The 60,948-nt window shown below is 44.4% G+C and overlaps 1 protein-coding gene across 1 annotated transcript; it reads left to right on the forward strand.

Annotated features, from left to right (window-relative positions):
* The first annotated feature begins 31,677 nt into the window (after positions 1-31,677).
* Positions 31,678-36,729, forward strand: LOC149348168 (uncharacterized). The gene is made up of 2 exons (XM_089541696.1): positions 31,678-31,771; positions 36,614-36,729. Exons 1-2 carry the CDS (start codon positions 31,678-31,680, stop codon positions 36,727-36,729), a joined length of 210 nt encoding a protein of 69 aa, XP_089397822.1.
* The last annotated feature ends 24,219 nt before the right edge of the window (positions 36,730-60,948 follow it).

Here is a 60,948-nt window from a genome sequence, read left to right on the forward strand (position 1 = left end):
TATTAGGCAGGACAGGCTCAGCCAGGCGCGAACGGGACAGCGCGCGACCAGCATTCAGTTGGGCAGCCACGAAATCCAGTCTGCGCGTGTTTGGCAGGTGTGCTGGGGATGTCGTCGTCGTCTGCGGCCGGAGCACAATGGCTCGCTATAGCCCCCCCCCCCCCCCCCCCCCCCCCCCTCTAGCTATGGAGCCATGAGCGAAGTGTGAATGGCGAAAAGCGGATACTTTTGGCGCGACTCGTACGCGGCGACGACTGGCACGGTAGGGAGTGGATGCAGCTGCACAGTTGGCGGTGATGTCGGAGTCAAGATGGGCTGGTTTAAGACGGTCAATGGAGATCGAGTCCTCCAGGCCGTTGATGAGCAGAAGAAAGTGCTTAGGAGCAGCCGGAGCACCTGAAACGGACAATCGTATGGTTGCCTTAAGGGTGGGCTTTCGGTGTCGTGGGGAACAAAGACGTGAGTGCACCGCTGAAGGTCGGGTGGGGACGTGGACACGAAGAGAATACTGCGCAGATGTAGTGGGACGACAGTGCTCATAGCGCTACGTAGATGGTAGGCGTAATCTTAAACGTCAGCAGGCGTTGATGGAGATAGAGAGTAGTGCGAAACGCTAGCTCTGCTGCACAGGTAGAAGTCACTGCGATGTACTGTGCGGAGACCAAGCAGGACGAAGGGTAGGCGCTCAATCCATGGTGAAGGAAAAGCGGACGCCATGAGTGAAGCTTTCAACTGCCAGTGAAAATGCTCAGTGACACCGTTGGAAACCGGGTGATAAGAGGTCGTCTGGATGCTATTGACGCCGAGGATCCGAGATAGGTTGTCAAATAACTTGGTGTCAAATTGACGACCACGATCAGTCGTAATGGTGGAAGGGACACCGTAGCGGCTTATCCAGAGTGGGATGAGTGCTCTTGCGATCGACTGCGGCGCTATGTCCAGAAGGCACATCGCTTCAGGCCATCTCGTGAACCTGTCAATGCAGGTTAACATGTAGCGGTGGTTCCAGCAGGGATGAAGGGGACCGACAATATCGACGTGCAGGTGGCTGCAGCGGACGCCCGGGGACGGGAAGGTGACAAATGGAGTAGCAGTGTGTCGATGCACGTTGCTTTGCTGGCAGCTGAGGCACGTGTGCGACCAGCGGCGAACGTACACGTTGATGCGAGGCCAGACAACGAGCCGTGACGAGGCGCTGTGTTGCGCGGGTGCCAGGATGGGCCAAAGAATGGAGGGCATCAAAAACGGTTCGTCGGTATGGTGGAGGCACGTAGGGGCAGGGGCGACATAGGGAGCCTGTAGTGCCACTAGGAGGCTGCGCCGGCTTGGCAGGCGTACTGGGGTTTCCGTCGTCTTCTGTGGCCCGACCACGATGGCACGCTTCATTTTCTTTGCATTCAAGTATTCTGGCCAGGAGGAGCGAAAGTTCAGCTTTGGCAATAAAGCTTAGTTCGAAGCGTGTGCATCCGGGACGCATCAAACGAAGGAATCACGCAATAAGAGCTAAAGACTTGCTCGTCAGGTTGAATTGAAGATGGCCATTGAAAGCTGCGACATGGGTGACCAGAGACAAGTACTGGCATATACTCGTCACAGTGGGCTTATCCGCACGGCCAGCGAAGGTTGATAAAACTCAGTCATTAAACTGTGATGGAGAGAAGCGGGAAAATAATATATGGAAAAAAGTATGCTCGAGGAATGTAGCCTTGGTACGCCTGAACGCGCATATATAAACAAAAAAGAGAACCAGTAGCGATAACAAATTCAGAGCCGCTCGCAAACGAACATACGATACGATTCAATAAATTGAAACCAAGGTTGAACTGTTTCGTTTTGTCAAGAAGTTCTTGAGATTCCGCTATCAAATGCGCTTGTAAAGGTTCCGAAAAACGCAGTCGCCATATGATGGTCGCCTAAGAATAGTCTCTAATGCAAGCTTCAACTATAAGAGTACGCTAAGAGTTGTGGCAGTGTAAAATACGTTCGACGAACGTAATAAGGCTGGGCAATACAATTTGGGCATTTTGCAGTATTTCTTTTAATGAATCGGTACTTGAGAGGTGTAGCTTTATTCTTGACAAGTTTTCTATGCAAAAACTACTTCCGGTCTTTCGAAAAAGTTGGAGTATCGATATCACGACAGATTTGTGAAAACTTTAACTTAGAATAACGAAAAAATCTAAAAGTAGAGTAACTGGAACTTCGCGTTAGCGGTGTAAAATGCACAGAAGAGTGAAAGTTAAGGCTTGATTTCAAACTGATGAGCGCATCTACAATTATAGGAGGCATGCTGGCATAATGACACTGGCAGGAGCAGTGGCGGCGACTGCGGATCGCTAAACACATTTGCAGGTGCCTTGCAGGTTATTCGCCCCCTTTATTTTCCGCCTGCAGTCCTTTATTTTTCAATGAAAAGTGTGTGCATCATGGTGCCGCACCAAAAAAAAAAAAAAAATCCGGATTACCGTTTCTTTGGGAAGGAAGCTGTTCATGAACACCGCTTTTATTGTTTTATTGTACCGTAAAGGACAGTCGACAATAGACCACATTCATGCTATCAATCAGATAATAGAGAAATGCGCAGAATATATTCAACCAATATATATAGCCTTCATTGATTACTAGAAAGCATTTGACTCAGTGGAAACCTCGGCTGTCATGCAGACGTTGCGGAATCAGGGTGTAGAAGAGTGTTATGTGAAAATATGGGAAGATATTTATAACGATTGGCAGGTTCTCTCTGGTTCTCTCAGGCAGGTTCTCTCAGCAGTTGGCAATATCCCTCAAGAGTAAAGTCTACAACACCTGTATTTTACTGGTACTCGCCTATGGAGCAGAAACGTCGAGGCTATCAAAGAGGGTTCAGCTTTAGTTAAGGACAACGCAGCGAGCTATGGAAATAAAAAGAATAGGAGTAACGTTAAGTGATCAGAAGCGGGCTGAGTGGGTGAGGGAACAAATGCGGGTTAATGACAACCTAGTTGAACTCAAGAGGAATAATTGTGCTTGGGCAGGGCATGTAATGCGAAGGAGAGATAATTGGTGATCCTCCAGGGTAACGAAGTGGATTCCAAGAGAAGGCAAACGTAGCAGGAGGCGGCAGAAAGTTAGGTGGGCGGATGAGATACAAAAGTTTGCGGGGATACGGTGGCCGCAATCTTATCTCCACTTGGTAGGCTTGAATTTTTTGTTATTTATGTTTCTACGTCAGAAACGTTCTTCATTGGTTTTTAAACTCAGCCTTAACTATTTGATGCATGCGGTGAAGGAACTGTAAACGGCAATGCTATGCACTGGAACAATGCACCATTGCGTTGAATACTCTATAACAGTACCTTACCATGCTGCAGAGGTGCCTTATATTTAAATGTATGTCCAAGGATTGTGGACTTTTGCCGCTTCTGTTTCCTTCCGGTTGCTTGATTGCGCCTTTCTTTAATCGTTCCCCTAGGAATCGTTTCCGTGTTCCAACCACATGTATTATTTCACAGCAGGGGCATTTGGCTCACAAAATTCACGGGAATGCAGGAAGAGTTACATAATCAATACAGAATGAAAAAGAGAACTAAAACGGAACTGGGAGAATCCCAAAGGCCGTGAATTTGAGAATCCGAAGGAATAAAGTATAGCATAATATTCTTTTGTGAAGGCTATAAAGATGCGGAAATAGCGTTGATAACTCTAGCAAAAGAAAATGAAGACCTCAAGAATACTGTGATGTTAAGAGTAGAGAGAGAGTTAAGAGCGTGATGTTAAGAGTACGAAACGCGACTTCTTGAAAGCAGCGTTACGCATGTTTTAACATCAAAATGATTGATGCTCCGCAAACCGACAAAAAAAAAAAACTTCTAGATTTTCTTTAGCCTTCTACTTCTAACCTTCTAGCTTTTCGTGGTATTAGCGCTCTTTAAAATGCTAGGTTTGACACATACCATCCAGTTCATACAGCCGACAGTTATGCGGCTAAACCGTACTGTAGTGCAGCTGGCGCAAAGAGCAAAACGCGACTCTTTTTTTGGAAAGCTGTAGAAGCGCATTCTTTCACCAGCTAGGTTAGAGCTCGTGCGAAAGGTCGCGTTCTTTATAAATGAGAATCTTTGCCCGGCAACAAAATGATGGGTTAGCGCGGTAGCTGCAAAAACTCTCTTGTCTATGAAAAGCAAAATAAACTGCATATAAAATAAAGAAAGAAGTGAATGCATTGCGATCTTTTATTCTTTTATTGGCCTAATCTTTACTTTCACACAGTAGTCATGATCTTCTGTGGTGGCCAGGGCAAAATGCTGCAATCTCTGCCGCATTGATAGTACCAGCTTTTTGTAGGAAAAGGAAGTTTCCTCTGTCTGCCTGAGCTGCCCTGCGGCCTCGAGGAACTCTGGGGCGACCTTTTCAGCTGCGGCCGGTGGTCCCATCTGTTCGTGCGGATACCGCTGCCGGTTCCTGCGGCGCTCGGCGGTTATTCGGCCGTTTCTTCAGCTTGGGATTGTCCGCCCATAGCCCTACAGTGGTTGGCCGCGGCGCCCGCCCGCGCCGAGAACACACTCGGTTTGTCCGGCCTGCGGCGCTGGGAGACAGTTTCATTGCCCTCCCGCGCTCGGTCGCGGTCCTCGCCGGCTCGCTTTTCTGGGGCGCTGGCCTTTTTTGGCCGCGTTTTTCGTGACGCTCGGTCTCTGGGCCTCGCGCTGAGGCTTAACCCTAGCAAGGCGTACAGTGGCCCCCCTCCCCCTTGGCCCCCGGTGTTCGCAATTCTCCACCGGCTTTTTTAGACAGAGGACACTCCGTGTGTCGATGGAACTGTACAATCAGTCCTTGGGTGCGGCCTGATATCGGTTACTAGGGCCGACAACGCACTTCCTCGCCGGAGAAGGATTTGGTCACCCTGGTGTAGTACTTGGCTGCAACCTTCTATGAACAAACCAATTAACCCTCGGCCCTCAGTCCCCAGCGGCTGCGGAGCAACTGACCAAGGTGGCGGTCAGACCTGTGACGCAGCGGAGGGTGTAAGAATCATTGGCTCCGGACAGGCCGCCATTGGAAACTGAACCTAGCAACGTTTAACGCAAGAACCTTATCCACTGAGGCTAGTTTAGCAGTGCTGTTGGAGGAATTAGCGGCTATTAAATGGGATGGCATAGGGCTTAGTTAGGTTAGGAGGATAGAAGAGGCATATAAAGTACTAAAGGGGGGCTACGTACTGTGCTATCGTGGATTAGCAAACAGACGAGAACTAGATGTGGGATTCCTCATCAATCAGGATATAGCTGCAAACAGAGGAGTTTTATAGTATTTACGAGAGGGCGGCAGCTGTCGTAATTAGGCTTAATAAGAGGTACAAGCTGAAAGTGGTGCAGGCCTACGCGCCTACATCAAGCCATGATGACCAGATCGTTGAAAGCTTCTAGGAAGACGTGGAATCGGCAACGACCAAAGTAAAATAACAGTACACTGTACTGATGGGTGACTTCAATAAGAAGGTAGGCAAGAAGCAAGCTGGAGACCACGCGGTAGTTGACTACAGCGTAGGTTCTAGGAATAGCAGGGGATAGTTATTAGTAGAGTTCGCAGATAGAAATAATTTACGGATCATGAACACCTTCTTCCGCAAACCAGCCAACAGGAAGTGGACGTGGAAGAGCCCCAATGGTTACACTAAAAATGAAATAGACTTCATACTGTGCGCATACCCTGCATCGTAGAGGATGTGGAGGTCCTTGGTAAGGTCCATTGTAGCGACCACAGAATGGTAAGGTCTCGTATTAGCTTAGATTTCATAAGGAAACGCAGGAAATAAGTGAAGCGGAAGTCTATTAACGAGTTAGCATTAAAAGGGAAAGTAGAGGAATTGAGGATTTTGCTGCAGAACAGATTTTCCGTTTTAACTGAAGATGACGACCGTAATGTTGAAACAATGAACGATCGTCTCACAGATATCATTACGGAGGGCGCCGTAGAAATAGCGGTAGGATGGTTCGACAGGACACCGGGAAGCTATCAGGAGACTAAAGATCTGATTAAGAAACGGCAAAGCATGGGGACATCTAACTGCATAGACCGAAGAAAACTAGTACAGCTGTCGAAGTTAATAAATAAGCGAAGGTAGCCGACAACAGGAAGTTTAACAGGGAGAAAATCGACAATGCTCTAAATAGCGGAGGTAGCCTAAAAGCAGTGAAAACTAGGCATAGGTAAAAGCCAGATGTATGCGATGAGAGACAAATAGGCCAATGTCATTAGCAACACGGATAAGATAGTTAAGGTAGCCGAAGAGTTTACACAAATCTGTACAGTAGCGATTGCGGTCAGAATGCTACTGAGAGAGGCAGTAGAGCTCAACAATGGGACATCCCGCCAGTAACGAAGGAGGAAGTAAAGAAAGCCTTAGGAGCAATGCAAAAGGGGGAAAGCAGCTGGTGAGGGTCAATTAACAGCAGATTTGTTTAAGGATGGAGGAGAGATTGTGCTCGAAAAACTAGCCACCCTGTATACGCAATGCCTTGTGACCTCGAGCGTATCTAGAGCTTGCAAAAACCCTTACACTATCTTAATTCGTAAGGGAACATCAAGGACTTGAAGAATTACAGACAGATCAGCTCATTGACTGCTGCCTACAGGGTATTTAATAAGGTAATCGCTAATAGGATCACGACAACCTTACACTTCAATCAACCAAACGACCAGGCAGGCTTTCTTAAAGGATACTCGACAATATACCATATTCGCGCTATTGATCAGGTGGTAGAGAAATGCGCCGGATATAACCAGCCCTTATATATAGTGTCCATTGATTACGAGAAAGCAATCGACTCAGTAGAAACCTCCGCAGTCATGCAGGCATTGCAGAATCAGGGTGTACAAGAGTGTTTTGTGAAAATATTGGAAGGTATTTACACGGCCGCTCGATCTCCCTCTCAAGGGAGGATCGAGCGGCCGAGGTATTTATGACGATTTCACAGCTACTATAGTCTTCCATAAAGTCAACAATAAAACTCCAATAAGGAAAGGTGTCAGGCAGGTAGACACGATCTCGCCAATGCTATTCACCGCCTGCTTACAGGAGGTATTTCGGGTCCTGAAATGGGAAGAGTTGGGGATAAGAGTTAATGGAAAATACCTGAGTAATTTGCGATTCGCTGATGACTTTGCCTTGCTAAACCACTGCAAAGCATGATCAATGAGTTAGACAGGCAGAGCAGAACGGTGGTGCTAGAAATTAACATGCAGAAAACCAAGGTAATGTTCAACAGCCTAGCAAGAGAACACCAGTTGGCACTTGGTATCGAGGTGCTGGAAGTAGTAAGGGAATATGTCTATTTAGGGCAGGTAGTTAGAGCTGATCCGGATCATGAGAGGAAAATAACTAGAAGAATAAGAACGGGGTGGAGAGCATATGGCAGGTTCTCTGAGATCATGAATGGCAGTTTGCCAATACCCCTCAAGAGAAAAGTATACAACAGCTGTATCTTACCGGTACTCACCTATGAGGCAGAAACGTGGAGGCTAACAGTGAGGGTTCAGATTAAGTTAAGGACAACGCAGCGAGCTATGCAAAGAAAAATGATAGGTGTAACGTTAAGAGATCGGAAGCGGACGCAGTGGATGAGCGAATAAATGCGGGTTAAAGACATCCTATTCGATATCAAGGGGAAGAAAAGGGCTTGGGCAGGGCATGTAATGCGAAGGCAAGATAACCGCTGGTCCTTAAGGGTAACAGAGTGGATTCCAAGAGAAGGAAAGCATAGCAAGGGGCGGCAGAAAGTTAGAGGGACGGATGAGATTAAGAAGTTTGCGGGGATACGGTGGCCGCATTTGGCGAAGGACAGGATTAATTGGAGTGATATAGGAAAGGTCTTTGCCCTGCAGTAGACGTAGTCAGGCTGATTAAGATTATGATGATAGTATCAAACCTTTTGCATGTGCAATCCGCATTCTGCTGCTTAAGGGAACCAACCGGCCGAAGAAGGATTTTGTGTTACTCTTTCTTATACGGCAGTAAGCTTGCCCACTGCGTGAAGATGTGACATCAACGACAATTCTGCACGAAAGTCGTATTATAGAGAAAAAACAAAAATAAACTCACTGTATCAGGCTTCCTACCTCTGGATAACCATTCTGCACGAATAAATGCGTGTTGCTTTGTGCATTACTTTTAATGCAGCAGCTTGAGTTCTGTAACTTTATTTTTATTTATTTTTCTGCACACACGAAGCTCTGTCTTTTATTCTTTTTTTTCTGCACACACTAATCTCTGCCCGCGAATGATCGTCTGTGCCAGCAGAGCAGTTTTCTTGTTTCTTTTTCTCGTTCGCCACTGTCTAGTTTATCGTGGTTCCGCTGTTTGGCGATGGTAGTAGCGAAGCTATCAATGTCATACAGGCCATAGGGGAAGCTCGTTCGCATTTTATTTTATTTTTTCGATTCACTCAGGCGCTTTCACAGGTACAGTTTGCCAACATAGTTTTTGGAGGCAGTTCTAGGTCGTCCTCTCTTGCCCAGCGGTGGGTGAGAGCCTGTGAAGACCGCTTCGCTTTTCATAACTATTTATTTTGAAATCGATTGCCCTCATGTAGGCACTGGCCTATGCCTTCTAAGTAGCGGTTTGACCAATCGAGAATCCTACTCCCTCCATTTTCGTTTTTCGTGTCCGCCAATATTCGGCGCACCAAATTGCTCTAGACAACATATTGCTGTAATCCCGTCATATTTCTCTGAATCGCCAGTAGTCTGAGTGGCGCTAATCCTGAGTGTTCGCGCAGAACTCGTCGACCGTGTGCGTGTTTCCTGGTTACGTGTTTATTTCTACTCTACCTTTCGCAACATGACGCCGTCGTCCATCGGCGATAAACACAGCCAAACAATTACGATAGCTTACTTGCTAAAAGCGTCAGAAAAGCACCCACCTGGCTATGTAGGAAAGAGCTAGGAGTAGTTTCGAGCTACAGCCTGATTTTACGGTATACATGTGGCAGAAAGGAGTAGGCTAAGAAAAAGATTGTGATTCTAAGTTGTCATCTGTAGAGAAAATCCTACGGAAACGTAGAGACTGACTGCAAGCGATGGAGGTTTTACAATGTCAAGATGACAAGATGACGACTTTGAATCAAACTGTGAACAACTCCGGGGAGACCTAGCACGACAGAAACACCCATTGTCAGTTATCGACGATTCAATCAAGAAAGCTTCAAGGCATGACCGGCGTGAACTCATAAATGGCAAGAAGCAGCCACGCCCGAACTCTCAAGTCCATCTTGTCCTTACACATTCGGCGTCAATCCCCAATGTTAATGTAGTTTTTAAGAAACACCACAACATCCTTCTACAGAGTGAAAGGATGAAAGAAGTCATCCCTGCTCCCCCACGCGTTGTGTATACGCGTACAAGGAACATCCGTGATATGATAAGATCATCTACAATCGAGAACCATAGCTTCAGAGGATCTGCGCCATGCAATAAACCCAGGTGTAAACTCTGTCCGATGATGGAAACTAGCGCCAAAAGCGCAGCGTCATCCTTCTCTTTCCTGATAAAAGGTAACTTCTCGTGCGACAGCGCTGATGTTGTCTACCTCCTGGAATAATGCACCTGTAAAGCTCAGTACGTGGGACAAGTAGTTACACCGTTCAGAATTAGCATCAACAGTCACAGATCACATGTGCGGACGCAGCCAAATCTCCCCCTTTCAAAACACATAAACAGCCTTGGGCATCCAATCGATAACTCTAAAGCTATTGTACTTCAATCGGGGTTCAAAACGCATGAGCGCGAGAGCTGTGAGTCATACCTGATTCACAAATTTAACACATTCTCAAGCGGCATCAACGAAACAGTAGGCCGGCTATCATGCTTACACCCATAGAGTACCAAATAATCATCCAAGACATGTTGATGGCAGAGACTGACAGAACGGGCGGCAAAAAGCATAGCAAGCATTTCTTTCTTTTTTTTTCATGCCACATGCATTGTCACGTATTTAGTGTTTTTTTCTCCTTTTCTATGTATTTTTTATTTTTAGTTTTTGTTTTTAAGTATTTTTGTGTATTGTCGTGCGTTGTATTGCATTGTCACGCAATTCTGTTCTGCGCGCGCTCACACGCAGTGAAGAATTACATTTGTTTAACACGGTACATTGTACTTGCCACTGACTGCAGTTCGTTTCTGGTGTTGTGTTTGTTGTTAGCCTTGTGTCTTTGTCTTTTTTTTGTGTGTGTATTGAGTGGTTGTGTAAGGATTCTTCTTTTTTTGTGTGTGTATTGTGTGGTTGTGCAAGGATTCATTTGAAACTTGTGTTTTTTCCTAATGACCTATCTGGTATCGTGTTGCGCTGCCACAACCCTTCTCTGAGTGGAATTTTCAAATTCTTGCGCAGTAGCGTTTTTTTCTTCTTTTTTCTCGGAGGTGTTTCTTTGACATTCCTGCGCACCCCCATGCCTAGTACTTTTTCCTGAAATGTTGCCTTCTCGCTGTGCGGCTGCCAGGCGCTTCGCGCTTGTTGCCGCAATGCGTCATGAGTGCCATTTTGCAAAGACTTGTGCAGTAAAGGGTTTTTTTTTTGTCAGAACCCTGCAGCAGCTGTGCACTGTAGAGCTTCGCGCTTGACATCGACTTTTCTGTCGATCCCTCCTTCCCAACACCTGCATCCACGTTAGCGGATCGCCTTTTCAAGTTGTAATCAACTTTTTTTTCTAAACCTCTCCCCTTACCATTGTTTTCATTTGTGCTTTACGCTTTTTCCTGCACCTCGCGGATGCTATAACAGCTGCTTGTTTCGAATACTGTAATACTCTCGAAAAAGGCTGGCCTCAAGCCGAAACGTCGTAAATTAAATCTTGTTATGTTTTTCAATTTCTGGTGACTTTATCTTATATTAATCAATCAGCCGCCAAGAAATATTTTCGATATATATATATATATATATATATATATATATATATATATATATATATATATATATATATATATATATATATATATATATATATATATATATACATATAGGTTGCGAAAGCGTGAAGTGCTAGACTGCTTATAAGAATATATAGCGAAGTATACGCTTCGCTAAAGGACACATATTTAATAATACAGTTTAATAAATATGTTTCCTTTAACGAAGCGTATACTTCGCTATATATATATATACCTATATATATATATAAACGCTGACAATCCGAAGTCTTGTTCCCGTCCTTTGTATGCTCTCTTTCCGTCGCGGTCTTTTCCGTTTAGCTGTCATTTTCCGTAAATATACGTCAGATCATTGATATGGAGGGATAAACAAGCTATAGGCGAGGATTACCATGTCTTTCATGGTTTAATTAAAAGCGAGAGTGATTTCCTTGACGAGCAAGGGAGCGAATAAATACTTGATGTAACGACTGTGGTGCGGTCTCTAATTCTTTCAAACAAAACTTATTCGTGGCGGTCGTTTTCAAAGTGGTTGAGGTTTATGTAAAGAACTAATCGAGCACAATTCATTTCATATCTGTAAGCTTGAAGGCTATTTTATTTCCAGATTCATAATTTAAAAAAAATCTTCTACTTAGCCTTTTTTGGCAACAGGCTTAAGGTTTGCTTTTTTGGTCACTCTGTGTCTTGTAAGCAAACTTTCGCGTTTAAAAACCAGTAACAGAGGAACAATGCTCTACTGAGATGCAGCAGTCATGCAACACGCAGGCCATCTGTAGAAGTTTGCTGGAAGTTTTCCTCTGGGTATCCCTGCAGGTGGGGGACATCTAAAGAAAAAAGGAAAAACAGAACTTAACTGTCCTGTTTGCCAAGTGTGCTGTGAAGGTAATGATGCAACTCGAGGAGAGCTGAAAATCTCAGTCTTTCTTCACACTGCCTAAATTTTTGATTTCAGCAATAAAACTTACTTTCTGTTCAAGAATAGAAGGGAAATGAAATTTTTTTAATGGGGATAAGTGGACACTAAGCCATACTTAACACACTCCAGGAGTAAATTTTGTTGACATATTTTCTTCGCAAAAGCGTGCTGCTCACGCTGTAATTTGTGGAACTTATTTACGGTAAATGTTTTGTTTGGATAAAAAAATCCGAAAATATTTCATGATCAGTTCATTGCATTCAAAAGCAGAATATAAAGGCATATTATGGTGTACGTGAGTGTACGTCCTGGAACTATCTATTGGCAATGAATACCGATTATTGGAAGGGTCCGTATTCTTTGCCGCCAAGCTGTTTTTTCAAGTAGGCAGACTTAGCACGGCAATAAACGCTTTCATTACAAGAAATCTAAGGTACAGTAGGCCCCTAGGAGGCCTCCCTTGCACCCACGACGACGCACTTCAACAGATTCAACGGTGGCAGCTAAGTGACGACAGGTAAACAACGGGTCTGTACCATGAGGATGCATCCCCAAGCAAAGATTATTTCATTTTGATTGCAGTAGTTGGCTACATTTCATGCAAGTTTCAACTTAGCCTGTACGTGGCTTCATTCAGAACATGTTTTAAATCTAACCGAAATATTTAAATCATAAATTGTCCTCTAAGAGCTTTGCCTTGTAGTTTAAAAGCCAAACCTGTGGTTAAGCTTTAAAACTCTTTTTAAACCTCAGCCAGACTTTGTTCACGGATCTAATCTGAGGTTTAGGCTTTGAAATATTTACGCTTATGATCGTTACGTTTAAGACAAAAACTTGAAGGATATTGCTATTGTGAGATTTTTTTTTGAAAGTTCGCACTGGAAGCAAGCCATGACCAGTGTGTTTCCTGCTAAATATTCACAAATTTTGTTTTGCTTTGCTTAGTAGTATTAGTAGTAGAAGACCTTTATACGGCCAAAATTTACAGGCCGAGCATGTCCACCGCCTGGGCCACCAAAATTTGCTGTTCTTCCCCCCTTCAGCGCCAAGCCAGTCGAGCCAGGTGATAATGCATAGAGAACAGAGGGAGGGGGGGGGGGGGGTGAACCGACTGCTGAGCAGCCGGGCAATAGAAGAGGATATGGGCCTGTTCCGCATAGATACCGGGGCAGCTGGGACAGGAAGGGTCCGATTGACAGCGATAGAGAAAGAGGCGAGACGGTGTGATGACTACATTCATTTGGATGTGCCGAAGAAGGCGAGCCTCCGGCACTGTGAGTGATGGATGAGGGGGAGGGTAAAGGCGTTTGTCTAGGCGGAGCTCGAGGTAGACCTCTTTTATGGTGCGGCGAAGGGTGATCCTGATTAACAAATTGATGAACACATGCAAGCATGAAACATATAGCCATTACTACAAAGATATTAAACCATTTTCATAACTCTCGCATTTAAGTGAAGAACAATCACTTCCGATGGTACAAAACCGGCATTACATGTGTTTCAGTTTGCGGGTGGCAGGAATACATGTATGCTTTTGTAGAGGGAAATTCTTAATTGATGCCAGGCTTTATTGGCCATACTATAATCTAATAAGTAATATGTCCCAAACTTCGAGTCAGACTACTCGAACTGTAATTTTCGTATGGCAAACACTTTTTTTGCTTCTTCTTTCGTTTGCGCCACAAATATGGTAAAAAAGTGGCCCATGCGAAAAACTTACCCAAAGACCTTAACTTTAGGACGATCATCGTTTTGGCATAGCCACATCTCACACGGATCAGAAGAGGAGTTGGGAGACCGAGGCATTCTAAACGGCTTATTCCAGTTCAGGTTATATCCACGAAAAAAACAAATTCCTGCAAAATAAAAAAATTTCAGGATACCCCCTGTTAAATTTTGTTGCGGTGAAATAAAAAGCCCGTTAGAGGTGAGCACGCGTATGTGATCGAGTGAAGGTTCTGTGTACATGCGGCGGGGTGGTTCTAAGGACAACCACGACACTGGGAACTGGGACACTGAGAGATACGCTACTGTCAGAACTTTTATTTTGGTGGGCAAAGGGAAGATTTGATAGAAAGAGTCTAACATTTATTAAATGCCTGGCCTCTTAGACAAATTAATCCCACCAAGCGCTTCGTTTCTCCTCGCGTCGAAGATGTTTTCAGATAAAGTTTTGATTAACTACATCCAGCCAGCTAATCCATTCCGTACACAGGCAAAAAGAAAGCGAACACACAGGCTTCAGCTCTGTAACTTGCGCACGCGATCAGTGAAGAGTTCATTTCTTCAACTAAACATTTTTATGGCCATACTGCTCAGTGCATCTGATATCTCTTAATACCTATTCTTCATTTGATTTTGATTTTTCTGCAAGAGGATCACTCCCTCTTTATAAGAATACAAGCGTGTAGGCATTACCGCACATCGCGGATTTCCAGCTTCGACGCAGTAACCATTGGCTGATGGTAAGGCAGGCCATGTATTCTTTTTCCTTAGCGTTTCACACCTTAAATGTTCAGCACCAGGCCGTGTAAAACTTGTACACATTAAAAAGATATGGGGCACCTGGCAGCACTGTGTACCGAACTCCGCACCTCCTGCATATAAGGCGGATGCTGAAACCGTTGGGCTAACGCTGCAACACAAAACGGCCCTTATAAGCATTGTGCATCGATGGTAATTCGGTGCAAAAAAGGGACGAGTAGAAAGGAAGAATTCAAAAACGAGCGCTTCTTCCGTTGTTCTAGTCCCCTTCTTGCGCTGGATTTTTCGAGGTGCATCATGTAGAACTCGCCCAGCTCAGCAACATCTTGCTAAGGAAGCACGAACTGATAGGCGAGTTGGTTATGCATTGTATGATTGAAACAGCGCAAGCCCTAAGGCCAAAGAATAGAGCAGAGGAAAGAAGACAGCAGAGAAAGGAAGCAAACGGACAACAATGGTTGTCCGTTCCCTTTTTTTCTCGGCTCTCCTCTTTGGCCATTGGCCTTGCGTTGTTTCAGTTATATCTTGCTAAGGGTTGTGGTCAAGTAAAACACTAGTTTGGGCGAGTTGGTTCGTGTTGAAAGAAAAAAAAACTGGTAGTGGCGCAAGAAACGAGGACACGGAAGGCACACAAAAGACAGTTGCAACTGCAGTTGCAACTTGCAGTTGCAAGTTGGCGTCAGTCTTGTCTTTTGTGTGCCTTCCGTGTCCGCGTTTCTTGCGCCATTACCAGTTGTTTCTTTAAAATGGTTATGGGTTGCCTTCCTTAAGTACTGATTTTACAATGTCAGCCGTTATACGGAGCACACGTACGCTAGGCATTTGTATGGATGAGATCCGTACAGTTTGGCACCGATTGGAGCCGCCAGCAAAAGAAAGAAAATTATAGGGGACACTTCAGCCCCCCCTTGAAGGTATGACGCGTTGGCGCATTGCTCCTATATGCAGAATTGGGCATTCTCTAATTAACATTTAGAGATCCCTGGAAGTGCTTATACCCCTCCTGGCGCAGTGGTGCAGTGGTGCAGCGGTTAAGCGATGCCCCATTGCCCTACGAGGGTAGGCGCTACCACCGGCGGAGCTTGTGCGAGCCAGGTTGCTCTTGAGAGCAACATCAATAGCGCCCGATGAATAACTGCCACCTTTCACGGTGCACAGTTTGCTCAGAAATCGGTGGACAGGTTGTGATACCGCCACAGGGTTGTGCGACCTAGGTGGCCCACCTGCATCTTTATTAATGCACATAAAAAGCGTGGCGTAAAAAGAGATCTGAATATCAAGGTGCGGGAAGCTGTAAAAGCGATTGCACCTTAATATGAAAAACCTGTAAAACTTTGCCAAAAGAATAGAAGTGAGACAGTCAAAAGATGCTGCAATCTAAACTTTTTGGGTGCAGTAGCTCTACTAGCAGCATTTTCTGTATTTATGGCATGCGTACAAACACCTTTGAGGCCTATTGTATCTTTACGAGCTCCCACGGGAAGAGGACAATGCAGAGCCTAGCTGGGGCACAGAGAAGCCGATCAGAGGCGCGCTCCTTACGTGACGTTACAGCGGCGCCGTCAATAAGAAAGCGCTCACGCCACAGGTGGCATCAAAGGCTGCTCCCGCACAGGAGCCGCGCTGGGTTTGGACGGGAAGCCCTGGAATATCCTAACTTAACAGCAGTAGCGGAATAGCCGCCATTGTGGCTCAGTGGTAAAGAAGAGAAAAAACTTCATCAGGCATGTTTTGTCGTCCTTACGCTACTGCAGCCCCAGGTCGCTTCCATTAAGGGGCGACCTCGAGGATCCAATTTACGGTCTTCGCGTGTATTTCTTTGTTTGCGAACGTATAACCTTTTGCCAGCTGTCAGCCGAGGTATATGGCAGGATTTTTCTGGGGGGAAGATTTCTCTCGCATCCCGTTAGAATATGGTAATCACATGCGTTACGTTTTTGTCGCAAGTTTCACAGAGTTAACATTAACTTCACCTTTTGTAATTAAGGCCAATCGGTATGGGCTCATAAGACTTTGAATCGGAGCTCTGCTAAGAGCCGCGGCTTGTGGCCTGGTAAGCTCTGAGTGTGGGCATTGGTAAAGTCCTCTGTTTCCCTGTATATATTTGTAACCTCGTTGTATGTGGTGAGTGGCTCATTTGGGCCGACGACCTGATTGGTTAGCCATCGGATATATTCGTCCGCCTTCTCATTTTCTGAGCAGCCGGAGTGGGCCGGCGAGTCATTTTTCAGTAGGTTCTCCGTGTGGTGACCCATAATGGCCAGTTCTATGGCTGCCTCCTCTGCGTCTTTGATGGAGGGGGCAAGAATTGTTGCCACATTGACAATTTTGAAATGAGGCGTAATCACACAGACCGTGTACGTATTGCCAAGGCTTTGCTTGGTCGCGTGCCATACACTGCACAAAGGTCGTCGGCATAGTGTCTGTCTATGGCCTTCTCCCGGGCAGTTCTCCTGTCATCATGTCATGCCGTTATAATGTTTTTGGCTAAAGGTTTGACCTTGAGCTTCAGGCGAGTGCCTTCGGGAAGGGCTGTGAGTTTAGTTGCCATGTCAATGGGCCAAAGACCCAGCTCGCCAAGGATGTATCGCCCTGCGCCCGTTCTGGACAGCCGTTGTCTCTACGCGGTTTCATGTGCCTCACTTAGCTCGTCGGGGGTTTTATACACCCTATCTTCTAGTAGCTTGTTGTTACCGGCAGAACTGGGTATACGCAATGCCGCCCTGTATGCATCATGGATGGCGCTATCATTTGGCCTCCTGTTCTTTTGCTGAATAAGATAGTACGGAAATGAGTATGTGATTTTGCTTAAGAAAAATGCTCGTGTGAGCCTACAGAGGTCAGGCTCCTTCATGCCACGTGTCTCATAACGATTATCTTCATCAACCCCCCCCCCCCCCCCCACACCCATTCTGTTCACATGTTTTCATCTTTTGAATAGCCTCCGTATCTACGTATTGTTTTGAACCAGCATGCCTAGGACCCTGATAGTCTTGACCATCCGTATGCTGTTTCCGTTGAGAGCGAGGCTTATCGTGCCGGGCCATGCGTCCAGCTTCGGCTCCCTGTGTTTGTCCCGAAAGAGAAGTAGCTCGGATTTGCTCGGTGAGCATGTTAGACCTTTAGTTTGGACGTATTGTTGGACTGTGTCGACTGCCTCCTGCAGCTTTTTTTTAAGAAGAGCAAAAAACAGGCTAAGTTTTTCGTTTCGAGCGACAGTTGGACGATTATTCAGATTTCCAAACCTGAACAGCACTGACTACACGTCTATTTTGATCATGCTTCCAATTTAAGTAGAAACTGTATCCAGCCTCAAAGTGACGAGGCAGTCGAGGCTACCGTGTAATCCTAGTCACCAGGCACTGTCACTGGCAGTCTCAACTCGCTCAGCGCCGCCTTCCACTTTTACGAATTTTTGTGAATTATCAAAGCCATTTTCTTGGTTAAAATCATGAAATTTGAATCGAACAGCGTTACATGCCGCGGGTACGCGGTTTGATTCCCAGTGCTTCCAGGTACTACCGGTGGTACAATTAGTAGGAGCTTTCGACTGCCTTGGTGCTCGGCATTTAGAGATGAAACGCTAGAAAAATGACTCTTTCACACAGTTGTGTGTAAGAAAAATATTGTGCCCCATGGCACTCTTTGGGTAAATCTATCTTCCTTTCGTCTTTAAAATTAAGCATCATGATCAGGATTAAAATCTCTACTCTGTGCAGTTTTAATTCATCTAGACTTTACATTCTTATTATCTCTCTAAACAAGGAAGTTTCCGATCAGTTTTTGAATGAATAAACTTTTACATTTATGAGATACTATTAAGCCAGATGTTAAATGAATTCTTCTTCAGCAGCAACTTACCGTTTTGACTGTGCAGTGACTCGTCACGCATCGCATGGAATTTGCCGCACACAATATTAATGGTAACAGCCATGCACACCACCAACCACATTAGTACTTTTGAGGGCATTTCTCTGGTTGATATTACCTGAAAAGAAATTTGATGAGAAACAGATCGCTTAGGAAGCCTTTGATGAGAATTTTGATGATTCTAAATAGCCAATTTCGCTCCTTAAAGAGCTCATAGCACACTTACGTATTGTTTGCCGCCTCACAAATCTAGCATCCAGTTTTTACAACAGGAAACCTTTATACGATGTCAATAACACCCTTACCCAATTTCGCTCCTTGTGGAGCGCAAGACACGCTTACGCGTTGTTTGCCGCCGAGCAAATCTAGCATCCTATTTTTCTCAAACCTTATAACAACGGTCTGTGGCATTGTTTGGGGGCCATAATACAGGAGTCGTCCGATGCCTCACTTCCTTGCATTTCCGTCCCTCTGTATCATGCAAGCCTTTCTTCTGTAAAGCTTATTTAATGCTTTTCTTTAATGGCGGTTGTGGTGTTCCGTAGTACGTGGTACATGCTTGCCAAGTGAGAAGTCTTATATCCGGTAATGCTTAGTTTTTTTTTTTTTTGTCATCCCATATACTATCTGCTTTCTGTCTCACGAAGTGTTAATCCTAGGAGCATGTACGGTGTCAGAGAAGCATAGTGAGCTTAGCAGTGAATAGAACGCGAGAAATAATATTTACACAGCATAAAAAATGTGATACATACCGGACTTTGCCTGAGCTACCTACAATGATTTCGGTTGTCCTGCAGATCTCTCGCAGAATGCTGCTCGCTCACCAGGCTTTTCTAGTCGGTCGCTGTGACCTTCTCGATTTCCTTTTGGAAGCTACAGAGCTGGTATTTAAAATATCAGAAGTAAAATACAAGTGATCGAGTAGAGTAGAGAACGAGGTCAGCTTCATTCAAGTGAAGAAAGCGCTTCAACATTAAGTTTCGCTTTGAAAGTTTAAAGCTGTGCAAAGAACTTTTAAGTGCATTGCTTGCTGCTATGCGGCCACTGAGTGGAATTCGGAGTTATGATAACCTTCGATATTTATGTACTTGCTTTAGAGCAAAGCGAAATGATGCCCTTTCTGTCTGCAGAATAGGTTAAATAGTTCGACGGCAATGTGGCATTTGTCCGGTGTTTTCTGGAGTTGGCAAGTTCCATAGTTTAGTAATCTACCCTAGCATCAACATCTTGAATAAATAGTGAATATTTAAGAAATTTTCGCATAGCAGTAGGACACTGTGCTAAAAGGCGAGCAGTGGGATGGTCTGTAATGATTGGACCACCTGAGTGGAAAAAAGCTTCACTACACACTTTCCTCGTGATTCGCATCCATAGAAATTCGGTCGAAGTTATCCACACCTCGGTCGTGATGTCGTACATAGCAACTAAATATCACATCACTGCAGTGGCACAGTTACTTGCAGAAAGAGGCTTGGATTGTAATGCCCAATAGGCTACTTTCTGACAGTACGCTTTAGTTTTAAGTGATATAGGCTTCAGCACAAAACCAGACATGCCTTCCAGTTCGACAATGTTGATAGCTGTATAAAATATTCACCTTCCACTAAATGTCCTTCCCTCTCACGACAGTATATGAACTTTATGTAGTCCAAAGTTCAACGAGAACTCATCTGGAGAGGACATTGCGTGATTTTAAAACCACACACTCAGTAAAAGGAAGAAAAATGGAGTAAAATAAACGACGTTTCCGGACACGTACGAGTCCTTTATCTATTACTATGTGTTATTATTATTATCTGTTAAATTATCTGTTATTCTCCATACAACGTGAGGCTAGCACTGTGCGTGTGGCGTATATAATACCTTAGTCCACAAGTTTTTTTATTGTAGCAGCACCATCTCTCGACGACGGCTCCGTCCAGTCCCGATTCCCAGTAGTATCTTTAAAGCTATCCATCCTAGCCACAGCTCTTGGATGGCAAACCAGACGGCCGACCGCTAGTGACGACGAGCAGTGAAGGATAGGAGCACTGTAGCCTTTTTTTACGTGACCGACAAGACCACCGGCACCACATTCTTGATTGATGTGATTGATGAGCACTCAACTATCTGCTGGCTGCAAACAGCACACGCATGCCAGACTACAAGCAGCATTCTATATCACCGAACTTGGGTCTCCGTCAAGTTTCTGATGCATTTCTGTGGTTGCCGACGTGCACATGTCCGTCCTCAGTGGCAACTTTTTCACTCATCATGGTCTTCTTGACGTCAAATATCGCCGTCTTCTGGGTTCGACCACCAGCTTTTACGTCTAGGATCTTGCAAAGCAGGCAACTATTACGGGGCCCTTGTCGCGGTTTCCGGTACTCCGATGGGTCCTTTACTCCAGCATTATCCGACGTTCAGGGCCTCACATGATTGGACTCTGCCTCTGCGGCATGAAGTGCGTCACCATCTGGTCACCACTGGTCCACTTGTTTTTTTCCATCCTCGTCACCTCGGCCAGGACAAGCTCAAGATCACTCGTGCAGAATTTGAGCACAAGCTCGAGTTTTGAGTTATTAGACCATGTTCTAGCACGTAGCCTCTCCACTTCACATAGCCTCCAAAAAGAACGGAAACTGGGGGCCATGTGGCGAGGCTAAAACCACGCCCACACCATCACTGACCGCTACGGGCCGCCCCGTATCAAGGACTTCACCGAAGTTCTTTATGGCACGACCATCATCACGAGGTTTGACTTCGTCCGAGACGGTCACCAAATTACAGTAGCCGAAGAAGATATTCCGAAGACCGTCATCACAACCCTTTTGGCCTCTTCGAATTTCTGCGGATGCCATTCGTACTCCGGAACGGTGGGCAGACTTTCCAAGGTTTCATAGACAACGCCCTTCGTGGTCTGCCTTTCGTTTTCGCTTGCGTGGGCGACCTTCTTGTGGCGAGCCAGTTAATGGACAAGTATTTGCACCATCTCGGCCAGTTTGACCGATACTCTGACCGTGTAATTGTCATAAACTATGCTAAAAGTGAATTTGGTATCCCTTCTCTAGACTTTCGTGATCATTAACTCAGCAAAACTGGCAATCGACCTTCCACATCCAAGTTGCAAGCGAGTGTCGATTTTTAACAACCTACCTCTTTACAACCTGCCTTCTTATTAAAGGGTTGCTTCAGCAGAAAGACCTACTATCTTAACCGTTTTTTTGCGTCCATCGGGAGGAGCTGCTGGCCGCTCTTTCTTCCATCGCTATGGGTTGCTGTGCTTGCAATACGGCGTGTTTGCCGTCCGCGTGTTGATGCCAACGTCGATGCTGGTCTCAGATCAGATGTTCTCCTCATGTTCGTTTGTAAGTGCCATCAGAGCGGACCATTCAAAATCAGGTCACCAAAATTTTCTTGTCCATGTGGAGGTTACCACGACGAGTGTTGTGACCGTAGGTATATAGCCTTGGCGTCTCATCAGCACCAATGCTTGACGTAGACATAGCAGGCCTAATAGCCAAGCCACATCGTGCTTTCGCAGCTGCTACGGAAGAAGCCTGGGTGTTGAGCTTTTACACTCGTGGCTCGCGATAGGATTGTCTATAAATGAGCAAATGTTTGCTCCATATTGCAGCGCCAAGAGACAGACAGCCACTGTATCTGGCTAGACAAGAGCCTTGTTTCCCTACCTTGCAAGTCCATGAACCTCTTTCTCCCACCGCACGTCTTGCAGCGGAGATCGCAAAGGCTGAGCGGCAACATACCAAAAATGCAGGCTGTCGCCTTGGAGGCTTAACGTTCTTCGCCTTATTTCTCTGGGAATGGAATAGAACTCCAGTCGTGAGCCAGCAACTGTGTTTTTGTTCCGCCACTGGCGGAAAACTAGCGTGGCTGCATTTTTTGTTTGTTGAGATCACCGAGAATAATTTTTATGAGCAAAGAAGCAAAGATGCTTTATTTCGTATGTCACGATGAAACGAGCAGCCGATGGTAATTTTTGTTCGACGCGATATCATCCGTGGAAGCAATGATTGGCAGGTTAGTCCCACACTCGAGGCTAATATGAAGACACTGGAAACCGCTGTTACGTAGCCGCGCGGAGAGGAGAAAATATGCAAGTATTTTTTTATCTATCTGGCCATGGGTTCATTCAACCTTCCGACTTGCTCTAGCTACTGCTGCTACCTTCCTTATGCGTTAGTAGCCTGAAATGACAGAAAATAGATTGCAAACACATGAAAAACGATTTTGTAAATTCTCGCGTTCACAAAAACATTTGAGAGCTAGTGTTGGTGCCTAATACAGTGCCGCTGAAGGCACATTGTAAAAATCTTTGCTGAGAAGTGCAGAAATTTTGTGGCAGTTCTGTTGCGAGAATTTTTCTGTGGTGTCCTCTTTTCTGTTTTGAGGTTTTCTGATTTTTAACATACGTTTTCTGTTTTCAGTTACAAAAGATGTTTGTCTCAAGTCTGTATTCAGTTATCGTTTTTCTAATTTCTTTCGTTTGAAGTGATCTCTGATTACTGATATTTCCTGTTAAACTGTCGTTTTCTTTTGTATTTTTTGCACTTCTCCTTTAAACCTACCTTATGCCCCACAGGTCGTTTGTGCAGAATCATGCTCATTTGAAGAGAATAGTCAAGGAAACAGTGAAAACATGAAACTTTGAAATGAGATTATTTCCGCAGGAGCTCCTGTTGCCAGGCCTTGTTGGCCCTTGCATGCTCCTTGCTGCCGCTGCCTAAAATCCGTAACTTTTATGGCGTTGCTGCAAGGAAAGAAATGGTTTAAGGTTAGCTTAATAAAAATATCTAAAACATTTAGGGCAAATATTGAATACATAACATATGCAATATTAAAATAATGAGATAATGTGGTCCAAACCAGCCCAGTCCGAGTATTATTGTAGGCGGATGTGTGAATAATGCATACATTCATCAATGCAGCGTCGTGTAAGCGCTGTTTGAGGTACCAAGATTACGTATCAATTAGCAACGGTTCATAAATTTACATGTAACAGCCAACTATTAAGGCCTTACCCCTGAATAGAGCACCCCATATTCATTTTAACGTTGTTGAGAAGTCAATGCAATCAAGGTGTTAGTGAGAGAGCCAGGAACGAAATGTGAAGTAAACAAAGCCTTGAGAGAATTGAAATGGGGGAAAGCACCTAGCGAGGATCAGGTAACAGCAGATTTGTTGAAGGATGGAGGGAAGATTGCGCTAGAAAAACAAACCACATTGTATACGTAATGCCTTATGACCTCCAACGTACCGGAAGCTTGGAAGAACGCTAACGTCATCTTAATTTATAAGAAAGGCGACGTCAAAGAATTGAAAAATTCAGACTATTCAGCTACCAGTGCGTTGCGTATAGATATTTACTAAGGCTATCGCTGATATAGCCAGAGCCACCTTATACTTCAATCAACCAAATGACCAGGCAGGCTTACGTAACAGATACACCACGGTAGACTATATTCACACTATGAATCAGGGGATGGAGAAATGCGTAGAATATAATTAACTCCTAAATATAGCCCTCCTAGTTTAGGGGAGAGCATTTGACTCAGTTGAAGCCATAGCGATCATGCATGCATGGCGGAATCAGGGTGTAAAAGTTCTGGAACACATCTGTAACCACTGCACAGCTGTCACAGTCCTCTATAAAGTCAGCATTAAAATTCGTGTCAGGCATGGAGACACGATCTCGCCTATGCTGTTCACTGCCTGTTTACAGGAGGTATTCCGGGGCCTGAAATGGGAACAGTTGGGCATAAGAGTTAATGGAGGATACTTCAGCAATCTCATTCGCTGATGACAATGCCTCTTTAAGTCACTCAGGGGATAAACTGCAAAGCATTATAAGTGATTTAGAGAAGCAGAACAGAATGGTGCGGCTAAAAATTATTGCGCTGAAAACCAAAGTAATGTTCAATAGTATAGCATGGGAACAGCTGTTTACAATTGGTAGCGAGGTGCTGGAAGTGGTTAAGGAAGACGTCTGCTTAGGACAGGTAGTGACGCAGATGAGAATCACGATAGCGAATTAACCAGTAGGAAAAGAATGGGGTGCAGCAAATTTAGAAGGCTCTCTCAGATCATGAATGGCAGTTTAGCAATATCCCTCAAGAGAAAAGTATATAACATCTGCATCTTGCAGGCACTTACCTATGGGGCTGAAACTTGGAGGCTAATTAAAAGTGTTGAACTTAAATTGAGGACAATGCAGCTAGCGATGGAAAGAAAAAGGATAGGTGTTACGTTAAGAGATTGGAATAGGGCGGAGTGGGTGACGGAACAAACGCACGTTAATGATATCCTAGTTGAAATCAAGAGGGAGAAGTGGGCTTGGGCAGGGCATGTAATGCGAAGGCAAGAAAACCGCTGGTCCTTAAGGGTAACGGAGTGGATTCCAAGAGAAGGCAACCGTAGCAGGGGGCGGCAGGAAGTTAGGTGGGCGGATGAGATTAAGAAGTTTGTGGGGATACAGTGGCCGCAGCTAATTAACCTCTCCATATAATAGGGTTCATTGCACAGGTATTTGAAAGGCCCTTGTTCTGCAGTGGATGTAGTGAGGCTGATGAAGACGATAATTTTTGTAGGCGCGTCAACTGTGAGGAAAAGTAAGGCTACTCGCGAAAGCGTGACACTGCGTTTCGGTCATAAGCACAAGGGGGTTTCCTCTCATTTCAGGAGCTGTGGTTTCCATTCTAAAAAAACAAAAACAAAAAAAACAGTACGTTTCGATCGCGCTCTTTGGTGCACACTGCCGCCCTGCAGTGTCGAGTAGACAACACGCTCCTTCGGCGTCGTTTGCCTGCCGTCCTTAGAGTAATCAAAGACACATGGATGGCTAGCAGCACCATGGTTTTTTATATTTCCTTTCACACTCCATGCGCCTGTGCTCCTATTACAGGAGAGTGTGCATATATTGGTCGGCCTTAATGCATGCTCTCGCACGCTGGGTCCATTTTAAGTGGTGTCATTACCCAGTGTATGCATGCGCACCGAAATAGATATCCGATAAGGGTACAGACCTTAATGATTAGCATGCGCGAGTGCACTAAGGGCTCTAAGTGTCCGGCGACGACAAATTCAGTACAGCAGGATCGCGTGTTGTCTCCACGACAACGGTACCAGTTGACAAGTCACTCTTAAAATGATTAATAGCACATTATTCATGCCAAAGATGGGGAACTGGCCCCACTCACCTTATTTTGCAAAAAGTCTGATTTATAAAACCATGCAGAAAACGCCTGTGCTGAGCGACCAGTACAAAGCCTCGGGCACAATGCATGTTAATTCGTGTGGAAGATTGCCATTGCTCCCTATTTTGCTGTACCAAAGTAAAAAGTAATTTATAATTAGCTGCATGCATTTTTAATGAATTTTTCTCTAAAGCGGACGGCCAGGTGATTGGTCTTTCCGGTGCATTTGTCGTAAGAAGAAAATATATCTGTTTTATTCGTGAACAGATTTCTGTCCTGGGTCTCTTAGAGATAGTTTGTGTGTAGCAACTGAAATTTTCTACAAACTATTTATAACTTTACCTACATTGTGCCGACAGTGCACGGTGCTAGCTTTAGCATACGCCACGTTGCCCTTAATTAGTGTCTTGTTATTAAACTCTTAAATCTTCCAAACTTGAAAGAATTCAGAGAAGGCAGATTGAACGTGAACTGAATAGCTGAAATAAGTTAGGTGGCGCTGTTTGGCGTAGTCGTCTAATATGGTTGGAGTTATATATTTCTGTGAGCATCTTTGGCACGTCCTTTCTAAATGCGCTGTTTTGAAAGAAACAAAAACTTGCTCATGCCCTAATATGTCTCTACGTCGCCCATTTTTTTAAAGATGCTTAAGAATTCCTGGACGTAGTCTTCTCACTTGAATTCACTTTCTTGTGTTTCATGAGTGCACTGTATGCTAGCGTTTTTTATCATACCGTTCAGTAGCTATGCTTGGAGAGAAATGTCATCAGTGAGACAGTGCCTATTATCATTTTCTTGCTGCTGACGTCCATGAACACTACTGCAGAAAGGGTTCTCATTTATAATTCAAATTTAGTAGCAATAAAACGGATTGCACACAGCACTCACTGAACTTTTGTAGCGTGAACGCCACTTCTTGGAAAGCATTGTTCTTCTTTTGGTGTAGAGGCGGCAAGCAAGTTAAAAAATACAGTTCAGAATAGCAAGCAAATGAAAGTTCAAATGGCGCATTGTAATAGCTGCTATCTGCTATATATTGTCCTGCCTCATGCAGTATCTTCAAGTGCTGCAGGGCGACGGCAGCGATATTCAAGCAAGTCAGTTCTTTCGAAAACTGCCGGTGCGTATCGTGAACGACTTCATTCTCTTTGTTCTAGATCAAGTATTAAACGTACCGAGACTAGTAGAAACTGTTTTTTTGCCAGACTGAGAAAATGAATCAGATTATTTTGCAGAAGCCAGTGCTTCCACTTTTTACACCCTGAATTCTTCCTCTGGAGAAAGGAGTATTATACTGTACAGGGTTTGTCTTATTGGCTAGCGACCCTATCATTGCTACTTTCGCGTTCTTCCCTCTGAAGCACTGGCTGTCTTCCATATATAGCTGCGGCTCCTCAAAGCATGAACTAGGGCCCGCTTGAGAGCTCGTGTTATTGCAAGGTAAAACTACTAAGCTTGAAATTCTTTCCGCTTCTGCTGTGAGTGCGCTGTGGGTGACATTCAAGCCAGAACAGGGGAAGAACACTGCGCCAATCCGGATGGACAACATCCGGGTGTACTTAATGAGCTTTGATGAGACGCTTAGTTGCCCCCGGTGCGTACGTGTAGCGTACGCGCCAACAACATGTCTCCGGACTGCGCTACGCCAGCGACACTGCGCATGGGCGGCCCACGTTACTCGTGACAATGCGGATTCAAAAAACAGGCGCGTCGGAGCAACCATGTTCGCCGCATGTAGCTACTCATGTTACACACATTCTCCCATCCACTTGAAAAAAAAAATTCAGTGAACACTTGCAAGTGTTCACTGAAGGATATGACGCGAACGCTTTGTTTTAAAGTGGCTGCTTTTTCTTTCACGGACAACGCCGACGGCATCGAATTTTCTGCATAACGCGGTCTTTAAAGCTGCCGCATCAAAAATTGAAAGAATTAGCGTACCGCAGCAACGACGCGCACTCGAGCGATCTCTGCAGCAAGAGGCACACCCAATGCTTCGCTGTCGTCTGGCATGCAGGTCACAGAAGGTTGCATAGAGGCGCACTTGTTTATGCTCTACTTAGCTTGCAATAAGTGTGTAAACAACGACGGCGTTTCGTAAACAATAGGAAAGGCAAATAATTATTACAGAAGGACTTGAGTCTGCGCTAGTGGGTGTGACGTACTAGAAAACAGCCAACAAACAGACACCACGCAGAAAGGAGCATATACACATGAGCCTGATTAATAAGGGAGCTTTTATTCAAGTAAAATGAGGGGGACGGCGTAACAGAGGGGAAAGCATGTTGTGCAACGGCGGATGCACAGAAGTAGTCACGTTACTAGGATAAAGCCATAAAAAGTGAGAACTATGCAATAAACAAAGACAAAAAATAGAAGTAAGAGAGGGGATGTAAAGGTCCATACCGGAAATAAGGTAAAAGGATAAAAGCAGCGGTTTTTAAAAATGATAAAATTGTCGCAGATAACTAAATTCTGCATCTGTCAGTGCGAGGGAAGGAGTGCTAATACAGGAATCCTTGTGATTCCCGATCGCCACTGCTTATGAAACTTCACTTATTAGTTCCTCACTTTTTCTTGCCAAGAATAGAGACTCATGAAGAGAGGGAGTGCATCCTCTCGTCCCAGAGTGTTTACAATGCTGCGGAAGGTTTCTTCCAGAACTGTTCTTAACAGATCTTGCATGTTCCATGGCATGTTCATGGTAGCACCTACCAGACTGGCCAATTTACAATTTGCCGCACGACTGAGGAAACTTGTAAACCACGCCGGCTTCGCATAACGTGTACGGGCTTTGATGCCTCGTGTCACGCTTGCGCCCCGCTGTAGAATCGCTGACGTTTGCACACATCGACATGGCTTTCCTAGGTGCCGAAACAAGCACCGAGACGCCACATCTTGTGGCAATATTTTTCATATGATGCGCAAGCCCATGAGCATACGGGATGACAAGTTTTAGTTCACGCACGTAGCCGCCCGCGGAAGGGCTAGAGGATCGGATGTTGGAAATTCCTTTGAAGTGCCTGAGTAACGTTTCACACACTACAGAATAAACAAACGTCGGAAAACCTGGTTTCCTCAGTCTGGTTGTCTGTGTGGCGAAACTAAGCCCCATTTGGTGTTCACAAGAACGTCCCAGGGCAGATGAAAGCGCCGGCGACGCCACCCCTCGTTTGACTATCTTCGAGTGGCACGAGTCGTACGGCAGGAATTTTTTCTTGGCCCAAGGCTCATACTTCCAAAAGGTGTGTTTAGGGTTAAAAATGAGCAGTAGGTCCATGGAGCAGATGCTCCGGCCCTCTGGAGGAAGTTCCGACGTAAATGCTAGATAAGGAAAGCATACATGGAAGGTCCCCAATACAGTGTCCTTGATGTGACTTGTGTTCGGTGTCACATCTTCATCATAAAGGAAAAGAAAATCATCGACGTATCGGAAGACCGCCCGCCCTTGCTTGTCGCAGAGAACCTCCGGCACCTTTCTTCCGAAAGCAGCTAAAAACAGTTCACACAGTTGCGGGGCCACCCTAGAACCGATGCAAATGTCAGTTTTCTGGATGAAGCTCCTCTCATCAAAACAGATGACCGTTGCTGCCAAGTAATTGGTCAGTGCGATGTTCTTCCGTGCAAGCAAGAACCACGAAGCTGCAGCAAAGTGCGTCGACGGAATTTCTTTATTCCATCTAACAAAGTTACTGGCGAGCGCCAGCAGAGCTGGGCCGACATCAATGACAAGCTAGGAAGAAGTGCCCGCGACAGCGCTCGGTGCCGCGGTATATAAGCCCTTATCAAAAGGGGCGTGTCCCAGTAGCGCGCGTGTTAACAGTAGGCGCGCAGCCACTACAGTCAGCAACTCCATAAATGCATCCAAAGGCAATTCTGTAGAGTTCTGTAACGGTATCACGCCCTGTTGTTTTACCGCCTACCGGACCACTGGGAGAGGCTTGAGCGGGGCATTGAATAAATCATATCCTGGATGTCCATGGAGAAGCCAGAAACAATACACTCGCCTTGCTTCCGTAGGAAGGTGGTAACTGGAACAGAGTTGGCATTTTTGAAGGGATCCTGCGGCTTAACTTGCGAGAGATGCTTCGCGAGGAAGGCCGATACCTGCCCTTGCCATGTTGTCTTCTCAGTGTTTTAATAATTAGTGAAAGGCATGTACCGTACACGAAACAAGTTTAAACGCTTAGGAATGCACACATACAGTTGCCATCCATGCTGCTGTTTTCAGGCGCGTACACGACAATCAACCTCACAGGAGGAGGCACCGGGCTGGAGAGGCACCGGTCTGCGCTGCTGGTCTAACTGCTAAAAACCACGAGGGGGCCGTAGCGCGGCCTTCCTTCACTGTCGCCCTCTCTGTCCGTAATGTCAGTCAGCTCTCGCTCCTAACTTTCCTTGGTCTTTGTTATCTTTAATTTGTGCGTGCTACGGCAGGAAATCTTGGTTTTCAGAAAAAAAAAGGCGCGGTAAGTAGCTGTCTCACTTTCGGTAGGACATCGCAACCACACCGTCAGAGAAGAGATGAACTTGTGCCAAACAAGAGCAGATGGCACCCGCACCGTAACTCTCCCAGAGCAAAGGTCCTAGAGTCCGGTAAACTGCATTCTGGCGCTCGGAACTAAAACGGCGGAGAGATTCCGAGCACGTTGTCGAACTAAGAAAAGAGGCTCATGGCTTCGCAAACCGAGATGTTGGGCAAGCTGACGACGATCTTCCATAGAGACAGCGAGAGCAACAGCGCGAAAGACAGGACACAGCGCTGTGTTCTGTCGTCCTCAGTTGCCCTGTCTTTCGCGCTGTAACCACGGGGGATCACGGCTCGTCAAGATCTTAGTACAGCTACCACCACCTATGAGACGCTCTGGACCGCGGCACTCCTTTCCTGAAATGCATTTAATGCTTATATCTGCTCTTGACAAGGAGAGCGACTGTAATTTTTTTCTCAACCTTAAAGAGGATATATAGACTGTGATTATGTTCGCCATTTTCAAACAGAAGTGTATCTCTATCGCCGTCCGGACACTCATGAATCCTCTCATAGCTCCCATGAGACCTCCAGAACGCTCAACCGGCGTGACACGCTGTCACGCTGCCACCCATTTCATCACATCATTGCAAGAGGACGGCGCGTGTCCGCATGCGGGTTATATATATCTATGTTTTTGAGGGGCTCTGTGCTTACTGCAGGACACTGGTGAAAGGGAAGCGTTGAGGATGCTTCATTCGAAGAACTCGCAGCGGTCGGGCGCGCTTCAGTCTAAGGGTCTGTGAGGAGAAATGCATCGAATTTTCTTTCGTAATGGAAATGTGTTGCGTGGCTTCTGGGTAATTTCATAACGTCGGGAAACACAGCAAAAGTCGCGTTTAACTGTTGAGAAACGTGCACACAGCGGCGGTGGGCAGGCCCTGTACTTTGCATGTGCCTTAAGTCATATAGAAGACCCCTTTTTTTAGAAGCTACAAATCGTAGTTCTTTAGCTTTGCTTTATCTGAGTGCCCATTTCCTTCACCGTTTACTCGATTAGCTCATGGTTTTGTGCAGGATATATAAAATCTTGTATTTTTTAAAATTTTGTAGACTGATCGAAGCACGACTACAAAACCTACTACGCAGGCGTGTAGCCGTACTACCCATAGTTGAATGGCTTTTAATCTCTAAAGAGATGTAGCATGAAGAATAGATCAGTCTCTATTGGTTATAGGTTTTAGAATATTGGTTCAAATTATACACAAAAAATACAATTTTGGATACTTTTGTTCTAATGCAAAGCAGCTTGTCGCTTCAGTTTTGTGACGAAAACGAAGTACATTAAAACATCTTTCAAGCAGCAGGTACCCACCAATGTTGCCAGTACCAGTTTCAAGCTCCGTTTCCTGTCATTTCTCTGACGTTAAAAACCTATTTTTAAAAATGGCAACACATCTTAAGCAAAGAACCCGGTATACTGAAAACAGGAAGGAATTGTAGCTTGAAAAAAGTCACATAGTCATTTAGACCTGAAGTGCGAAGCATTTTTCTACTTCTTGATATTTCATTTTCAAATCACTACTATCATTCAACACGCTTGAGAGTTTTAACAAGATGCTTTTAGCATACCGGAGACGTACATCAATTTACAAGGCACCGGCTGAGCATGCGCAGTGACCTGACCTGACCCCAGCCCTGGCACTGCGCGTACGCAGAGGCGACCACTAAACCGGTATAGGTCTCCATTAATACATTTCCGAAATGATAAAAGTCTCTAATATGCCACACAGTTCCGTCTCACATACAATGTTTCTTGATCCAGGACGCATCGGAAAAAGGAGATGCAACGAAAGACTGCGCTTTTCGCCCTTCTCCTCGTTCATGCAGCAGCCGCCTCCGTAGGTGCACGGAATGGCTCTTTGGTATTTAAAAACAGTATGTATCTTTGTTATTCTCACTTCAGCGTCATTTTTTGCAAATTTTTCGGTTCTTTCTCTGAAACAACAGAATTTTTTGGGCTGCGGCTTTAAGCAACCTTGAACGGGAATATTGGGCCGCCGCGGTGGCTCAGTGGTTTGGTGCTCGGCTGCTGACCCGAAAGACGCGGGCTCGGTCCAGGCCGCGGCGGTAAAATTTCGATAGAGGCGAAATTCTAGAGGCCCGTGTGCTGTGCGATGTCAGTGCACGTTAAAGACCGCCAGGCGGTCGAAATGTCCGGAGCCCGTCACTACCGCGTCACTCATAGCTGGAGTAGGTTTCGGACGTTAAGCCGCCATAACCCTCGAACGGGTATAAGGATTATAGAAAAGCACATAATTTTTTTTGGGCGTTCTGCAACATTATAACACTAGTGTGTTTCTCGCAGGAGTGAAGAACCTCTCTCGGGTATAACGGGTGTAGTTAGTTTCGAGGTTGTAAACTGATGCAATTGCTTATATGACAAACGAGTGCTTATAAAGTTTCGGATGCTTTTGCGCGCTGAGCTAGCGCATTTGTAATTACATTTAATTGACCAGAAGCTATAAAACTGAGTGCTGCATTCATGTCGGCCACATACATACCTTGAAATTCAAACTTTCAGCAAATCCGCCGTGGCTCAATAAAATTGTGACATACGGATTTTTCTTACCAGACTCACCCCATCCGGAAAGAGGCTTCACTCATTGTACCACTTACCATGCCATTCTTTAAATTTTGCACTGAAACGGAATTATGCATATAGTAGCAAGAATTCAGACATGTCTTTTTCTACAAGTACCGAATGTCTCACTACAACGAGAATAGGATTTGGCTACATGGCCGGCTATAACTCTCCTAACGTTAATATATTGATCCGCTGTCGTGTGTCTAAGTTACTTTCAAGAAGAGAAGAAGTTCAAGGTAAGGCGGATGCTGAAGGACTTCTTTCTGATGCAGTGACGTCCGTGGGTATTCTTGGTATTATTTCATTGTTCTGACGACCTAAGTTTCAATTTAAATTAATTCTACTTTATTCCACTATTCAATGCATTTTCGCCACACGAAACCGAAAAAAATGGTATTATCAATATTTAAAAAGTCTGATCTGTAATATTTATGTATATGGTGTTCAAAAACATTTTACTCACCCGAAAAGTTCACATAATACATTCTCAGAGCAGAGAATATTAGTTTGGTCCCATTTGCGGTTAAAGAGGTCCTAAGGAAAAATAAAGCTGAAACGATAAATTTTCCTGAAAGAAAATTCAAAAACGCGTTACCAGGAATTCTGGGCAAGCGCTTCAAGTTTTCTCCGCGTGTACCACGCGGTGCATGTCTTTCAACATTGGAAGATAGCACGTTGACATCATCGATGACGTAAGGAGGAAAGAGACTTACCGAGTTTCTGCAGAGCAGAACGTGATAGCCCGCTACTCTTAGTGTCATTGGCTTGCAACTGTCCCGATTTCGCAGTAATGTTCGTTTCCCAAGGGTTTTTTACGTATATATGCACACATTTACGCAATAGTACTCTACATATCTTGAAAAACATGACTTCTAGATCATATTGTAGAAAGCCCATGATACAGAATGAACTGCGTTAAAGCACTTGATGCAGGGCTTGTTGGTTCATGGTACAAAGTTTTAACGGCGCAAAAAGGAACACACACAGGAAAAGACAGACAAAAACGGACAGTAAGAACGCCTTTTCTTTCTGTCTTTCTGTCTTTTCCTGTGTGTGTGCCGTTTTGCTCCGTTAAAATTTTATTGCGTTAAAGCAATCGTATTGCAACGGACACTCTGCATGCCGCCCCGGCAAACGTTGGCGCATGCTTTGCACCGTGGTGTTTTCTGAGTCCGCCTTGTTCCCTCTTCTTGATAGCGTGAGTGACTGTCAATGAATGGCTTTAAAGCTATGTGAACTGTCTACACTTGTGCAAAAACTTATAAAACTGCACCACTGTACCCGTCTGATAGCACAGTCACAGTGTTTTCTTTTCTGGAATCGTATCGAAGGACTACGTGTTGGAATGAAACATTTTTTTTTCACTATCGAGTATTGTCAATAAGATTTGGCGTTAGGGCTAAGGTTTTACGTTGAGACCTTGATAATAATGAACCTTAGAGAACATGCCCAACCCGTGCAGGGAAAGTATGGCCCCAGGAACAAATTTAGTTCTTAAGCATGTAAAAAAACTTGTCATTCCCCCCCCCCCCCCCCCCGTCTCCGCTGAAAGTAGTCTCAGAAAATTCTCCATAAGTTCCTTTATGTCGATAAATTTTGTCGATACAGCGGTGAAAAAAAGCAATGACTACGTAAACAGGCGCTATGCACAGAAACTGGCTCTGGTTTTTATAAGGGTGCGGAACATAGTATTAAGACCTACAACATATTACACGCTGGCGAGCGTGAAAAATTCAAACAGATAAATTTTCCTATGTTGTTTCCTACTTTCTACCATTTCTATGACAGACAGTGAATGCAATCGCAGATTTACATAGGAGTATGCCTGCACAGTTCAGATAAAGTTAACGGGAGGAACAAAACACCTTAGTAGAACGTAAGTGATCCTGCACTTTAAACTTTACAAATTTCGGAAACAATCACAAGTAACTACCTTCAGAAATTTCGCTGTTCATGACGCGCATGACATGACAGGCTTGAAATAGGTCTAGCAGAAGTAATGACACCTGGGACTTCTTTGAAACAGTCAGACCCCTACGCGAGCTCAGAGAGTTTAGGAATCTGATTTCCTTACCAAAATTTTGACTGTTGTATTCTTTCTGCGTGAATCAGGATTTCTTTAAATAGAATGGTGTGCGTAATAAATTCGTTCATCGCTCTTCATTTTTGATCCATAGTGCTCTTCTTTTTCAGGTAAAACCGATTTCAACCTCTTGTTGGTCCCTGATATATTCTTTTCAAACGGGGTTAAAGCCATTGTCTCCTTGAAAGCCCCCTTCAAGAAAATGTAGCTGGCCAGTGCACAAAATCGATGGCGTCACGCAGATTCTAGCGGATGTCGTCAGTTTCTTCAAAGCTGGTTTTAAAATACCAGTTCATGAAATAAACATCTACTGATAGTTTTTTGTCGTGGCTCAGCAGGCTTATTTCGAGAACACCGTTAATGAAGCAAGGTTTGAGAACACACGATTGACCGTGCTCCTTATTGATATCATACTAAGAAGCGCAACCAACATAAGCAACGTCGACCCTTAAGCCTGTCGTGCATTTAAAATACCTGTCTACGTGGTTATCTGCGCAATGGCTATTGCACGCATTTCTCCATCACTTGGTTGATAGTGGGATAGCGGTCTATTTTTGAGTACCCTTTACGGAAGCGTACCTGACCATTTGGTTGATTTAAGTCTCAGGTTGTCCTGATATTATTATTGATTACCATTGTAAACACTTTGAAGGCAATAAACGGTATGCTGGTCGGTCTGTAATTTTTCAAGTGCTTAAGGGCTCTTTTCTTATGAATTAAGACAATTTAACAAAACTTCTGGTTGGGCTAGATGGTGCATAGCTTATTTTGAAACGAATTCAAGCGCACAACAACACGCACACAAGAGAGGAAAGACACAGGACAGGCGCTAAAAAAAAAAAAAATACCGCCTGTCCTGTGTCTTTCCTCTCTTGTGTGCGTGTTGTTGTGCGCTTGAATTCGTTTCAAAATTAAGACAATGTTAGCATCTTTCCGACACTGCGGTACCCTCGAGGTCATAAGGCAGTGCTATACAGGGTTATAATTTTTTCTAGCGCAATTTCTACATCGTCTTTCAGCAGGTCTGATGTTACCTGATACTCCCCAGCTGCCTTCCCCTCTGCTTTTCTCCTAAGGCTTTCTTTATTTCCTCGTTCTTAACTGGCGGGATTTCCAACATGTGTGCACAATTGCCTCTCATCAACATCCTAATTATATTGTTTACTGTAAATATTTGCGTAAAACGTCATTTACTTAACCTATCTTATTGATGTTGCTGATGACTTTGGTTTTTTGTCTATGTGTCTCGAGGCTTAGTGCATCAACGGAGGTTGGTGTACTAAGAGATGGTCGTCATCCGAAGCTGTTTTCTGTTATATACGATACAAGGCTAACATAGCGATTCACCCACCCACGTCATCCTGCGGACTTTGATTAGGCGGATGTCCGAGGCGTGGAAGAACAACGGCACAGTTTCGGAAGTGTAGGACTGGAGTGAAAATGCGCTGCTCGGCGCTCCAATATCCGCGCAGCAAGCGTAGCAATTTATTCCCGTGTGACCGTTAACATCGACCCTTTTATATTTTTCTCTCAACGTAGCAATGTTGTGGCAGGACAAGCTATCTCACCTCCCAGTTGCCTCGCTGTCGTGTCAACATATTTCTCCTCCGCGATCATTGCCAACGTCCTAACATTGCTTACGTCCACTTTGTGATAATTGTATACTCCTGCTCGGGGCCTTTACCACCAACGCCTGCTCTGTATGCACTCTTGGCGGAAAAGAAAACTCCCAGTTTATCACCTCTGCTTAAAATCTTACACCAGCTGCAAGACATGAGGTAACATTGTGTGCCTAAGCGCAAATATCATGCATGATGTTTCAGTCCTCTCTAAGTATTTCAGTGATCGCTAAACCACAATTTTTATATTAAAGTAGTTACGGCGGTTCGGCGCTTCATCATCCTCGCAAAAATGATTACAAAAGTTTGTTGCTAAATAAATGCTTAGAACTACAACCACTAACTGCTGCCTCTGAAATTGGGGTTTACGAATTATTGAGGAAGTTTCACTTTTTTCATGAAAACTCCGCGCGTTTATTTTTTTCCTCCAGATACGTGCCTATATCGTGGAGTGGAGCTAAAGGATGGTGAATATACACAGAGAAGTGACCCATGTGAATTCTGGTACTGTTTTGCACAGAAAAAGTATTTGGAAATCACAGGGTAAGCATTTCAAAGTCCCTTCAGCATATCATTTAGTGGTCTCTATCACAAGCTGACAAGGGGGCAAGCTGATGGAGGCTGTGAAGATGTCTTCATTTGGCGCCCTCGCTTAGTGAGAAGAAATTAGGCACAGGCAATATGACACTAAAGATCTGGAATGTACAAGGTTCATTAGGATTTTAGAAGCGCTACCTCGAACTTTCCTTAGACCCGATACATCACTTAGTATCTAACGTGGAAGCTTTGTAGAGACTATCCTTTAGTGTCATAAAATTTCGCTCGCGTCATCGCGGTTCCCCACAGTATTCACATGCTACGCCCTACTGTTGCCCTTTTTGAAGAGTTAAACTCATAGAAATTGCACAATTTATTCAGGTGCGTATTGTCTCGGCAGCCCTATTTTAGTGCCAAATACTCAATCTCTCTCTGTTCGGGCATTACAAGCTTGTTGCGAAATTATTTGCCGTAGCCCACAAGAAGTCTCGAACGGTGGCTTTGTTGACTGCTAAAAGCATTTCAGGCTAGCATTTGAATCTTCTATGACATTGGAATATTAACAGAGCCAGCATTCATTTCATCTCAATACTTCCACCTGGGTAGCACTGCGACTCAAGCGCCTCTTTCGTTCTTGCAGGCTCGTAAATTTTTTATGGTACCTGTGATGAATAACGATACCTTATGATAAGGTTTTATATTATATGTTATTTATTCTTAGGGTAGCTTTCACGTAAATAATGGAAGCGAAAACAGTGCTATAAATCTATATGTAATGGCAGTTAAACAGACTGCGCGAAAAGTTATGGTTTTATATTTTTGTTAGAAGCTGCATGATATACAGTGTAACACGTTGTCATAACGAACTCAGTGTACTTAGTTGCCTCTGTGTCAGATAAATGTTGCTGCCGAGTATTGATAATACTAGATTGTTCAAATTGAGAAACACGATAAGAATATTTGGTATTCCCCAAAGAAACACTGCAATGAGCTCTAACCTACCTAGAAAGAAAAAGCTCACTCACTGAGCTGCAAAGGAAAGCGTACCATATGTACAGAGCGTTGATGTGCCACTTTAGTACACTAAGGAATAAAACTTGTAAGGCAGGCAACTTAATCCATGACGCCAACTATTCAGTAACAAAGCCGAACATGAGTGCAACTTCAGAATGACATGCGGTGAGAAATGCGGCACAAGGTTCTTTAAGGCAAGAGCGATGAACCGCACTTTAATATTAAACCAACGAAAGCGTGGAAAGAAAATCTGACATAAATGTCGTAATTGTGTATAATGCTACCTGCATTTAGTGTGGTTGCTAAAGGGTTCCACTTGAAGTCAATTTCGTCAAAACGCAATCAGGTCATAAACGGACATTGTAACTAAGCTTACGCCAAGCTCACTTTTCCAGCAAAGCCGCAGTGCAATGCATAAGCAACTGACAAAAAAGGGCGCCACTGCTGAGCTACCGTCAGTCCTATATTACAGCAGTGGCATACGCTTATACGCTCTAAATCTCCACCGGTAGAAGGCAAGGCCTGCTCTAGCTTTAATGGCAGCAAGAGGGGACTAGGACCATCTCAGCTGTGCGTCAAGTTAATGGAATGGAACACAAAAGACCAGACCGCAGCCTAAACCGCAGTGCTTCGCAAAAAAAGTACGATGGTGTTGCATCCCCTAACCCCCACCCAAGGCTGGCGACCGGTTCTTTCCCTAACATCCTAATATCCAGCTCTTTCGAATCCATCTTTACACAATGAAAATGTTCACCTGCCACCTATCATTGCTTGAAGTGCGCAGTACTTCATTTACAAAGGCATGCATTCGCTCACATCTGGTCTCTACGCTTGTGTAGAGAGCTGAACGCTAGCAGCACGACAGGCCTGCGACACGTTAGCGTCAAGGACTTCGTAATCTAGCAAAATGTTACTTGCAGGTCTTCCTCTACGGTGTACGGAAGGTGGAAACAACTGGTTCTTTTAGATTCGATTTTAGATACTGCACTGAATTGCTGGTTGCAGCAATAAACAAGCAACGAAACAGGGAGCGAGCCAGTTCACTATAATCCGTACCTCTTCAAAATATGTTTATATGGAATATATATAGAACGTTGTGTAAATATGGATACTGTAGTGCCCAACTTAGCTTGTTGTGAAAAATGGTGTTTTCATCGACATCCAACTAATCTTCTAAGGCAGCTTAGGTTACGGGACATCAATGTAGTGAATTGGGCGTGCTGGTACATATTTGTGGAACCGGCCGCACAAAAAAGGCAGGGACGGGGATCACACGACCGGGATGGCGCTGATTTTTTTTTTTTTTTCACAGTCAGGTTTCTGGGTTGCCTCCGGGTCGATCTTTCTGCATAGCCTGTACAGCTTGTTAGACGCACACAAAACGACTTTCCCGTCGTAACACTGGGCTACTTTTTGTAGGTTTTGTGGCAGCGTATGAATGTAAGGTACCACAGCTACATTTTGCCTTCGCTGGGCGTTGACGTCACACGTTAGCACCTCAGTGCGCATGTTTTTGAGGAGGCCTTCAGCAACTGAAATGAGGAGGTGCAGAGGGTATTCGGCACTCAGAAGTCTTTCGGCTTGATGATTGAACGCTGCCCCGATAAGATGCGGGCAACTTTTTCCTAGACCTTTCTTGAAACACATCGTCGCAATAGCTCCTTTAAAGAGTTTTGAGTGGGCGCAGTTGAAAGGCAGAAGTGGTGTGTTGATGCGTGGTTGATAGCACCAGCAGACACCACCACCTTTGAAACAGAATCGAATGTCTAAAACTCTAGTTCGAACACTGTCTGGCAGCACGTGTATCAGGTGAAATGGGTTCATAATCATTTCAAAGTGTTCAATATTCTTCTGCTTTCACATTCAATCACCTGCGCATCAGAATTTAGTACAAGCAAAAATCATCTACAAACCGGAAAACTTTGAGAACATTCTTATCCTTGAGTGATGCGCAAAGAAAAAGAACGAAATGAGCAAGTACGTGGTGTCAAAGAACTGGGGCGATGAAGGACTGTATGCATACACCCTGCTTTTGTAGTGTGTGGTCCCTTCAAACCGGATGTACATGGACAGTGTAAGGCTGTTGACTGTAGAAATTCGCCTGATGGGGGTCATGATAGCAGTAGAGCTATCGCTCTAAAAACCACCGACGGGTGGTTTTTACACCAGCAATGATACCACCAATGATAGCAGCACCAATGATAGCAGCAGTCAAGCAGTTATGAATTGTAAAAAAAATATTTATTGGCAGAAGCCTAGTAAGATAACAAAATATGCAAAAATATTCAAGGTGTAGGTGGTCAACGACGCTGCACTCTGACGGGCATGTCCAGGATTGACCCAAAAGCATAGATGCATGATTGAAGGCAAGGAAAAAAAGTGGAATATAAACTCTTCTTTCTTTCCATTCAGGTGTTCTCTTCGCAATGATACAAGCAGCTGCGTTTATACATCATGGCTTGGATACTATCCACGCTGCTGCTCATATGAACGGACATGCTAAAATAACAGAAACACACAGCCATAAATGGACTTAAAGAAAACGATTTTTGTCTCCATGAAGTTTCTCGCCTACTTCTGTCGATTTATTAAAATTCCTGCGAAGTTCTTGACCCCTTTGCTCACAAGGGTGAATATTGAACTATGGCATGCGCTTTTTGTCTTTCAAAAGAAAAATAAAATTCAGAGAGTAGGCCGAAAAATACAGGTGTTTACCTCTTTTCTAGCTCTTATCCTCACTGACATTAGTAGTCTTGATCGTCGGTTCAAGGCACTGCAATATTCTTCAAGACCTGCCACGGTGTTCTTCTCACACCTTATAGTGTGAAAACATCATTCCGATAGGTAAACCCTGAGCAGGATCATACGATGCTTGTGGGTTTGTGCCAATTGTAAAAAATAAATAAAAAGAAATCTAACAAACATCCGCACATGAGATTCGAACCTATTGAGGCGCGTACAAATCAGCATCGCTGGCCACTGCGCGAGATCGCAAGCTATTTATTTTTTGCATTGTATTTATTGCATTCGTTTATATGCAGGAACCAGCTATATACATTATTAATGGCAAAAGAATTTCTCGGCTTTGTCGGCGGGCCGTGTCACAGAAACGTGTCCGCAAAACGTGTCCTCAGCAGTTGTGACGATCTCCGAAGAGGCAGCATCAAACAAACGGTTGCGATCGATAGAGGATAGTGCGAAGGTGCTGCGCAAGGAGACATTATATCGATAGATTAATTATTTAAATGACCAGAGCCAAAAATATCGAAAAAACGTCGAAATATTGTGGACGTCGATATAGTGAGTGGATAGGAAAACAGCAGTCGACGGCAAAATAATGGAAAAAACCAAAGGAGTGAAAATAAAGTTTGAAATGAATCGAAATGTATTTGACGAGTAATAATTATTCGAGCAAAAGTTTTATTGACACAGAATAAATAGTTGATTAACTATCAGCAAAAACCATTGAAGGATTGAATAGAAGGGTCGGAGTTCCGGCTAGTTGGTAGTCAACATGAGGATCCATAGCGCACAATATTCAAGGGACCCAACACGAGCCCTAAACTCGCCCTGAATGACCTTTATTTGGCGCTGGCAGCCTTACAAAGATCACATATGGTACAGGTATAGACGACTAACAAAGATAAAATTATCAAGGCCATGATGTGTCAAGGAATTAGAACGAAAAGGACAATAAAAACCACCAGTCAGTGAGCACGTTTCAGACTATCGCCCGCTGCCTTGAATCTAACAAAGCCAAGTCTTTTCTTGATAATGACACCGAACGGTCTCTAACAGAATTTTTCAATCTCTCTTTTTCCATCGCATCAGCTTTAATTATCTCCCTCGTTTATTTAATATCTATTTTTTTCCTAACACTGCACAATCCCCGACCTAAGGCGCCCACTTGTGACCGCGGCAGTGACGAGCCAAACTGCCTGGCCCCTCATCTCTAACGTTTCTGTGGTGCTTGCTGAGTCTCTTATTCAGGCACCGGCCTGTCTGTCCGGTATACAACTTGCCACATGAAAGCGACAACCTGTATACAGCGTTATCGGTGCAAGATCCAAAAGGGTTCTGGTGCCGTACAGAGCAGGCCTTCCTATCCTCCTCGTCTGGACATGTGTCCTACACATGCCGGACATTTATTCAGGGGCTGACATGCAAATTTTAACCCCAATTTTCTCTCCAATCGTTTTGAGCCTGTGAATGTAAGGCTTTACTTCAGTTTTTACAGTCAAATAAGAAGAGAGGCTTTGAAGTGCTTCCGACCCATTTGTATCGAAAGAAAGCCCATGACACAGTTAATTCAGTGTTTAATCAGCACCAACACTTCTTAGTGCAAAAGGCAAAAGCGCAAACGAAGAAGTTTTGTAAGCAACTGGATCTGTCCAGGCTTTTGCTCGCAATCACGAATTCAGGAAAAAATGTCCTTGAGATATTTTTTTCACTCAGGACCTTCAAGCCAGAGGCGCCTTTTAGAGTCATCGTCTCTGAACGTGATTCTTGGCAGAAGGATAAAGGCCTGTTTCTGCAAACTAAGGTAAAGTTATGGAAACCTGACAATCCATTTTTAATCAGAAGGTCAGAACAAATTGTTGACTACCTGAGGAGCCTTCATGGTGCAGATGTAGAATTTCTCTCAATAGATATAAAGAACCTTTACTACTCTTTGCCTCACCAGGAGCTTTTAGAATGCATTCAAGACTGTATTCATAAATTTGGCGCTGTATTGTTTCAAAAGGAAGCTGGTATTTCAGTTGATGGTTTTCTGAATTTAGTGTCCTTGTACCTCTCGTCAACCTTTGTTAAGGGGAATGGGGAAGTCTACCTGCAAAAAAATGGGGTGTGTATTGCTTCGGGCATAGCGCGGATACGAGGATCCAGAGTAATCTAGGCTGTAAAGTGGTGATAAAAACGTTTCGTTTTGTAGATGATTACTTGGTTTTCTTCGGAAGAACACTGGTAGCCTTCTTCAGGTAGCAGAAAACACAATATCTACCTTTGCGAAGTGTCTGGAGGCACTGTCAATTACTCATGAGCTTCCTGTAGAGGGTATGATCCGTTGTCTTGATTTAAAACTAGTTTCTTCGAGTCGAGTTTGCTGGATGTATGAGCCTAGAGGGAATAAGGCTCCCTTATCGTTTACCTAGGCACATACGAAGGTGTTTAAGAGAGGAGTAGTAAAAACATACCTGTCTAATGCAGTCAATAAGTAAAGCACCTTCCTAATGACAACAAGGTTCAGTAAACAGGTTGACCGCCTTCAGGAAGCGGGTTACCTGAGATACCTCGTAGTAGCAGTAACAAAGTATGCGCAAAGAAAAAACACAAGGCTGACAGATAAAGAAGAAGGTCCCAACAAAACTGAAGTAACGCCTTATATTCGCAGGCTTTCCCACGACCTAAAAAAGATTGGAGAGAAAATTGGAGTTAAAATTTGAATGTTAGCCCCAGAAAAATTGTCCCGCATGTCTAAATACACACGTCCGCATGAGCAGAAAAGGAAGGCCTGCTCTGTACGGCATCAGAACCCCTTTGTATCTTGCACCGATAACGCATTATGCAGGTTGCCGCTTTCATGTGGCGAGTTGTATATCGGACAGACAAGCCGGTGGCTGAACAAGCCACTCAGCGAGCACCACAGAAACGTTACTGATGAGGGTCCAGGTAATTTGGCTCGTCAGTGCCGTGGTCGCAAGTACGCGCCTAAGTTTGGGGAGTGTTCAGTGTTAGGAAAAAATAGAGATAAAGAAACGAGAAAGATAATTGAAGCTGCGGCGATGAAAAAAGATGGATTGGAAAATTGTGTCAGTGACCCTTCGGTGTCATTATCAAGAAAAGTCCTAGCTTTCTTAGAATCAAGGCAGCGGGAGATAGTGTGAAACGTGCTCACTGATTGGTGGTTTTTACTATACTTTTTTGTTCTCTTTCCTTGACACATCATGACTTTGGCAAAATAATCGTTGTTAGCTGTCCATACCTGTACTATACGTGATCTTTATAAGGCTGTCAGAAATAAAGGTCGTTCTGTGGCAGTTTAGCGCTCGTGTTGTGTCCCTTGAACATTGTGCGCTATGGATCCTCAGGTTGAATAGGCTGAACGGGGATATAGTTAGTGGACGAGAAAGTAAGCACGGCGCCATATTTGAAAAACCAAAATGGTTGTGATAAAAGAAGCTCTAACAGTAATAAAGTCAATCTGTAATTAAAGCGTAAGGTATTCATGCTAATTCCGTAGTTAAATTAATTAAACAACAAAAATAAAAGGATGAAGAGAGGCAAAGAGAGGTGACGAGTGCCAAGGAGGCGTCAATGCTTTCTCATTCTCCCAATGCGGGTCGTCGCAATGAGCTCTAATATTTTACAAAGTAATCAGCCTGTAGCCGAGCAAGTTGAATAGAGACACAACATCACACAACTAAAGCACACGTCTTAACACAACTTAACTAAAACGGTGGCATGAAAAGACACGGCATCATTAACGGGAACCAGTCCGGTTGATAGTCACTGTCTTCGTGTCTTTCACCTGGCGCACCATCTGGCCGAAATGTGTGCTGGATGAGACAATAGGCTCAGCATGCCGTTTCAACATGCGCGTTTTCTATTGGCTGTGCAGTCCTAGCAGGAAAATAGTATCAAAGGATTCGTGGCCATGATGGGTGACCATCAGGTAACGCGCGCCGTAAGAATTCAAAACAAAGTCTGTCTTCAGTGTCTTTTGTAGAATGTCCCAAAATAATACCGCGTCTTTACAGCCAATAAAGCTGTGTTCGATGGTTTCAGGGGCATCACATAGGCGAAAGCTAACAGAAGAAACCGAAGTATATTTTGTTTTGCGAAGCCACATTATAGCAGGTAGAACTTCGGCGTGAAGTTTAAAGAAAAATGTTTTAGTACAAGGCGAAATCGGCATTTTACACACTCGTCTCAGCTCATCAAGACCATACAACTAGAGTACAGAGAGCAATACAGTGGAGGAAGAAAGAGCGTTGATATCAATCCATGGTATAAATGTTTACGTGAAACGGAGCTAATGAACTCATAAGTAAAGGAAAATGCCAGAAAACGCACTGAGTTATAAACTTCCTGCATAAAACCGAATAATATGGGCCGCTCGATAAAATTAGAAGACCCCACTAAGTTTTGAAGAAGGTCCACAAAGTTAGTTAGCAGGCATGCTCTGATTATTGAATGCGAGCTGTCATGGAAAAAGAAAAAAGCGTGCAGTCTAATACACAGATGTGTCATGCCTAGTCCGTCCGCAGAAACAGGCCTGAATAGGTCATCGCGCCGCATCGGATCAAAACTGGAGGACCAGATGAACGTCGCAAATGTTCGCATACATGGTAAATAGAGAGCAAAAATGCAAGAATGGAATTCTTGACAACACCACGTCAACCAGGACCGAGGAAATAGACCTCAGTCCGCTGAACAGCATTTCTACAAAAGTACTTGTCAGAAACGAAGACGAAAAAAAGGTATTTTGTTGAAGAGCTGGATTAGGGTTCTTAGGCTGCCCTTCCCCTCGGCCTCTTAATCTTTTTGTTGCAACGAAGGGCGCCTGGAGGAACATGACAATAGGCTTATCTTCAGTCTCGAACAGTCAATGGGCCTAACAAGTTGCAGAATGGGGTTTTCGCAGCTGTTCTTTTGTATCATCAGTTTCCTTTGAAAAGAATCGTCTTAGCCGAGGATAAGTCCGCTGCTGTGACCGCCGAACAATCTGGCTGTAGGTGCAGAAGCCACCCTGCGGTTTCCAGCTCTCGTATCCAGCGAGCACAGCTTACGTGCGCCATCCCTATCCGCCTCATGATCATCAATCTTCGGAGAGCACGAGAAGCGGTAAGAACTGCATGGTTTTGGCAAATGTTGTAAATTGGCGCTTCTTCCTTTGCCTGGCCATGACAATGAAGCTTGGAAGCTCGCCAGGACTACTGACTTTCATTTCTTCTTGCGCGCCTTCCACCTCTTGCCTATTCCTTTACTACTGCGACGCATTTCTGGGTTAGTAATGCCAAGATGAGCGATGTCGCGCATGCAATGATATTGAGTACACCTAGGTAAAAGATATTGCTGCTAACACTAAACTCTCCACTGCGATTTAATAAATATTGTTAACTGACACAATTCTAATCATTTTGCTACATATCATCAGCAGAGGAAGAACAATTCCCTCCGCGTCAAAATGCTTTCATGTTAGCAATGAAGGGCTACGTTATACCTGCATCTTCTGCTCGGCGTATTTTGGCGAGCGGCGCTTGTTTCGGAATTAAGGAAATACATAAAGAAATTATCACAGCAATCGAGGTTTATAAACGCCATCGACAATTAGTTGAAATATTTTAATTGGACACCTTCTCTTAAATGATGATTCTGACCTGAGAATAATATATTCGTAAGTTTTATTTCGTTATGAAGGTGTTATGGTTGAAAGAAGTCTTCAAAGTAGCGTTGCTGAGAATTAATGATGTGCTAGCCCCTCAGTTTACAGGCATGTCTGTGGACCAGACTTCGCGAGAAGCCGCGACTGCATTGCCTACCGCTAGCCGTTTTAAGGGAAACACGTAGTGTTTATGTTTGTCACAGAGGGGCCCTTCGTGGCTCTCATCGTTAGGCTACTATAGACCACGAGCACCAACAAGACTTTATATGCTGGTCCCCTGCATCATTCAAGCGCGCACTTGTGAACGGGCTCTTACTTAACGAGCTTACTCTCCCGTGGAGCATCGAAAGAAGTTTTGCTATTATCAACGGACTAAGTGACGTCAATTGTATTCGCCGATTTTAAACACGCCAGCACAAGGTCCGCAAGGAGGTTGCTGTCGCCTAAGGGCAGTTCTTGTGGGTAACAGTGAAGTGCTTCTTTGCAGCTCTTTTTTGGCGATCCACTTTGCGGCTTTGACGACTTGTGAAGGCTGTGTGTTGGCGTATGCACTGACAGAGAATGTGCAGGAAGGGTTCATGGCTGTGCTCGCGCGTTATGACTGCTCGGCTGTAGCGACCCACCGTCTGGCTACCTTGTGGGGCGACATGTTGAGCCGGGTACGGCGCACGAAGTGCCGGTCGCAAAAGTCAGCGAATTGCCTCGTACTCATAGATTATGAACTGCTACAGTCCGCTGCAACACCCTCAGTCACGTCTGCCTTGTTAGGTTCCTGCTGGGCATTTTGTTCGCATGCCCGCGAAGCAATGCCACCACGGGTCACTACCATTTCCGTGCGGTACGTCTTCGAGGCAGTCATGTTAACGCCGGTGGTGTTGGGTCTCTCCTCCCGCATGGTGTTCAACATCGGCAGGTGCCAGAAAGCCTTGCAAGCATTCGTCCAGGGGCCCCGGTGCTGACCTTTTCCTAGTTATGATCTAGTCAGTCCGCTAGGCTGCGATGTTCTGAAGGGCGGCTAGTGGGCGCAGTTGATTCGTCATGATCGCAGGGAGGGCTTGGTATGCGAGGTCTCGTACCTATAAGTGTGAAGGTGAAAGGAACTTCCTAGCGGTGTGACTTCTCAGATTTCGCTCAGCTCTGCAGCAAAAGGTAATATCGAACTATGATGTAACAATAGTGCAAAAGAAACACGAGGGACGGAAAGGAAACGACGCCGACAACTGCTATTGTAACATCATTAGGGTTATGCAACTTCCACAACTTTCGGCTTTGCGTAATATCGAACTACCTTAATGCCGCGTTGAAATAGTCGTACTTGATGTGGCCGTAATCGCTGTTTCTTGCGCGATGAGGTCGATCACGCGGAGAGACCGAGCGTTGGGTACATAAATGTTTTAACAACGTCGAACTTGTGCGAAAAGAGAAAATTCAAGGGGGCACTTTGTTGACCTAAAGTGCGGTGAGGCGAAAGACTTTGGCGCATTGTTGCTGCTTTTGTCACTGATGTGTGGTTAAGATGTTAATTAAGTACAAATTTCGTTGTGAATCTCAAATGATGGAGACACTGGAGGGCGTTTGGGAGGCATCCGTCTGATTCGACGCCTTTCTGCAAACACTCTCTAACGTCCTAGACAAGGAGAACTACATATGCGTTGGCAAGAAGTAGAGTAGTTTTTAGCACGCTCAGCTGCGGAACGGAAGGATGCTGGTTTGAATCCCATTGTGCACAAAGATTTTTTTTCTGGTCTGACTAGAAAAGTGTGACACCTCTGCTGGCAACCTTCTGTAGACCACAATGAGGCATAGTGAAGTTCGCGGTGCTGTATTTTGTTTGCCGCATCCGGTCGCGTTATTGGAATGCCCATTACTTTCCTTTTCTTGGGCCCTCCGCACAACCGCACAGAACGGGGTCAGTCAGCCCAGCGGGAGAAGGGAGGCGCCGAATGGCGGGGGATTACGGGACACATCAAACTCCCCTCATGGACAGAGTCTTTAGGCCGCATCACAGTGCGTGAGCTTTTGTACCATGTCTGCCGCGGCGTGCTTTGACATATTGTCACGCTAGCTGCAGGCATGAAGAGCGACGATGCTTAACAGATGAGTTGAAGTGGCTTTCCTGGAACTTGGGTCAACCGGACGTTGAAGTAATCTGCATCATGGGAAAGTGAGAATGTTCGCGAAGCTCGCAGCAGGAAAGCGTAATTCTCAAATCGTGATGGTGGAAAGTGTACATATGTGTATGGTGTCGCGATGAGCTACCTTCTTTCCCCAATCATTCATCGGTTGTATTATTCTTTCCGCAATTGTTTTTGGTGGTGTTTTCCTTTCCCCAATAAGTTATTGGTCGGATGTTTCTACAGTACCTGATTGGTTTTTCTCCCCACCGAGGGCGGGGACATAGGATTTAAAGCTCGCTGCTTCGGCAGGACCGAGGGCTGGCTTCGTCACGTAGAAGTACGAACCAGTCAAGTGTAAATATCTTTTCTCCTTGCTTGTATCTTCCTTTGTGCTTTTAATTGTTATAAAAAGTTAACCTCTCCAGAAGTGTCCTCTTGCAATGTGATTGAGCAATTCGAATCTGCAAGACGTCAAGAATCCTACAACAATCATCTTCAACAGCGATTCCCCTCTACGAGATCTTAAGAGAGGATTTCAACTGGCGCAGCCGTAGAGGGGACATTTTTAACTGGCATTAAAGGCTTTCGCTTCAAAAGTTGAGCGCTGTCGTGGAAGTCGTTAATACCGACAGGATGCTGAGGAAAATCTGCGCCTTGAAGCCGTCGGTGGTCGAAATGAGCATGCGTGCAATAGAGGCAGGCGTTGGTCTCGGATTGACTGGCATTTTGCTAGAGAGGTAGATATTCTGGCGCTCTACTGGGCAGGAAACCTAGCCTTAAAGACAGGGCTGCCTTATACTAATGCAGTCCTCTTACTGTTAGGGCCATCGGCTTGTCGGTTGAGGTAATCGGCGTAGGCTAGGGTGTTGCGCTGCGCCTGACTTCCCTGCGCTATCAAAAAAAAAAAGCATCGATCACGAGGTTTAACGGGAATCACCTAGCTAAGTGGGCTGCCCTGACGGATTCCTGCCGAAATGTCAACAGACTGTGTTTTTTTTCTCTTTCCTGGGCAACAACGCTGGCTTAATGTTGCCAATGTAAAGATAAAAAAATTTTTGGCACTAGGCACTCTTAGCGTTCATGAGTATCCTGTTGGCGATGGATCCGAAGGCGTTTGTTAGTGAAATGTTTAGGGGAATCCCCAAAGGTGGAATAGATTTGTACTAAGGGAGTAATTGCGCACTGACACCCACCCGAGCGTAGCCATACGTCTACCAAAGAGAGCTATACAGCTTTCTCAGAAAACTCGTAGTTAAAGAAAAATTCGTCCTGGTCCGGGGTTCCAGCCCGGACCACGGCCAGTCGCTCAGCTAACCGGGACGGCAAGCTTATGGCAGAGCTTATGGGAAGTTTCTGAAAAAGCTGTATAGCTTTCCTTTGTAGCCGTGTGGCTGCGCTTGGGGGGATGTCAGTGAGTAACTACTCCCTTATTACAAATCTACTTCACGTTAGGTGACTCTCCTAAACATTTGACCAATTCATACAAAATAGAGTGGAGATAGATGGGGGTCATGTTAAATCTGTCGTTTTATGTCACAGAATATTTCACTTGCTTTGCCTTTATAATAATTTTATTGTCTCCTTTACCCTACCCTCTGACCTCTGAGCTCTATTATTTGATCATCATGGGAGCTTTTTCCTCAGTTACAAACGCCGCACTCTGCTGCAACGTACGAATATTGTCAATGTCATTTTTTATGACCGCTAGTGTTATTTTTATATATATTTCTCCTTTCGTCGATCATCTTCTTATGCCCTTAATTACCCTAATAATCATCTCCAGTGCACATTGTACCTACTTCCCCTATCCTTTCTACCTGCTCCCTCACCTGTTTCAGTTCATTTCTCCAGTCTGCCTGCTATCCCTTTATTTCCGCTGCCCCAGCTCAGGTGCTTTCCTTCGCGATGGCAGATGCTGGGGCTAGCAAAATTCTTTTCCTTCCATTTATTATTATGTTTTTAAATTAACCACTACTACTTTCTAGCGTAGAGTAACACAGCCGTGGCATTTATATCCTGATGGAAACTTCCCTTCCTCATTACCGATCTTTCTCTAAATATCACAGGTAGAAAAACAGCCCGCCTGCCCTCAAAAGATGAAGACAGCTATGCTCCCGATTTTTATGGTTTTCCTTGCTGCAGTCCATCTCACATGCGCCAAAGATGAAGAAAATAAAGGATTTACTGATAAAATAATGGACCAGTTTTGTAGTAAGTTCAAACTTGAGCGTCTTCACAAGTGCACGAACCAGTCAATAATAAGTGCTAAATAGAACGCAAAAACAGGGCAGGTAACTATGAAAGCATAAGACATTTTAGAATACGCCCTTCTGATTTCACAGTAAATGCAAACAAAATGCTAAGAAATAATTCCTTGAGTGCCACCATATAGTAATCGGAAATGGGGCAGATGAAATAAAAGCGTTAAAAAATGAAGATCCTCTTGGAGGCTGGAAGAGAAAACGGAAACTTGTAGCATACTTTTAATCCAGCATCATTTGCGAGCAATGGAAACTTTTACTAAATCCATCAAGTATTGAGGCAAGACAGCACTAAAAATCCTCATGTTTGCCTTGCCGTGTCCTCTATTCGGTCTTCTATCATCGACTCGTTCCGTATACGCAGTTACAAAACTCGCGATAGTAAAAAATACCGAAATCTATTTTACGTACCTTCGTGAATAAAACTTGGGGCACCTAGGTGAGCAAACGCAAGCATGTGTGGGGCTTTACAAACCTCTGCTCTCGTAGGAACGCAGCTATGTGTGTTTTGAGAACTCATATCCGACTAAAAACTTCGTTTTGTGCGATGAGACTACGTAAGAGACGGCTTCATGGCCGAAATAACAAGGCAAAATGCAAAAATCAGCCAAAAGACCGAAAGGCAGGATGAGCATTTCATAAATAAAGAAAAAAAAAAACTTGCTTGGCCGCATTGGTACAAGTAGGAGAAGAAGCAGAGAGGGGCTAGAATTAACGAGAAAGAAGCATGCCGCATAAGTTCATATGGTGAAGAAGAAGTTCAGAATTAGAAGGTATGGGAAGAGGAAGGAAAGTAATGGTGAGGAGGGATAGTACATGCTCATTTCTTTCCTGTAACAGCCAGGCAGAAGGAGGTTTAGGCGTCGGTGAGGCAGGGTTGGTGGGCCAGTTAAAGCAGGTTTGAAGTATTCCTTTCTACCGTGACTACACAGAGGATTTTTGAGGACTTTTTTCCAGTCTGTACGATATCTCTGTCTATGAATTCTGCATGACAACCGCTGTCAGGAAATATCTCTCATTGCATCCAAGGCGATGAGGCACAGAGTTGAAAATTCAGCGGTTGCTGGTGTCTTGGCCATTAAGTATGCCACAGTGACAGGCCTGCTGTAAATCGGGAAAAGGTTTGGTTTGGTTTATGGGGTTTAACGTCCCAAAGCGACTAAGGCTATGAGAGACGCCGTAGTGAAGGGCTCCGGAAATTTCGACCACCTGGGGTTCTTTAACGTGCACTGACATCGCACAGTACACGGGCCTCTAGAATTTCTCCTCCAAAGAAATTCCAGCCGCCGCGGCCGGGATCGAACCCACGTCTTTCGGGTCAGTAGCCGAGCACCATAGCCACTGAGCCACCGCGGCGGCTAAATCGGGAAAAGGAATTCGGAACATTTACTTTGTATTAATCGGTCATCACTACACAACAAATATTGTACAAGGTTATAAATTTGGAGACAGTTAAAGCGATGGCGCTTGAAACGGTAGGCAGAATCCTCGTCGCGACGCCAAGGGTGCCAGAAATCTCGTAGAGTCGAAAATCCGTGTCAGGCACGTGAACCCGGATGGCAATACGTAATATGCACATTGACTTTAAGAAAAAAAGATTGGGTTATGGCGATCACCCCAATGTATTGATGTGTTCTTCAGGTTGGCGCGCTATACACAGGCGCAAGGAATAGTTAAAAAAAGGACAAGAAAGGTGCCGTCTTTGTCAAAAGTAACCAGGCTGGCTGCTTCTAGCTTGTATAGTGGAGCCCTTGTGGCTTTCCTAAAGATCGAAAGGTGTTGGAAGGTAACAATACCACCAGTCCTTACCTTTAACGACGATTTCAGCTTCAGGGAAACTGTAAGGGCTCCACTGTACGAGCTAGAAGCCAACCATGCAGCCTGATTACTTTTGACAAAGACTGTACATGTGCGAACTTCTAGCTGTTTATTAAATGTACTGTCGGGGACAAAACTTATATACTCCATGCGGCAGGAGCCGGGGCAACGGAAAACTGTGGTACTTTGGCAAGCTAAAGCACGAAACATTGAAACGAGCCAAACGACATGCCTGCTGATAATGAAGGTCACGCATTGGCTGTCTCGATCCCAGATGCCGCCTGTAGATGGCATTTCAACGCAGTTTTCCGTTGCTCCGGCTGTCGCCGCGTGGGGTGTACCACTTTTATCCCCGATAGCACCTGTCTTATCTGCTTTTTGTAACTAGTCCTTGTGTCTAATTATAGCGTGCCAACCTGAAGGCGGCAAAACTCACTAGACGCCATTACAGCATTGCTTGCGATTGATGTGAGCCTGAGAAAAGGGAAACAGGATGCATAAAAAAATTTATGTAGCTATACTTAGAACTCTGTAGTGCAGCAGTCATTTTCACGCATATGACTGATTTACATCATGAGGAACATTTTCTTTTCTTTTTGGTTTTCCTCTTGACATGTTATAACAAAAGGGTTGAAAATTGGGCGAGTTGGTACGAATTCATACTGGTGTGGCACCACAGGGACAGGGACAGAGACAGAGTGACAACAACACAAGTGCTCACTAACAACTGACAAAGTTTATTAAAAGCACAAAAAATATATAGACGAAACCTATGGTTACATGCACAGTCATAACATGGTTACAAAGGTTACAGGCAAGAACACACGTTAAATCACAACGAATCTACCTGTTATCATGGTTTAGTGTTCTTTGAAGATAATCAACCTCGGCGTCAAGCAGTAGCAAGGATGGCAAACTCACGCATACATCTGCCGACTTCTTTATGCGGAAGGCCTCCATAATCTCCCGGGAAGTCTTATCTTTATGCTTCCAGAGAACGCACGTTTCCTTGAACAATGGGGCACACTTGTGGCTTTTTACATGCTTAGCCAGGTGCGTCCCCGAACTCCCGTCAAGGGACCTGGCGTGCTCCTGGAGGCGTACATTCATACAGCGTCCAGTCTGCCCCGTGTAGTGTCGACCGCATGTTAGGGGAATGGAATAGACCACACCGCAAGCACAGTCCACAAACGGGTTGGAGTGCTTCACCCCACAAGCGTTCCTTCTCTCCCGCGGTGCGTCACACCTCTCAATGGCGGCACATATCCGCCCTACCTTATTCTTGGCTGAAAACACCAAGTCCGCCTCATAACGGCGAGCCACCTTTTTAAGGCTATGAGACACACCATGTATGTAAGGGATGCAGGCGAGCTTTTTCCTTCCCTCTGTGCTCTCTTTATGTGACCTAGTTCCCTTTGCAGTCTGTTTCTGTACCGTAAGGATCCGGTGCGACACCGAAGCCAGCACAGAGGCCGGGAACCCCGCGTTTTTTAGTCTGGCCACCTGATCAGCAAACGCTTTGTCCATCCGATGGAAACAGGACTTTGTGAAAGCCGAATTTAATGCATTCAACGCAATGCCATTCTTAATCAACTTCGAATGGCCGGAAGAAAAATTCAACAAGGGTTTCTTTGACCTTGGTGAAAACGACCAGCACACATGGTTGCCCTCGAAAAACAAGGAAAGGTCCAAAAACTGGATGCGTCCATTTTCGGGAGCTTCACACGTAAAATTCAGGCCACGTCCTCTTTCTTTGAACACCTTCAAAACATCGACCATTGGCCGGGTGGTGTCACGACAGTCCACAAAAACTATAAAATCGTCAACATAACGGAAAACTTTTGTCACCATTCCTTCCAAATCACGCTCCAGGCACCTATCAACCGCGCACAGAAAAATATCGCTCAGAACCGGAGCAACTCTTGACCCGATAATGATACCAGATTTTTGAATGTACACGTCATTGTTCCAGCCAATAAAAGTAGAGTTCAAATAAACAGCCAGAAGCTCAAGGAAACTATCGACCGAAATCCCGCACCTGGAAATAAAGGCAACTTCATCGTTCTGTTGCGTTATACAATCCTTGACACATTTCAAAAGTTGCACATGCGGAAGCGAATAAAATAAGTCTTCAACATCAATACTGAACGCTGAACCACCACGCGGATTATTATGCTTCAAAAACTCAACTACCGTTCCAGAACTGGGGATCAGGGAAAAGCCACAAGTGTGCCCCATTGTTCAAGGAAACGCGCGTTGTCTGGAAGCATAAAGATAAGACTTCCCGGGAGATTATGGAGGCCTTCCGCATAAAGAAGTCGGCAGATGTATGCGTGAGTTTGCCATCCTTGCTACTGCTTGACGCCGAGGTTGATTATCTTCAAAGAACACTAAACCATGATAACAGGTAGATTCGTTGTGATTTAACGTGTGTTCTTGCCTGTAACCTTTGTAACCATGTTATGACTGTGCATGTAACCATAGGTTTCGTCTATATATTTTTTGTGCTTTTAATAAACTTTGTCAGTTGTTAGTGAGCACTTGTGTTGTTGTCACTCTGTCTCTGTCCCGGTCCCTGTGGTGCCACACCAGTATGAATGTTATAACACTAGACGTATCTATGCAATCACAGATCCTCTCATGCATTGTATATAATGGCTAACGCGCTGATTTAAATAATCTCGTCTTTCCATGTGTCCATAGAACTTTCATCTGCCGACAAAAGGACCGTTTTTCTTTGCATAAATGAGGATACAGAAAAGGTGAGCTATGCGGTTTCACTGAGTGCCTTATTTTTTTGTGATGTTCCTTCGAGCCCACAGTGAATTAAGTACCAAGGAGAGCGAGAATGCTACCACATACTTTAATGACATTATAGCATGGTCACAGTTGACACGGTTAACGAAAGTTGATGTGTTTGAAGCATATTTTCATAACCTCTTCATTTCGTTTAGTTTGACCAGCTTGCCGCACTTATTTGATTCGATTGCTTTTAATGCTTCAAATGTAATTCATGTGACCAATATTTTGTGATCCTAACAAACCATTTTTTATTTATTTCTTTAGCACTTGCTTCTCAGTGCATCCTCTTTGTGTGTGTGTGTGTGGGGGGGGGGGGGGGGGGGAAGGGGATGTAACTAAATAAGAGTTTTCAGTAATTCCGTACCGTGTACATGGAGAAACTTCAGAGCATTATCTTTTCTTTCCGACATTTCTGGTTAGCGCGGCAACACCAAATAAAATTAATAGCACAGTATGCACATGCTCCCTTTGTTTCTTTACCCCTCTAGCCTCGCCTCAGTGAGTGACGTCACATCATCCAGTAAGGAGTATCATCGATGTTTAACATATTGACATTTTTTACCCACCAATTGAGAGTGAAGTAAACACCGGTGGCACTTTAAAATAGAAGTGAACGCTGCCATTCTAAAGCGGCTGACCTGTGAGGGCAAAAAATAGGCAGTAGAAAGGCAATTTTTCTTTAAGCAGTGATATGAGGCCCGAAGGGCCACAAAGGACAGTGCAACATGGCCCGTATTCGCCGGCGCCGTTGTCGACATGGTGGGATTAGTAACTACATTTCATTGCTCGGGGAGCAACACTGGTCCTCGTTCAGACACGGTACGCATTACAGAAATGTACGTGGCGCTGGTAATGCGCCAAAGTAAGCGTATGTTTATGCCCTACATGTCTACGAATCGTTTTAGAGCAAATGAATGTAGAAATTATCGGGTGTTTCGACCTTTGTGCAGGGCAAGAAGTCAGTGAACAACGCAACTTCAGTAACGTCACAACATAAGCCTTCGGGCAATAGAGCCCATGCATCTCACCAAATCTCGATGTGTTGACGGCCGCCCACTTCTGAACAGAACTCTATGAAGCTTATTAAGAAACAATCAAATTAACAAACAGGCTCTGACAGCAAAAAGGTTTTCGCCTTTTTTGCGCCTCGCACTATTGCGGACATCACTTTTATGTGACGCTGTATGGCCGTACACCCCTTTACTCTTTCATTTATAAAACGGTCCAGTACGGTTCAAAAAGTAAAAAGAACGGGGTGTAAAAATTTTAATTGTTTTTAGTCGAGTGTATAAAAGTAAATGAGAATGCACAGCAATCACCTTGTGATATCAAATTTCGCAACAAACCTCAATGAAAAACTAAATATCACATGCTTTGGTCACTTCACCTCTATTTCCTTGAAACATGAATCAGACAATTTGAATACCAATATCGACCAGAGTTATAAAATAGGACTGTCAGAAAAGGTGCCTTGCACTTGGGGCAATGACATTTTCTTTTACGTATAACGTGATCTATACAGTAATATTTTATCCTCCGGAGAGTTGTCGATAGTAACTTTTATGTACACCATTTCCTGTCCCGTGCTTTATTTACTTTAGCCCTAAATTTACGCCTAAAAATATGCGGAAGTATTACTTTTTGTCATGCTGAAACGAATATAACATTAGAGTACGGCTGTTAACCATTCGCTTTACTTTATTGAATGATTTGCAAGGAAAGCGGCCAGGGAAATGAAGTTGCACCGCAGATTACTCTGGGAAGAGGCACTACGAAGCATGAAGACAAACTATTGGAAGTACATTTCGCAAATATATGCGGCACAGGAGTAAGTCAAATCTTTATTTTTCTAAAATATGCACGCAAACTTCGTATCCCTACTGTTAAGCGCACTATGCAATAGAGGTGGAGCAGAAGGAAAGAGGGAAACTCCTAAAGCTGCCAGAAATAAGTGCGGAATTCTCTCCTCTGCCAGGGTTTCGGTGGTACCTTTACGTCAAAAAAATATGCGGGCTGCAATTATTCGGCAAAAGAAATGCATAGGGCATTACCTTATGCCTTATACATTGGTACAATCCTGCACAAGCGGTTGTTAACGCAATTGTGTAAGTACCTATCGGAGATCTTACTGCTTCTTTTAAGTGTTTCCCTGATGCGATCAGTCATATCTCATCCAGAAATACAGAGAGGTAGACGCCTACTAACAACTGCTGTATAAATCCGATGTGCTCTTACTACTACTACTTATAACTTGATTGATTTTATGCGATGGTATGTCATGGTATTATAAGCGGAGAGAACAGGTTTTGCTGTGATTTTTTCCTTTATTCCGGACTGCTTACAAGGAAGAAGGATGGATAGCTGGGCGAGTTTGTAATAATACATCGTGGGAGGGAACAGCGCGAACAAAACGACAGACGAAGCAAGAGGACACAAAGACGAGCGCTGACTCGAAACTGAATTTTTTATTGAAAAAAGAACACATACATACATCACAATCACGTGAACAAACAGAGCAACGAGCATTTGTCTAGCGGAATCAAGATCATCAAACGCACAATATGCCACGTGGTGAACTCCGAACAAAGGCACCCCTGAGCACCGAAATGAAGCAAGTCACGAATTATCTAAAAACGATACTTCTTTGTCAACTAATGCCAAAGAAGGCTGGCTGATACACTGTGATTCTTTCTTCCGTATGAAATAAGCTTCCATAATCTCCCTGGTCAATTTATCCCGGTGTCTAAACAAAATTTTAGTTTTTGTGACCAATGGCCGGCACTTTTTCTGTTTCTTTTTATCATTTTCCTTCCCACAATCACGGCAATGATCTTTCAGATGAGATGATCTTGATTCCGTTTGATGATCTTGATTCCGCTAGACCAATGCTCGTTGCTATGTTTGTTCACGTGATTGGGATGTATATATGTGTTCTTTTTTCAATAAAAATTCAGTTTCGAGTCAGCGCTCGTCTTTGTGTCCTCTTTCTTCGTCTGTCGTTTTGTTCGCGCTGTTCCCTCTCACGATGACTGCTTACAAGGCACTTACAAGCTTTTTTGCTCAATTCAGACACATCATTTTTTAATCACCCACCTGTTTTCTTCAGTAAATCTGCTTTGGTGAATGATGCATGTAAATATAAATATTACCAAGGTGAACCACGACATCAATTGATAATGCGCCAATTGCTACAATTGATGTCAAATTGTTCTCTTTGTGCTATGTGGGTCTCCATGACTGCGCCAGTGCAATTGATTTTTTTTTGCGTCCCCTTACTCCATGCGAATAATCCACGCTAGTTTTAAGTGTTCACACATTTCTAATGACGACAGACGAGCAGATATTTACAGCGTGTCAATAGCTTTTCGTGATGCTGCAGAAAAAAATTCCGTGGAATGCTCATGAATTCTCGAAAGACTGTTGTTGAATGCTGCGACATTCTGGATCAGCAAATGCCTACAGATTATTTTGCTGTCACGAGGATCACTTTATTTTTGTCTTTGTATGTCTAGGGCACACAGACAGGCATTTCTTATGGCACCAGTTTGCGATAAAAATAGCGTGGTTTCAACTTCCTGTAAGTGCTAAGCCTGTGCTGTCCCATGAGAGACGCAGATTGTTGTCAACCACGCACTTGCCAATGAATGGCAAGTTCAATGAATGGTGCAAAGAAACACCAACAAAATGCTTTTTTTTTTATGCGCAAAGTGCGGATACAATGCAAGTGCGTCTTCTGAAGGTTTTTATTAGGAGGGTCCGAGTCAAGGTGTGAGAAATGAAGCCACCATAGCCGCGATTATCTTAAAGCGACATAACTAAGACCTTTAGCTAGTTATGTGCAGAGCTCAGACAGCGATAGACGCTTTCTACCCCAAGTAATCAGTTATGCAGAAATAAATAAAAACAATTTAACCTTCTAACCGAAAATACCTTGTAAAGTACTCGCGGACACAATTCTAATCTTGAGACGTAACCTCCAGGTAGGTTCTAGCGACATAATGAATAGAAATATCACTAAAGAAACCAACAATAATTTATTCCTCGCTGTATGTACTTCCTAGAAGAAAGACACGAGAAAACCTCAAGCCGAGAATATCTGGGCAACCTGTTCGATTCTGTGCGACTTCAATCTTAAAACAGCCAAGAGTTCATCACCATGCGGGCGGACGGATTCGCATCTTCGTGCTAGCGCTCCGCAGTCATTGCCGCGTCTTGATGCTTGTGGTGTTTGTGCTGTGTTTCTTGCATCCGGTACATTGGGTTACCATTGGATTACGCTACCAAGCTTCGTCGCTCCTTCGCAGGCTGGACCGGCCTTGCGCGTGGGTTTGCTTGGCTCGGTACTCTCCCGACCGCCACCAGACCCAAGTCTTCTTTTTTTTTCCCCTGCTCAAAGCAGTGTACCCTGCGAGGGTGGCAGAATAGAGCATCATCCCTAATAACCTAGTCACCGGTCAGTCCACAGATGCCCTCGCGGAGGTGAAGAGGTGCCGGTGGCCACTTCTATGCGGGACATGCTATGGCGTTGTGGATGCTGCCAGAAGGCTGTAGTTAGCAGTGCTAGTCTGCCTCGCGGCGTGGCCGAAGGTGGGTACTTCGATACCTACGACGCTGTGGCCCATTTGACATGCATCTCGAAGGCCTGAGGAGCTGTAGTGTTCTCATCGGTACCACTAAGTAGCAGTTTTCTGTGAGCTTGGAGAATGTCGCAAGCGAAAGAATGACTACCAGGCTACTGTTGTTGCTCTTCCTACACATCTCCAGCAAAGTTTCGCAATCTATGCAGCATAGCGCAAAGATTAAGGTAATTTGTTTTTATTGCGTGTTTGCTCTTTAATAAGTGTTTTTTAGTAAGAAATTAAAGGCTTTAGTAATCTGACGATCAAGCGGTTTTGTTTTCTGTTTCCCTAACTATGCATTTAGCCTATTAATTTCTCCTCTCAAGCCCAGTCTTTTCTAGATTTCTCAATATTCCTCGTTATATACTTTATAGTGGCTCGAAATTACCGCGGTCATGCAAACCAGTCAGCATTGTTAAAACCGGGGCTAGCTGGTTTTGCATCATTGTTAACAATGAGCGAACCAGTTATCGCTGCCGTTTAACCTCGTGAGTAAACTGAGAACCACCAACAGGTTGCATTCAAGTTATTGGCCCTGTTTCGTACCTGTCGTTACTTCCATTCCTAAATTCGTAACATATGTGCCAAGATCACTTGTTTTGCTTTCATACGAAAAAAAAAAGACTTTCTCTCACTGTTACAATAGCCTTCTAGAAAAAAAGAATGTTCTCTGAGCAAATGGTATAGGCAGGGCGCCACTACCTCTGCCTCTGAGTGCTTTCACATAAAAGTGTACAGGCTGCTAGACCTAAATGATAAGGTATTAGTTTTAGCAAGAAACACTTTTGCAGCTCGTAATAGGCAGACTTCTGTTTTTCTGCTAGAAAACACCGAATGACTTTCATCAAATCTATAGTAGTTTTCTAGGGCCATGGATACAGATAGCCGTAAAGGTCAATATTCGCTGTGAACAAATGCGTAACAGTCTTCCAAAACACGAATAGTTGTCTGCTAGGCGGAAGAATGGAGCAGGTTTTATATGCTGCCCACAATCCGAACTTGCCCTTTGTGTTGGAAACATTTTCAGCGCAGTTTTCTTTTTATCTTACTTTGCGGCGAAACGTTATCAAATGAAAATAATAAGTATTCTCTTGCCTTGCACACCTCGCTGCCCTCTCTGAATTGCTGCCTCAAAGTTTTCAAAGCCGACATAAGATTGCGATTTGTTTATTGCGCTCATGTCACGTTGATATGAGTGTGTCGTCTCCAGTC

The sequence above is a fragment of the Amblyomma mixtum genome, chromosome 4 (genome assembly GCF_055824585.1).
Source record: "Amblyomma mixtum isolate Tamu chromosome 4, ASM5582458v1, whole genome shotgun sequence".
Lineage (NCBI taxonomy): Eukaryota > Metazoa > Arthropoda > Arachnida > Ixodida > Ixodidae > Amblyomma > Amblyomma mixtum.

Bases quoted from the DNA above. Each gene is read 5' to 3' on its own strand.
- LOC149348168 (XM_089541696.1), top strand. From the start codon at position 31,678: ATGCAACGAAAGACTGCGCTTTTCGCCCTTCTCCTCGTTCATGCAGCA. The intron at 31,772-36,613 runs GTATGTATCTTT...TTTTTCCTCCAG, and splicing joins CTCTTTGGTATTTAAAAACA to ATACGTGCCTATATCGTGGA.